The following is a 60,948-nucleotide window of genomic DNA, read 5'->3' as shown; positions in this document are numbered from 1 at the left end:
TGTCAGCAAGAAGATCAAGGACATACTTGCGCTGAGATATGAAAATACCATCCTTAAATCGAGCAACTTCAATGCCCAAGAAATACCGAAGATCTCCCAAATCTTTAATTTCAAATTCAGAGTGGAGAAATGCTTTTAGCTTACTGGCCTCTTCAATGTCATTACCCGTGACCACAATATCATCAACATAAACAATCAAGAAGGTCACCAGAGAGTCATTTCTCTTCAAGAACAGTGTCTGATCATATTGTGTTTGAATGTAGCCAAATGAGACAAGAGCAGCCCGAAATCTCTCAAACCAAGCCCGAGCAGATTGTTTGAGACCATAAAGGGATTTGTGTAGTTTACACACCTTGCCTTTCATCTCTTTCCCATACACTCCTGGAGGTAGAAACATATAAACCTCTTCATGAAAATCTCCATTCAAGAAAGCATTTTTAACATCAAACTGGTGAAAGGGTCAATCAAAGGTAGCTGCTAGAGAAAGCAAGACCCTAACTGAAGTCATCTTAGCTACAGGAGCAAAAGTCTCAAGATAGTCAATGCCATACATTTGGGTGTAACCCTTGGCAACCAACTTAGCCTTATACCTCTCAACCGAGCCATCAGAGTGATATTTAATGGTAAATACCCATTTACACCCCACTAGTTCCTTCCCTTCCGGCAAGTCCACAACATCCCAGGTATGGTTCTTATGTAATGCTTCAAGTTCAGTCATCATAGCATCCCTCCATTCAGGTTGAGACAATGCTTTCGATACAGACCTGGGTATCACATGGGAAGAGACAGAAGCAAGAAAGGAATAGTAGGAAGGAGAGAGAAGGTTGTAAGATAAATGTTTGGAGATGCAATGGGCTGTACACTTTCGCTTGCCCTTGAGAAGAGCAATAGGAAGGTCAAGGTCGGGGACGGTCGAAGGTGGGTCGATAGGGGGCTGACCTGTTTCCTCAAGAACCGTGGGAGTGGCCAAATGCTCTTCTGAAGGAGTGGAAACAACCTGCATATGTCTGTATCTCTGCCTTTGGTAACACCTTTGGAGCGTAGGAGCAGAAGCAAGAGGAGGATCAAGGGGGTCCAGTGGAAGAGGTGGGCCCCCCATGATCAGACTCACAAGGGATGGGAAGAGGAACAGCTGTAGACATAGCAAAGGGTTCATCAGATTTCTCCCCCTCAGTAGGAACACTAAAGAAAAGAGTCAACTCTGCAAAAGTGACATCTCGAGATACAAAGCGGGTGCCACGAACTAGATCAAAACAACAATAACCCTTTTGGGTAGATGCATATCCCAGAAACACGCACTTATGAGCTTTAGGTTCAAATTTATGCCTTTGGTGACTATGAATATGCATATAACAAGTACTCTCAAATACACGGAGAGGGAGAGAAAAGAGATCCTCATCCAGGAAGAGAAGACTAAAGGGGGTTTTAAAGCCAAGGACCCTGGAGGGCATACGGTTGATTAAGTAGGTAGCAGTATGAACAGCATCTCCCCAAAACCTCACAGGAACATGGGATGCAAACAAAAGGGATCTGGCAACCTCAACCACATGTCTGTTCTTTCTCTCTGCCACCCCGTTTTGTTGTGGAGTGTAGGAACAAGAACTTTGATGAATAACCCCAAAAGTTTCAAGGTAGGTGGAAAGGGTTTTCTCAAAATACTCCTTAGTATTGTCAGAGCGGAATATTTTGATACGGGTATTAAACTGGGTGAGGATGAGTTCATGAAAATTTTTCACAATGATTGGTACTTCATCCCGGGATTTCATGAGATAAACCCAAGTATAACGAGAATAATCATCAATAAAAAGGATAAAGTACCGGTAGCCCCCCATGGTTGGCATGTGATATGGCCCCCACAAATCAAAATGAACAATATGGAAAGGAGAAAATGATCTTTTATTACTGATTGAATAAGAATGTCTACAATGCTTTGCTAGCTCACATGACTCACAATGAAGACTAGATAAAAACACTCCTTTAAACATATCTAGGAACAAATGACTTAAAGCAGAAAAAGACAAATGACCAAACCGAAAATGACATAATAGAATTTTATTAACAGACTCTGACACCACTGACTCTAAAGCAACTCCATGAAGTGATCCCAAGGCTTGATCTGGTGTGTCCAGCAGGTATATTCCATTCGCCTCATGGCCACTCCCAATCGTCCTCTGAGACTGTAGGTCCTAAAAAACACAATAAGTTGGAAAGAAGGTTATGCTGCAGTTCATGGACTTTGTTAAGCTACTAACAGATAAAAGGTTTGTATTAAGCTTAGGAACATGGAGAACAAAAGATAAGAACAGGGTGTCAGAGGTTTTTATATCTCCTTTACCAGAGATGGGGCAAGTGACCCATCGGCCAGGGATATTTTCTCTTTCCCAGAGAGGAGATGGTATGAACAAAAAAGGTTAGATAGGCTGGTCATATGGTCTGATGCACCGGAATCTATAATCCAAGAGAGTTTATGACTACCTGAAGCTAAAGCATGATTTGCTGAGGCATATGTACCTGAGTGAGCAAAAGCCGATGAAGATGATGTACTGTTGGAAGGGTGAGTTGAATACACTGTAGCTTCCAGGTGATTTACGAGCCTCCCATACTTCTCAAAATCCAGTTTCATTGCAGCCCATGCTCAATAGTTGATTTTTCTTCACTTTCCTTACTTCCCCCGTCAGGCACTGTAGCAGCATTAGCAGTCTTAGATTTTACCACCTGATTGCCCTTCTTAGGGTTATTATTGTTCTTAAACCTATCTGGAAGAAGTTCAAGATGAAGCTTCCAGCAGATGTCTTTTGTATGACGTGGTTTCTTGCAATATTCACACAACTGCTCTCTTTTCTCAATAGATCCCTTCGATTTCATTCCCGCATGTGCAAAATGTTCAGTAGATGGACTCTGCAACTGCACCTGCCGCCTACTCTCCTCACTACTGATCATAGCATATGCCTGTGAAAGAGTAACCTCCTCCCTGGCCAAAATGTTCTGTCTGATAATATCAAACTCAGGGTTGAGTGAAGTGAGAAAACACCCTATTTCTCTCCACTAGCTTTTTATACATTTCAGCATCCTTTTTACTCTCCCATACCACTGTTTCCATAACATCAATTTCCTACCATAGGGACTTTAGTATGGAGTAATAGATTGCCACACTCTTCTCCCCCTTGTCTTAAGTTCTTCACATCACTTTCCAATTTGTATGATCTGACTACATTCAGTTTCTGTGAATAGGTCTCAGTTACACTGTCCCATATCTCCTTAGCCGAAGACATCCAGAGATGGTGTTGGCTTATATGAGGTTGCATAGACTTGACTAACCATCCTATAACGGTATAGTTCTCTTACATCCATCTTTCAAACTCAGGGCCTGCATCTTCGGGTTTCACCTTGCTGCCTGTGAGATACCCAAGTTTTCCTCTACTACAAATATAGATTTTTATAGACTGTGCCCAAGCAAGTTAGTTTATCCCGTCTAGCTTAATTGTAGTAACACCTGTCAAAACGAAATCTACTGGAGCAAGTCCAAAAACTGGCACCTACTTGAACTCACTTCCATATACCTCCATTAATCAAACAAAAATCAAAAACAGAAAAATTTGACTATGTGAACTTACTTGAAGTCAAATCAAAACTTGGGTGCTTGAAAAACTAGGGTTTTGTTTCGTCCAGCAGATGGACGGGAGAGAGAAGACACAGTCGCACCTACCAAAGTAACCCAAACTCTTCCAAACCTAAGCCGCCCTCCTTTAACAGTCACAAGACATCTTCCAAACACAGAACGCCACACCCAAGCTTCATTTTTCTTGGTAACTCAAAAATCTCTAATCAGTTAGGGTTTCGGGCAGCGACAAGACAACATCACTTCTTGGCAACAACTGGCCAGATCTAAATTCTCCAAACCCTTCTACCAACCAGGCAAGTGATTATCTATACTATAGAGAACCTATCTCTCCATACACTCCCTTGATTTTAGAGTGTACAGGAACAAAAGAAAAAGAAGAAAAAGAGGAACTGAACCCGCTCTGATACCAAGTTGAGAATCAGTCCTCTAATATTAGGTTTAAATGCAGTGATTAACAGTACAAATCAGATCTAAATGGAAGTACATGAGCTGTGTATGTAGAAGAGAAGAGGTAAGAGAAGAAGTCGAATTAGTCTTCTTCCTCCTCTAACCCTAATTTTATTAAATTCTAAAACAAATTGACAAGTATACCCTTAAGTGGGCGGCCAGCTTACATAAAAAAAATAAAATAAGAACAAATAACAGGCCCATCAACATAAAATAAAAGATAAAGAAGGATATCACATAAGAAGCTGTTAGGGCCCATTCGGCCCAGTCTCTTTACACATTGAGAATATCTCCATACTTCTATGCTTTATTTCATGGGGAGATACTCCCAATGCAAGATTGGGAAAGGTTGTTAGAATGGTTTGGACACAAGTTTGCCCTGATAGAAGCCGATCTCCTTTCATCTACAAACTTAGCTCCACATATAATACATTGGAAATAACATGCAAGTTCCGCACTTACATAAAGGTTTGAATTTCCATAGCATATATATGCATGAATTAATTTTTCTACCCTATCCCTACGTAACCAAAACATATAGAATATATGTTTCCCATGTTATATGTGCAGAATTTTCTCAAGTTACAGAATAGGTAGCAAGGTTCCAATAACAGAGGTCACAATCTCAATACCTTTGGTTTGTCCGTGTGATTAGGTAACTACTTCCTTCAGACTTGGAATCTATCATAATCAAGCAGTAAGACATGAGAAGCTAATCACATTTCTCACTTCTCCCATTTTTCTTTTCTTATCAACCCTAGATCTACATCAGTAGTCGCCCTCAGACACAATCTCAAATCCATTCTCTTAAATATGCCAGCCCAAGATTTTACCATTGGACCAAGGAATGACCCCTAACCTTGGATCTACATCTCGAAGTTGCAATCTGTTATAGTATCGCCATGCTGTATAAGCTACAAGCACCAGAGATGGTGCCTACATGAATACATTGTTTTTCCTATTCAGAGCTGTCTTGCTGCCTAGTGCCATCACAGTTCAGCCAAGGAAGAACTTTGCAACTTCTTTTTAAGCCGAAGAACACGTTTTCTGTGTGAACGACCCTTTTGGTGTTGCTCCCACTCATGAGCTCCCCTAAGAATCCGACTTCCACAGGCCTACAGAAAGAGAAGTTGAAGGTGTGTTGATCTTAAAATCATTATTATAATCACATGCCACTTGGAAAACAGAAAAGAAAATTCTGATAGTGTCCCACTTTTAAGGCATTAACTAACCTCACAGATATGTTGAGTCCACAAATCCCTTGAAACTAATTTTGGTCTCTCCAAACCATTGAACATCTCTGAGTCGGGCACCAAGTATTCATCCTTGAACAAGAAAGATCTGATTACGTTAACAGAAGGTTTAACCACTTGTTCTTGCCATGATTCATCAGAGTTGCCTGCAGTTAAGTGTATTCAATGAAATAATAAATGAAAACAGGTAGAAAGTGTTTCTCACAACTAAATAGAAAGAAATGCATTGAACAGTAAATTACTCAGATTGTCACATACACAATATGGCTTCAGTTGCATCAACATAATGCAGATCCCAGCCAAAAAGGGTTTGCAATCTTGTGAGTCTCCTTTTCTAGAAAACAATGACATATTTTAGCCTATGACCTTTGACATGGAAAAATAACCAAAAGAAAATATGGCATGGCAAAGAAATAGAAATGCAGAAGACTTCGAAGTAAAACTGCTGAAAGGAGAAGTTAAAGAGTTAAACTTACGGTGTATGATAAATTCTGCAAGAAGCTAAATACAAAAAGTGAGAAAAGCATTAAAAAATCCAAAGACAAGGGAGAAATAAAAAAATAAAATAAAAACCTAGATGAAGTTGGATGCATCAAAGTGAAAATCAAATAACCCTAGTAAAGAATGAGGAGATCAAGAAGCAGCAAAACATTCTTTTCGGAGATTAATAAATAAAGAACATTTTGGAAATACAAAGGGGCCATTACTTGTAATGGCAAAATGTCAAGCCTACAAGCATGAAAAAAAGAGGTATGTCTGAGAGAGAGCATAGATATATTGTAGAATTAGGGATTCAGAGGTTGAAAAAGCCTTTTGGGAAAGGCTTTATGCTTGTTGGCATCCCAATAAAAGTTTGGAAATACTTAGGTGAGATGGGCTTATTATATTTGACTAAATTGTTCAATATAATATAAAACAAAGAAAATGCATACTGAGAGGAGTAGACGACATGAACTTTGGGAAAGGGTGAGTGACAATTAAGAGATGAAACTAGTAGTTTATAAAAGAACAAAAAAAATTGGATTCATGCTGATGTGATAATCTGGAATATATAGAAGGAAAGGAATGATCGAATTTTCAACCAAGTGCAGACATCAGAAGAGATAATCAGCAGGGCCTGTGGTACCCCATATTCTTCTTTTTCAATAGGTAAATAGAAATTTTTTCATTAAAAAGAAAAAGTATACAATCTAGCCAGGTGTTCAGGCAACACAAACTGTTATGATTTGGTATGCCTTGAAGTTCTATCTGTCTGAGATCAGTCACGTAGAAAGAGGTAGAAAGGTGAAAGAAAGAGAGAGAGAGAAAAGGAGAAAGTCTGGTTTGAACTGGAAGTCAAAAGACCATTCCTCCCATTCGGCCAGACAGTGCTTTTATTATTAAAATTAATTGAAAAGACATATGTGCCCTTATTTAAGTAAGGAGCACCGGTTCTAACACAGCATTACAGATCAGCAACCTTAATCTAGGTAATAAAGACAGAAATACCCCTACGCTAACACTCCCCCTTAATCATATACTCACCAGCTTGTTACATATGTAGTCCACTCTTCCCCGACTCAAGCATTTTGTAAATAAGTCAGCCCACTGATTTCCTGTATTAACATATGTAGTGTCTAGCTCTCCATTCAGCACCTTCTCCCTCACAAAGTGATAGTCAACCTCAATGTGCTTGGTTCTTTCATGAAACATTGGATTAGAGGAAATATGAACTGCAGCCTGATTGTCACAAATAGAGCTTCATTGGAGTATTGATGTTGTACCCTACTTCCTGTAGAAAGTTCCTTATCCACACTAATTCACAAGCAGTGTGCGCCATAGCCCTATATTCTACTTCTGCACTACTTCTTGCCATGACTGTCTGCTTCTTACTTTTCCATGTCACCAGGTTACCTCCCAGGAAAGTGCAATAGCATGTGGTAGACCACCTATCAGACATAGAACCGGCCCAATCAGCATCAGAATACCCTTCTATTTCAAGTTTTCCTCCACTTTTGTATATCAAACCGTGACCCGGAGCCCCTTTTAAATACCTCACAATTCTCAAAACTGCATTCTAATGAGGAATCAGAGGTTTCTGCATGAACTGACTTGCCACACTAACCGCAAATGAGATGTCTGGTCTAGTAATGGTTAGGTAGTTCAGTTTCCCTACAAGTCGTCGGTATCTGCCAGGGTCTTCAAACACTTCACCCATATCACCGCTTAGCCTAGTATTTGTGTCCATAGGTGTTTCAATTGGTTTAGCACCCAACAAGCTTGTTTCTTCTAGCAAATCAAGCACATAATTACTCTGGCACAGATTAATACCATACTAAGATCTTGCTACCTCTATCCCCAAGAAATACTTCAGTTTATCAAGATCCTTTGTCTGAAAATTATCCTACAGATAAGTCTTTAACCTGTCAATACCCATGTTATCATTTCCAATAATAACAATATCATCCACATATACCACCAACAATATTTTTCCTCCCGGAGAGTCATGACGAAATACAGAATGATCAACTTGGCACTGTTTCATACCAAACTTCTTTATTACCTCACTGAACCTACCAAACCATGCTCGAGGAGACTGTTTAAGCCCATATATAGCCTTCCTTAGTCTGCACACCTTACCATCCTCCCCCTGAGCAACAAACCCCGGAGGTTGCTCCATGTAGACCTCCTCGAGTAAGTCACCAAGCAAAAAGGCATTCTTGATATCAAGTTGATATAGCGGCCAATCATACATAGCGGCAAGAGAGATCACAACCCGAACTGAACCTATCTTAGCAACTGGTGAGAAGGTCTCTGTGTAGTCAATACCATAGGTTTGGGAGTACCCTTTTGCAACCAATCGTGCTTTCAGGCGTTCAACACTACCATCAGGCAGATACTTAACCGTATAAGCTCATTTACAACCAACAGCTTGCTTCCCGGGAGGAAGAGCGGTGAGGTCCCAAGTATGATTATGATGAAGGGTAGAAAGTTCTTCCATCACTCGGCACCACCCTGGAGAGACAAGGGCTTCCTGGACATCCTTAGGGACAACAACTGAGGATAACAAGGTGACAAACTGGCGATGGGAGGCGGAAAGGTGAGTAAGTGAAACATAATTAGAAATAGGATGAAGGGTGCAAGTGTGTTTACCTTTCCGCAAGGCAACAGGAAGTGGAAGAGGAGGAGGTGATGAGGAAGAAAAATCACCGGGCCCCAAAAAGAACGGAGTAGACTCAAAGAAGGTGACATCAGCACACACAAAGGACCGCCGAGAACTAGGATGGTAACACTTATACCCTTTCTGGGTCCGAGAATAGCCAAGGAAGATGCACTTAAGAGAACGGGCATCGAACTTGTCATTCTCGGGACCAAGATTATGGACGAAGCAGACACACCCAAATACCCTAGGCGTAAGAGGAAACAGAGACAAGGCGGGAAACAATACCGTAAACGGAGAATGACCATCAAGGATGAACGTGGGCATCCGATTAATCAGAAAGCAAGAGGTAAGCACTGCATCACTCCAAAAGGGTTTGGGAACATTCATGTGATGCATAAGGGATCGTGTTGTTTCCAAGAGAAGGCGATTCTTTCTCTCAGCCACCCCGTTTTGTTGTGGGGTGTAGGTACATGAGGTCTGATGGATAATGCCGTGTTGGTCCAAGTATTCTTGAAATGATGAGGATAAATATTCACAGCCATTATCAGAACGGAAAACTTTAATGTGGGTACCAAATTGATTACGAATCTCAACATAAAATTTCTGAAAAATGGTAAACAATTCACTTCTTTCTTTCATTAGATAGAGCCACGTCATCCTTGAAAAATCATCGACAAAAATGACAAAATATCTATATCCATTATATGACATCACTTTATAAGGACCCCAAACATCGGAGTGAATCAAAGCAAAAGGACTCGACACACGGTTATCAACCCTAGAACGAAAGGGAATATGATGGTGTTTCCCAAACTGACACGACTCACAATCCAAAACAGAAAGTTGACGAAAAGACGGAACCAAAGACTTCAAAACTTTTAGCGACGGATGACCAAATCAGTAGTGCCACTAGAGAGGAGAAAAGGATGACTGGAAAGTTGTTGAAGTTCTACCACCACCATCAAGATAATACAGTCCACCAGCTTTAAGCCCTCCACCAATCTTCATCCCCGTCTTGAGATCCTGAAAAACACACATAGAAGGATAAAAAGTAATGGAGCATTTAAGTGATTTGGTCAACTTACTAACAGACATAAGATTAAAAGGCAATTTAGGAACATACAAAACTAAGGAGAGGGATACAGGGTCTAGGTCAACATTACCAACACCACAAATGGAGGATGCGGAGCCATTAGCAAGGGTGACAAATTGTGATGTTGAGCAATGAGATAAGGAAGAAAACACACCTGGAGTTCTAGTCATGTGATCGGAGGCTCTAGAGTCAATGATCCAAGGATTGGGTGTGGATGCCACACAAGCCATACCTGAGTGAGCAAAAGTTGTCGTGTTCTGCTGTGATTGGATAAACCTCTCATATTCATCACGGGGAACACTCACCATCTCCTTCACGGGACCATCTGTGGATGTAGGAGGTATCTGATCAGATGAATGATTCTCCTGTCTAAAGTTGGAACTGGAGTCACTAGTCACAGCATGATTGGCCCAGGTTGAGGCTGGACCATGTAGATCATAACATTAGTTAATGGGTCCATCCATACCACAATGAGTGCACTTCCTCGGGCCTGAGCCACGTCCTCTACCACAATCTCCCCTTGAATCTCTGCCCCCAGTACGACCACCACCACGATTATAAGTAGGCCCACCATTGCCACTTCGGCCATACACCGGACCACTACTACCACCACGGCCAGACTAAGCTCCCCAAGCTCCACCTCTAGCACCACAGCCTCTCGACACAGCAAAGGCAGATCTATCTGAGATTTTAGAGTTCTCAGTAGATCCGATAGAAATCCTCCAGAGTCGAGCAAATACCTCTTCTAAAGAGGGGAGAGCTGATCCTCCTAGTATCTGAGCCAGCACTGGTTCATATTCAGATTTCAGTTCCACCAAAAATCTAGTCACATCAAGTTGTTCTCTCTGTTGTTGCTGAATCTTGACATCAGAAGTGAGAGGTGATAGACATTCAACTCATTACGAATGTTTCTCATACTAGCATAGTACTCCTCAAGACTCTGATTGCCCTGTTGCAGATTAAAGTACTCCTGATACAGCTGATACACTCTGGTTGTATTGTCCTGACCCGAATACAATTTCTTCGCATGGTCCCACACATCTTTGGCAGTGTCAAGAAACATGAAGTTTACACTAATCTTGGGTTCCATACTATTCCACAACCACGTGATGATCTGAGCATCCTCTTGCTCCCAGTCTTCATACTCGTGAGAGTCAGTGGAGGGTTTCTCCTCTCTTGTGTGTTTTACCTTCTTCTTTGCCTTCAAAAAGACTTCGACGGATTTAGCCCAAGGCACATAATTCTCTCCATTTAGTTTAATGGAGGTCATCTAAACATTCAAGTAGGCTGTAGGCACCATCACATTAGGTTTACAATCACTGTTATCTCCCATTCTGTTATCACCGATTCTGCACACCTGCTGAATTCTATTACCACTGAATTCTGCACACTGCACACAACTTATCACTGAAGGAACAACCACACGAGAAGAAAATCAGTCCACACAAGACACCCACTACACCACACGAACCAGCCCTACATCGATTAGGGGAGGGCTTAGAAACCACAGCAACCGACCACACAAGACACGACTAGAGGCATAGAAACCACAGCAACCGACCACACAAGACACGACTAGAGGCATAGAAACCTCCAAGGGGGGAGGGCGATCACTCCTTTTCAGCCCTTTCCCTTATCTCCAGTTGAATTCAGAAAAAATCAAGAGAAACCCTAGATTGGGTGCGCAAAGAAGAGAAATCTAAGCAGATTTGAGTTGCTCTAATACCATGTTATGATTCGGTCTGCCTTGAAGTTCTATCTGTCTGAGATCAATCACGTAGAAAGAGGTAGAAAGGTGAAAGAAAGAGAGAAAGAGAAAAGGAGAAAGTCTGGTTCGAACTGGAAGTCAAAAGACCATTCCTCCCATTCGGCCAGACAATGCTTTTATTATTAAAATTAATTGAAAAGACATATGTGCCCTTATTTAAGTAAGGAGCACTGGTTCTAACACAACATTACAGATCAGCAACCTCAATCTAGGTAATAAAGACAGAAATAGCCCTATGCTAACACAAACAATCACAACAAAGGATTAACAACACCATGCCAAAACAAAAGAAAAAGAAAACCACATCAAAACATATCATCCAGGTTACAAATTTGTAACCCCAAAACTTCCCCAAGACTGTCCCCTAGGTCTTCTATTGACTTGCTTGATCAAATTCTGGCAAAACCAAGACCCAATCTGTTACGAATTTTCCAATAGCTGCCACAAGCCTATCCAAGTTCCAATCTTTATCCTCAAACACTCGCCTATTTCTTTCTTTCCATATATTCCAGCAGATAGCAAAAGGTAAACAGCTCCAAACTAACCTGGCTGTCTTGCTTCCTGAGTTTTAGCTTGCAACAACACAATATCAGATTATGCTTTCTCAGCACATTTCTAACCAGAACCCGTCTTCCTTTTCTCATTTCCCTGGCATTCCAAGATAGCAACTTCATTTCCACCTTCACTCACCCCACCCCTCCCTCCCTCTCTTATTTCTCACAGTCGCTCCCCTTCACTCTTCCTCGTCAAGGTCCTCCTCCTGCCCTTTACCTTCCACGCCTCTCCCCCCTCCCCCACTGCTTTCTTCTTACTATATTCTTCCCTCCTACTCCTTTCAAATTGTTCAATTGCCTTTCTGACCACTCTCTCCTCACCCAGAAAGAATAAGCTAAGTGGTTTTCCCACCTCCACCTGTTGTTCAATATCCACCCTCATCTAAACAGTAATTTCTTCACCTAAAAGCTCCCCTCTCTCAAGTCCTCTGTCACCTCTCCTCCTTCCCTTACTTCCTTCCCCACCTCCCATTTTTCCACTTCTCCCCTTGCACCCCCAACCCCTCCGCTTCCTTGACTTGAAAATCTTCTCTTTCGGTTATACGCCCTGTGCTGTTTTTCAAGCCTGTCACACTCCCCAGAAATTTTCCTTTGATCTACACCCTCCACCACCCTCTTCAACTTCCATGGTTCTCCTGTTATCCCCTACTTTACTGGAACCTTCCAGCCCAGACGAAGAAGGGAGGAGGAACAAACCATACCTCAATTCAATTACTCTATAATATCAAATGTCTTCAATCCAGGCAGAAATCTGTCCAACTCCTCCAACTCTTTGTCAAATGTTTGAACTAAAAATATTTCAATTTCATAAAGGAAAATAAAAAGGAAAAAGTCATCTATAATGAAACTCAAAAATATTATGGGTTTGAAGAGAATATATTCATATTAAAAACAAGGGTAAATGTCTTAAACTACCCTTATGGTTAAGCTAATTGACTAAGTGCACCCTTACTGTTTAAAAATTGACTAACACTATCATTAGCGTCCGTCAACGTATATATGAAAAAGACTATTTTACCCTCCACTATAGATTATCGGATCTCCCCCTCTCCCTTTCATTTTCTTCGCTGGAACTACCAGAACAGCAGATAATGACCGGATCTGGGTTTCTTGCAGATCTGAGAGATACTCAGATATGGGTTGACCCATATGCGGCAAGAAGCCCCAGGGCTTTGGTCTAATTCAGAGTAACACCAAACTGGGCATTGTTCTTGAAGGTTTCACAAAGACATTAGTCCACTGCAACACGATCCCTGTGGAATTGTTCAAACGATGATTCCTCCAGTCCTTGTATGCATCCTCTTAATTGCCGTAACCAGTAGAACGAAGGCCAAAGGCAAAATCGAAGCTCCCCAACCTTTTAACTGCAGTAACCAATGGAACATTCAGAGTGTTGACCTCTGCATTTGCAGCAGTTACAGAGAAGAGAACAAGAGGGGTGCCGACCTCTACATCCAACCTCTGTAGTTGCAACGGTTCTGGAGAAGAGAACAAGAGGAGCGCCGACCTCTGCAATTTCGGAGAAGTGTGGCGGTTCTAGAGAAGACAATATATTGCTAGACTTGATGTTGATGCAGCACCACCTGGTTCCACCCATGATGTAGGTAATTCAAGCCCACTGCTACATGGATGAGCACCCTTCGCCGTCCCTCCCACCCCAACATCAACTCACTGCCTTTCCTACACCACCCTCTCATGTGGACTAAGTTCTTCTGTTGCAGCCTGCCCATGCTTGAGATCTCGGCCACAAACTCTCTCAATCCCTGATTGGAATCATGGTTGACGCATTTGACTGCAACCTCTATGTTGTTGGTAGAGTTCCTTTGTATGCGTTGCCAAAACCACCGAACCCTAGAAGATTTTCTTTTGGAAATTCATTTGTTGCTTCGTTAAGCTCTTGGAAGGAGAACCAGTGGGGCCAGTACTCAAGCTCCCATTCTTTGATGTTGTCCTCCTCTTCGGATTTTCCTCTTCCTTCGCCAAAACCAATAACGGCGAAAGAATAAACAGTGATTCCTAATATAGCTCCCACAAAATATGACGGCTGTGAATGTGGAAGATGCGGTGTGAAACTTGGCAATTTCATTGTGTTTATGTCAGGCAAAGAGTCAAATCCTTTATTACTAAAGCTCCAAGCTAGGATCCTCTGCTCTTCTCCTGAAGTGTCCTTTGATACAGAGAACCCAACAAACATCTCGTTGGATAATAATTGAACAGAGTTTTAGATGGTCGAGAAACACTTGCAAGAGCAAAAATGTTAGCATCCAACCTCTGCAGTTCCGATGGTTCCGGAGAAGAGAACGAGAGGGAAAAGGAAGAGGGGGAAAGTTGTAATTGTGATTCCCCTATAGCATTCGCCCTCTGCAATTCTAGTAGTTCTTGAGAAGAGAATGAGAGAAAATGGGAGAGATCAGAGATCTACAGTGAATGAGGGGGAAGTCGGAGGTGGAGGGTAAAATGAAAGAGGGCGAGGTCGGAGGTAGAGGGTAAAAAATTAGGTTTTTAAAAAATTATATGTCATGTGCGTATGAGTTTTGACGGAATATTAACAGAATCTAATGGTAAGGGTAGAGTTAGTCAATTGTCAAAAGCAGTAAGGGGTATTGTTAGTCAATTTTCAAACCATAAGGGTACACTTAGTCAATTAGCTAAACCATATGGGTAGTTTAAGAAATTTACCCTTAAAACAAAATATTTGGATGATATCTATGTACATATAAATTGAAAACCCGATGTTGATTTAATTAGCAAAATAAAACTTGTTCAGAACAATATAAAATATTTTAAATGCACTAGGAAATTTGTCAAGATATATTCCAATAATATTTCATATCAGTACCCATGGAAATGGAAATATGTAGACATTTTCAACCATGGACAAGATGAGAATGTTGAGATGGATGAGTAAAAAGATTAGAAAGGAAAGAAAAGTGCATTGAAGAGAACCTAGGAGTAGTTCCAATTAGTGACAAGATGAGTAAAAGTTGACCGAGATGGTTTGATCTGGTGCATATATGACTAATAATTGCACCAATAGGAGTAAGTTGATACAAGTAGAAGGTTCTAAAAGAGCATGGAGAATACCACGAAAAGCATGGGTTTAAGTGCTGAAAATAATCTAAGGGTGTATGATTTGACATAAAATTTGACTCCTGATACAGAATAATGACAGAAGACGATTCACGTAACCAATCCTAGAAAGTTGGGGATAAATGCTAAGATGAGCTTTGAGGTGAGTAATGTGAGTTGTACTAAGCAAAAAATATACCCAATTCTTTCTGAAAATTGAACTACAGTATGATAAGTATGCTTTATCATGCCTCAACCAGAAATGCATGTGCAAGCAAGAAAGCATGACACATAAAGATGTGAAAGTAGTACACATACTTGACGACGAACAAGTCTTCTGGTATTTGCTTTTAGCTTGTCAATAGCTTCTTGTAAGATAATTTTGTAATAGTCATCATCAGAGAAATCCAAAATAGCCCTCAAATTCTCTCTTGAAATCATATTTCCCTTGTTTGTCGATGTACTCGTGCCACCCCCAGCACTTGAGTCATAATGTGCATTTGTGATACAAGAATGAGATGCATTTGTATTGGAATGAAATATTCTAAGAAAATCTTCAAATTCGCGCACACCAATAGCCTGCCGCAACCCCCGAGTGTAATCTGAAGTCGGGCCATAAATATCATAAACTTCATTTAGTAAGCCAGCATCAACCATGCTGTCTACTCGCTTTTCCACATATCGATCCAACACAGGGAGAGAAGCATCCACACATATAAAACAGCAATTATATCTGAAATTATCCACTCGGCCCCAATTCTGCCCTGCCACATTCAACATTAGAAAATCATTTTACACGTGAGTCAGGTTTGACTCAACTCCAATCATACTTCTTGCCTTCTTAAACAAAAATTGGAAAACAAATAGAATGGTCCTGACAAGATTGATGATCAGAGAGAAAAGACATAGACATAGGTATAGTAATTGCCATTTATAGCTGATTAAAAACAGTAATTGCTATTTATATATAAACTAAGCAATTGTTACCCAACAAACCTATTCATGGCATTAATCTTTGGACTATGAAATATAAAAGTGCTCCCTATATTTGTTGCTTCATGAACTCTCTGCTTACTAGGCATTTGCACAATTCTCACACATTAGAAGAACGAAACATAGAAGTTCATTGCTTTAGTATCTCTAAAAATTTATCTATTTCCTAACGAAGAAAAAATATGCATGCACCAATTCCTGATAGAAATTAAAGGTGCCTGCTGGCTCAAATGGTGAAGTCAGTGGATGTGATTCCCCCAGCCTGGGATCAAATCCTGCTTTCATCATCCCCACCCCCACTTCCAAATTTATCTAGCAAAATAAATAAAGAAATAAAATTCTTGCTAGAAACCATTTTAGAACAGATACCCATCACATTTTCATTCTTCTTTGAAGTTTCCAGCACATGCCAAACTCCAGACAACAGAAAGGAGGGCTCCAACTAGATCATAAACATGACAAGAATGACCCTAACCAGGAAGAAGTACAAACCTCTGAAGCCTTTCCTTGCAAAAGTTTGCTAGGGAGAACACCAGTGCGTGCATACAAGCCAAGAAAATGGTTTATCTGCACATAGCAACAACATTTAAATAATCCAACTAAAATATAAAAACCGGAATAGCAAGTACGGTTTTTCTTACCATGTTGAGTTGAGGGGTGTGTCTTCTGTAAAATATTCCAAGTCTCAATAAATCATATATATCATGTGCTATTTAAATACTGGATACAGAACACATTCTTATACAGATCGTAATATTGGTCCATGACCAGCACATAAACAAATCCCAAGCACAAAATCTTCATGTAACTAGTTACAAAATTATTCCAGGATACCTTTTACCTTTTCTGAACAATCACTACATTTTAGAACTTGCAGGTATATCCTCAATGGAAATTGTTCCATTCAAGTATGCAATGTCATAGAATCATGCATGTAATGTCTAGTAGATGCAAGGTTAGCAATTTCTTATCTCTTACTGTCCTCAAACCAGGAAAAAATACTGATAAAAAGTAAATGAATGCTTGCATCCTAACTGGATTACAAAGGATATTTAGTATGATCTAATCCTAAGATGTGGGAATATTCAATTCAGTTTTATCAAACAGTTGACTAGTTGACTAGTCAATTGAGGGCCAGACCAACTAGGCATCAACATTTACTTGTCCGTCAATAACCAGTTGACAGAGTCAAAATTGTTTGAAGCATTTTTGCCTATACTTATCTCTAACTATTTAAAATAGTATACTATATGCTTTTATTTTATTATATGCATACCGTTGCTCTAAGTGTGTGTGTGTGTGTGTGTGTCTTAGAACATGGTTGACAGATGGTATATGTAATAGAAAATTAGAAATTATACACATTAAAAAAAGAAAGTGGAGAAGTCATTTTAAGTTTCTTCTCATGTCATGAAAAAGGAATAGGAAAAAAGAGATAAGGTAGAAGAGAAGAAAGAACAGTGAAAGGAAAGATTGCTTTCATCTAACAATAGTAGATGCAAATCTCGTCTCTCTGTTTAAAGAGACTCTTCACATAATATTTTTTTTGCTAGCAAAAAGAAAATTTATTAAAGGAAAGAAAAAGGATTACAATGGTGATATATATATCAGTGAAGAGAGGTCAAACCAATAAAAGCCCCCTGCCCATACTCATCCCAACCAACAATTGAGTCCCTACAACATCCCTCAAGGACCTCATTCTATCCCAAAACACACAATCGAACCCCCCCCCTCCTTTCATTCGCCCCACTTCTAACAACAACCTTCTACAATCCATATGTCCCATGTTGGTAGTATGGGATGAAAACATGAGGTATTCCACATCGGTAGTATGGGATGCTGTTGTGGGGCATATATGTGCTTGGGTTCCCTCCCTCTAACAAATGGTATCAGAGCCTACACTATGCCTCCTAGTTGCAATCATGCGGCGCAGGTGGTGACGTCAGTATTGCAGTGTTCGGCCGGGACTAGGTGGACTAGTGCAAAGCCAGCCTGCATGGGCACTGGGACTGCAGAACGTGGTGGAATGTTACGATCCATTTGTCCCATGTTGGTTGTATGGAATGCTAATGTGAGGTGTCCCACATCGGTAGTATGGGATGCTATTGTGGGGTATATATGTGCTTGGGTTCCCTCCCTCTAACAGCTAGCTTTTAGGGGTGAGTTCTCCTAAGGCACATAACACAACCATTAATGAAAACTACTACATCCTCTCTCAAACAAAAACCCCCCTGAACCAAGACTTCATACCAATTCCAGAGTCCAGACCCTCCATTACACTTCTTCAAACTCCTGCTCCTTTCACATTTCTTTTGAGTCATCTTCATTCTTTCTAGACTCAAACTCCAAAAAAAGCTCGTCTTGCAAACTCCTACCCACCCAAGAAAAACAATACCAGAGACTGACTCACTTGTACATCCACGTTCACCAATTTATTGATATCAAACTTCTTCTCAGAGTTATGTCAACCACTCTCAATTGATTATCCGTCGTTCCTTTTCTTCCTGTTGCCCCTCCACACCTTCAGCACATCCTCTCTCTGAAAAACTTGATTTTGCCCCACCCTTCCACTTTCCACTAACACCTTATGGAAACAAAGAACCTTGGTTACCACTCTCCTTTTGATTTCGAACTTTAACCCTCCTCACTCTTTTCTTATTATAAATCCTTTTGAATCAATTACAAGGCCCAGCTCCAATAACCCCCACCTTTAATCATGAGAAAAGCTTTGTCACATGCACCAAATGACCATTGCTAATTCCTTTTGATTTTTTTAAAAAACAAATGCAAATCTTTCTCTTCTATCACATCATTTGAAGCCCCCTCTTCCCATCAAAATTACATACATATATTGTTATATATGAGTCACCATTCAATTTGTTATATATTTTAAAAATTTTATTAACGAGTTAAAATCTAGACAAAAAAACATCACTTATTGATTTTTTAGGGAAAGGCACAGGCACCAGAAAATTATTCAAAACCCTTACTTTTCTATGGTCATTTGGATGAATCCGCCTTACAGAATCTGGATCAAGCTCTTTAAGAAGGTTATAACTGCTGCTAGTAAATTCATCAACAACCAGATCCTCTTTATTGTCGGCCTGTTTGTCATCTGTAAAATTAAGACTAATGTCAATTTGCAGAAACTGCAAATACAGTAATGTCTTTTGGACTGATGGGGTTCTTGTTTACCAGGGGCAATATTCAAACAATGCTCAACCATATTATCCATCGAATCATCTAGAAGGAATGGACTTACAAGAGCCTGTGTGCAGCACCAAGGAAAATAATAAATACCCCTTATGTATGGACTGTCACAACCTTAGCAATTTAACATCTAACAAATTAAAATATATAGCTACGACCAACAATTTTTGTCCATCCAAAATATTGTATATTCAGATATATAAATACATCCCATATGTAAGTCAATTCACATGCATAAAAAAGAAGACAAATACAAGATGACAATAAACCAGGCACTTGAATGCATAGTGGATAAATCAATTCAAAAAGCATACAACACAGCAGAAGTCTTCTTGAAATCTGTGAATTTTGCCATAAACATTACAATGATATCACTTCATAAATGACTTCTCAAGTGGCTACATATTACAGGATTCAAACAAGAAGCTGAAATCGAGTCAAATTGAACCCCATCTGAATTTGGCCCCTCCACTTCATGAGCTGCAAACAGGTCCTCACAAAAATTCACAATTGCCCCTGTGACCTCCAATTCCCCTTCAAACCTCCTATCCCTGATCTTAATGCTTGAGATTTTATTTATTCTTCTGAGATTAGCTATCTTGTGAAAGAAAGAAGTGTTCCTATCACCCTCCTTTAACCAATAGGCTCTTGGTTTATATTTCCTCCATCAGTGCTAACCAACCAAAAGCATCTCTAGCTGCTTCTCTATCCTTCCTTTCAGCATCAGAAAGAACCCCAACCTCTTCTTTACATCCAGCCTCTGGGTTACCTCCAAAACCTTAGACTTTCTATGAGAGAGACATCCAACCTCTTCCTTGCACCAGGCCTTGATTTTGCTCTTTAAGTACTTTAACTTCCTCCAGAACACCATACATGCAGAACCAGACACTTGGGATTCATTCCACCACTCCTCTAACTTGCCAAAGAACCCAGGGATCTGGAACAACATCATCTCCAGCTTGAAGAGCCCTGGCATTCTGTTTCTAGCCCCCACTCTCAAAAGAATTGGCCAATGATCAGATGTTGTCCGAGCTAACGCCACCTGTACTGAACCTGGAAACCATAGTTTTCAAGGCGCCAAGGTGAGGCTAGGCGACCACAGGGCGCCCAGGCGCCTAGGCGCTTAGGCGTCGCCTAGGCGTTGGAATTTTAAAATATTAATTTTCTTGAGTTTTTACTTTATCTATGCTTTTGTAAGCTATTTTATTGGTTTTGTGTGCTAACTAGCAAGCATGTACACTAACTATTAACTCTATAAATCATTCAAATGAGTATAAAACTTTAAATTTCATATAACTAGCAAGCATGTACACAGTACACTAACTATACACTACCTAGCAAGCATGTACACTAACTATTAATTGAAAAAAATAAATAAATAAGTGCAGGAACTACGAAGGGAGGAGAGGAGTATAGGGGCGGAAGAAGAAGAGGAAGAAGAAGAAGTATAGGGGATTAGGAGCAGGGAGGAGTATAGCCCCTGTTTTCTCAAAAAAAAAAGGGACTGAGAGTCTGAGACTATCGACTGAGAACAGTCAGGGGCGGAGAGGAGTATAGGGGCGGAACCCCTGTTTTTTCAAAAAAAAAAAAGGGACTGAGACTAGGACTATGACTGAGAACAATCAGGGGCGGAAGAAGAAGAATGAGTGGAGCTGTGGAGGAAGGGAGGAGTATAGGGGCGGAGCCCCTGTTTTTTCGAAAAAAAAAAAGCAAACAATGACTGAAGCTGGGCTGGAAGATGAGAAAAACTTACCTGCTGAAGCTGAGGAGCGATGGAGTTGGGCTGGGGAATGAAGTCTTCAGTTCTCCTCCCTCTCCAATAGAACCGAAAAAAACCCTTATTCATGTAACCAAAGAAGAAGAAACAGGCTTTGTATTCTTATCTTAATAATAAAATAATGATAGTATGTAACCGGTTTTATTTTAAAAGAATAAAACATCTAATAAAATATCAAAATAACAAATTAAAATATATATATATATTAGATGTATGTAGGTGCCCACCTTGTATAAAGGTGCCCGCCTAGTCGCCTAGGCACCCGCTTAAGTCTCTGGGTGGGCGCCTAGTATACAAAACCTGGGGCATTTGGGCGAAGCGCCCATGGAAAACCACCTAGTCACCTTGACAACTATGCTGGAAACATGTCATCCTGTCTATTGTCAATGGAAACCTGTCCAGTTTAGACAAAGCCAGGTTATCTCTGAAACTGCTCCATGTATAATCCGCTCTCTGTAATGGCAAATCCAATAGCTGCAACCTGTAGACAAACTCCCTGAATTCAATCATCTAACGTGACAGCCTTCCCCCTCCTTTACTTGAACAAAACTGATAATATTAAAATCACCTCAAATACAAATAGGGAAGCTCCATCTATTAACAAAGGATTCAATCTCTGCTGAACAGCCCCTTCATGCAAGTCCATTCATATCCCAGATCAAGAGCATACGACCAGACACTCCAAACTGAAGGCTGGAATACAAATTTGTTTTCCTTCGTACCTCCTCTACTAAATGCTTACTACAGCTCTCCTTTGTCTTTTTTGTCTTCTTTGTCTCATGCAACAATGCCAGACTAGGTTGCCTCTCTTCAAGCACCTTCTTTACCGCCACTCTTTTCTTAGAGTCACCAAAGCATGTCAAGAAGCCAGGTAAAAGGTTAATTGATCAGAATGTATCAAGAAGCCAGGTAAGGTGCACACGGAAAATAAGCCTCAACCATAAGAGTAGGGATACATGAAGCATGCCTTCAAAACATTGTCTCAAGTAACTAGGTCAAACCTGGTACACCCAAAATATTAACAGGTTGTTTCTGGACCAATTACCCTCAGATCCCACAGCATCTAGATTAGTTGTGCACTTGTGCTTCTAATCAAACCCCTTATGAGATTGGTTCCAGGTCAATCTTGAACCAGCCTGTTTCTAACCATTGGCAGCACCGGAATCCAGATCAGAAAAATCATTAAGGCAGCACTCACAAGATATTATCAAACCAAAACCCTTCCTCTCCCCAAAAACAGGAAAAAAAGATAATACTAGGCTACATGGGTTTGAGTGTGGGAATCTGACAGTTGAATCTGCCTAATCCCAAAATTCTGGGTCACATTGATTCATCTTAGATTGGTTAACCAATGAATATGCATACAAGAACATATTGTATTTGGACAAAAAACAGCCAAATCCCAATAATTTAAGAAGCATTCAATTCCACCGGTCACAAGACCCCAGATAGCAATATTTTTCCAGACTTTTAAACTCTTAATGCATTTTTTTTCATAAAAACATTTTTTGAGAAAAGGTAAAAATGTTTTTCTGAAGATAATGTTTTTGATAAGCATTTCCAGATAGCAACATTTTTTCATAAAAAACATCAATTAATAAGTTATTTTGAGAGGGTGTGTCTTCATTACTGATGGGCAGAGCCCCGAAAATACATGTACAAGCTCCAAAACCTCATATACAAAGTATGACTATACAGCTTAAACAGAATGTGTCTGTCCGTCTGTGTACTGGATACATGCCCAATCCATTACACTTTAGCATTAAAACAGGCATGATTTGTTGGATCTGAAACATGTCTCATGCCCAAATAAATAAGGTTTTTCTAAATATAACAAAGATTGAGAAGATAAGCAATCATAATGATAACCTCTATTTAACTGACACAGTGAGTTTTACAATAGACAAGCTCAACCAATCATAGTGGCAGATGAAGATTTATGAACCAACTCATGTCATGAAACAGAATACTGATCCAAGAATTAATTGGACAGAGTGACACGAAGTTGCTACTGAACAAACATACAAAAGTAAGAAGAACAAAAATTCCAACCCAAATGGATGTCCATATTAGTAACCATTAATGAACAGAGAAGAGTTGTAAAAATCTTATGATTTAAAATACAATTCAAATTCAAATCATTAATCACAACAGTTCTGAATTTCTGATTCAATTATAATTTATAACTCTTACAATTATTTCTTGAATCTTATAATTCATTCATGAATCTTTTAACATCCAATCCATACAACTGAATCAATTTGGAAAGGACCTAGGTTTGTATTTGTATTTTTTTCCTGAAGGGCTTTTATTTTAAAACCCTTGCTAGAATAAGGTCTGCTTGAGTAATCTAAAACCTATTTCAAGACCTTTTTTTCAGTTTATTTTCCATCATATGCAGGCTAAAAAGTCATATTGTTTAGGTTAATTGAACTTGAAGCAAAACTTGCTCGTATCATCACTTATAGTGTAAAGTTGCAAAATCTGTTCTATTATTTACTAAAATGATAGATTTGGATTGAAAATGTGGTCAAATCATCTTTCTATACATTTAAGTTTGTAGTATAGATGTTTAAAGTATTATTTGGTAATAAATAAAAAAGAAGAAATTTATTAATAATAGATGATACAACTGAGGATGATGAGAGATCACCAAGAAATACAGAAAGGTAAAATAAGATAGGATAGCAATAAAAAGAAAGACTATAACCAAAAAATAAGAAGAACGTAACTCTAGACCAACTCAAGGAGATTCCAAAAACCAGCACCAAGATCTTCTTTTGAAAACCCCTCAAACTCTGGAAGAAGGACAACCCAATCCATGATCCTTTTACCGCAAAGAAGAGTATTTTACAATACGTTTAGTTTGATTACCATGCATTTAAAGTATTTTACAAAAAGATCAGAAATAATTTTATGATTTTGATGCAATTCATTTCATAATTCAATTTGATTCAACATTTAAACTATTAAAGTTTTTTTATATAATTGAAAAATCGATTTCATTAATCAAGCATAATTTAACTTTACAAGCTTCCCTTGGAGAGGCATAAGGTGCAGCCTCGCCTAATCATTACAAAGGATATAAAAAGAGATTACATAGCTGCCCAAAATAACTCATCCCTAGAGGACCCTTGTTTAGCAAGAGAGTCAGTGAAAGTATTTTCCAACCTGCCCACCCATTGGACTCTTAAGAGTTATATGTCTTGTTAAGCATTTGACTTTTTTATGAGGTCCCTATAATACCAAACAACTGAATCTGGGTTCATCAGCCAACCCACAATCACCTTGGACTCCCCTATTCCCCCGCGCCTGAAAACAAAGAGATGATGTTGCCATCCTCATTTCTCAGAACCCCTCCATCCTCCGATGCCTGATGGTCATGGATTGCCTTGGCTACCACCATCAAAATTCAATTTAGTAAAACCTTCTAGAGGAGGTGCCCAAACTGTTACAGATCTGTTTTTCTTAACCAGAGAATGGGATATAACATTCCAATTCCTCCAATAGTTATCCAAAGGAAAGGAGCTAAGGAGTCCAAAGATTTCAGCCAATGAATAGCCCTGGTTAGAATACAAACATTCACTACTGTAAGGGATCTCTCCTTGTCTTGGAAAGGAGAAAAAAGATTTCAGCCAACTTTTAAAGTATTTTACAATCCATGATTACAATACATTTAAAGTATTTTACAAATAAATCAGCATTCTCTACAACTAACAACATGATTACAATTTTCGGAACATTGGCACAAAACAGGATGGAGAAAAAAGCAAGTGGAAAACGTAAAAATATGCATATGCAATTCCATATGGTCTTGTTTTCCTCAGAGAAATAATTGCATACAAAATATCAGATACAACCTCAAATATCTATTCCTTTAAAGCAACATAAAATACAGTGCATACCTGGATATAATAATTTGTTCCCCCAACTATGACTGGCAAGCAATTGCGGGAGAGTATGCCATCTATAGTCTGAAAATCCAATTATTAAATCAAGTGATAGAATACTAAATATCAAGCTTGATATATGTAAGCACATAAGCACAAAATAAATAGTTAAACACTTGTTAAAAAAAGGAAAAGAAGTTTATGACACAATGCAAAATCCAAAGATAAGTTGGTCAAGTAAACAAATAAGATGAGAAGAAAAGCCAAACAAAGTACAAAAGGTATATAACCAATCCACTGGAGGTACTTGTTGCTTCCTCAGTCACCAGGTTCATAATTTGATTCCATTTGTGCTTGATTCACAATCCGCTATTTATAGGGAGGTTAGCAAACCCAAGTATTAAGCTTCAACTCAGAAATAGTTCATTCAGTTCTTAAATTTAGTTCATGAAGTTCAGGGTATCAATTTTTTAAACCTAAAAGATCCATTTGTTAGTTTCATGAGATTGGCATTTGCATTATGCAGATATTAATGGAATATTCACAATAAAGACAAACAATTTATTATTAATTATGAGAAGTGGATTGATGATAATGGTTTGCTTGATTTGCCTCTGTTTGTGCATTGATTACAGTGGATAGAGACTCAATTCAAAGTGTCCCCCTCCCTCCCTCCCTCTCTCTCTCTCTCTGCCTTTTCCTATCTCCACCCGTCACTATAACTCAAGCCAATAGCCAACAACGATGCTTCGGTCTGTCACTACTGTCATTGCAACACTGCAAATCCGAACTTAGCCACCACCAATCTCTCTCTCTATCTATCTTTCTCCTTGCATCATCCGAACCAGTCCCCTCATCGCCCTACTCTGCCTCTCGTTGTCACTGCAACTCAAATCAACAGCGACGCTAGAAACCAACCCCCATTAGTTCTTGTTTTCCACTGGTCCCCTGTGATTTTTTTTATTTCCCACCTTTTCCTCTATCCTGTAATAGCACAGTCACCCATTCATTATCAACACCTCAATGTTCTCCAGCTTCCTCATTTTTGCCTACCGCTGCAACCTAGATTAGCTACAACAATAGATTTTTCTCTCCCCAGTAACTCGATCATTTACCATCAAGAACTGATTCTAATGTGTTCCTGCATTGTTGGTGTCATTCAGAGGAGGGGCACGAGATTTTGGTGGAGTCAAGATGCTAGTTCAACAGTTTTGCTATAGTGGAGGATGAAGAACAAGAAGAAGAAGAGGGGGGAGAGAGAAGGGGCAACCACCGGACTGATTAAATTGTCACCATGCTTGATGGTGCCGACGGGGAAGAAGAAGAACAAGAAGAAGAAGAAGAAGAAATAGAATGAGAGAAAGGAAGAAAGAAATAGAATGGGGAGATCTGTTTTGGGCCACTTTGTAACTGTGCATCAGGCTTGTGTTTGTTTAGTGTTTATGACTCAGTCCTAGGGGGAGGTAACACCTCGTGGTACTGCTATTTTTTTAATTAATAAAACTACTCTCCTTTATCAAAAAAAAAAAGGAAGAGAGAAAAATCAGAATTGGGGAGGGTAATTTGGGCCATAAAAGTTAACTTTTTTTCCAGCTCATTGTTTTTGTAATTTGTTTGTAAACATATCTGATTTTGTCTTTGTTATTATTTATTATTTTAATTTTTGTATTATATATTTTATTTATTATTTAATAATGGCATTATTTATTAACCTATTTGACCACAAATGGTTGAATACTTGAATTGCTTACCTGCCACTGGGAGGGAAGAAAATGGTTTTGTTTTCAAATTACTTTTCAAAATATTTATTTTTATACTATTAAAATTAATATTGTAGATTTAATTAGTAGAATTTAATGATAAGAAAAATATATCTTAAATATAGGATTTAATGAGAGAATATACCTTAGATATGAGATTTAATGAGAGAGAATAGGAAAATAGTTTTATTTCCAATTGGTTTTAAATTTTACATTCCATTTTCATCATTAATAAAAACATTTATTATTTTTCATACTTATTATTGTTTAATATGTTGGATATATGATGTTAAAAATGTTTCCAATTTTTCTACATTTTATCTATTATTGAATTTTATTATTTAATTGTGACAACATGGATTGGCTGATTTGACCCAAAATGGTTTAATTTCTTACCACCTAGACAAAAATACTATTTTTTCCAGGTAGATTTTAAAAGTATAAGTTTTTATGTTATTGGAATTATTAGTTTATTATGTATGAATTTAATTAATAGAATTTAATGATGAGAAGAAACAAAAATACCTTAAATATATGATTATAAATGAAGGTGAATGCAAGTTAATACCTTAAATGTTGGATTTAATAAGAGGGAATTGAATGAATTGAATATCTTAAAATTACCTCTTTTCGACTCATTTAATATCAATTGCAAATTATCCTATTTGCCCTCATTTTTTATCAATAAATTTAAATATGGAGGGGTGAATTTTGTCCTCAAAAAATTCCAGAAATATTCTTGAGGCTATTCATGCTTTTTAAAGTAGTATAGATAATATATGTTTTTTCCTTTAGGACTAATTTTGAGAGTGGAATGGAAACAAGAATTGAAGGACAGTCCCACCTAAAATTAGTGCTTTTTGTTGGGGAAGTGCTTTATGAGAAAGTAAACACCTTGTATCTTTTGCAAAAGAAGAGACCTTTTCTTTGCATTTCCCTGAGCTGGTGTATTTTCTTTGTAAATCTAATGATGAGTCTTGTTATCACTTACTAATATCATGTCATTTTGCTACAGACATTTGGGATTAGTTTTTCTCTTTGTTTAGGTAAAAGTGGAACTTGCCAATGGAGGTGAATATGCTATTTGACTTCTCAACCTTTGTTTGGTCAAAGAGAAGAGAGAGGATAATGTGGAGGTGTACAAGAGCAGCAGTGAATTGGACCATATAGTAAGAAAGGAATGCAAGAATTTTCCAAGAAGAGAGGAATGGACAAGAAATCAAGGAATGTGTGATGACCAAGGTTATACATAGGTTAGGATTTGTTTTGTCAATTTCCTTTGATGACACATGGAGAACTTGGAAGGTAGAGGCAACAAGTTCAACTAAGAAGAATAGGGCAAACTTGGTTTGGACACCTCCTCTTAAAGATTACATGAAGCTAAATTTTGATGGGAGCAACCAAGGCAGCCCAGGCTCTTCTAGAACTGGAAGTGTTATAAGAGATAAGGAAGGAAATGTATTGACCCTGTTCAATGGGAGTTGGAGACTCTATAATGGCTGAATATTTTTCTACTTTAAAAGGACTTCTGATTGCAAATGAGTAACATAAAGAATTTGATTATTGAAAGTAATTGATGGCAGCAGTGAGGTAACCCTGGGCCTTCAGGGATTGGAGTTTTTAGGAAAGTGGAAGGTGTAGTAATTGCTATGTGTTCAGGCTCAATTGGAATTGGGGACTCACTTTGCGCTGAGGTTATGTGTTAGGACAAGCGGCAACACTGAACCCAGGCCGGTGTATGGGAATAGCCAGCCCAAACTGAAGGCCTACAAAAGAAGGAAGCAACGTCAGCTCTCAGGTCCAACTAATGACAGGTTGGCATGACCGAATGCAACAAGAAGTGGAAATTAACTTCCAAGATTGTAACAGACTGTAACAACCCCATAACTTCCAAGATTTGTAACAAGAATGTAACAACCCCATGTATAAATACAATCAGAGGAAGTAACAGAGACAAGCATTCAAACAAACCCTATTTCCTTCTATATCTCTCACTCTTTCTCCCTCTCTTACTCTCTCTCTCTCTTCTCAGGAGGTGGTTCCTCAGTAGAACCCTGTGTTAGGTAGTTCCTAACAAATTGGTATCAGAGCCTAATGTCGGACACACGAGCAACTTCGATGGGTGCCAGAGTCAACCAAGTTGAAGTAGAACTCCTTCAAGTATCCGGAGACATCAGAGAATCGAAGGACACACTAGCAGCTCTGGTAAGGAAGCTCGATCAGACAGAAGGTGAGGGAAACAAGGATGTCAATCCCAACGAAGGAGGAAGTCACGGCAACAGCTGACAGAGCAGTTCATGGCCAAAAAGAAACACCAAAATCGCATTTCCAATCTTTTCCGACGACGACGACCACAGCTAGCCTGGATGGATTTCACGTTAGCACTCTGCATCCGGTTTTTGGAATCAGGATACAAGGATTATAATGAGTCTTTCCAAACTCCAACAGTCTGGGAGTGTTCACAACTACCAAACAAAGTTTGAGCGCCTAGCCATACGTGCACACGGTTGGCCAAAGCGCATGATGGTTGGAGACTTCATCGGAGGGCTCAAGGAAGACATCAAACTGGAAGTAAGGGCACTCCAACCGGCCACCATCATGGATGTTGCCGCCCTAGCCAAGAATCAAGAAGAACAGCTGAACAAAGCAAGGAAACTCAGCCGACCTTGGTTACCACCTCAAAGATCGGCCAGCTTTCCAAGGCCTGAGCCTGACGAACACAATAGCGAGGATTCAGCCCAGGGAAGGAAGACAGCATTCTGTGTAAGCCCAGAATTATGAACACCAACCCATCCATTCCCTTCAAGAAGCTATCGTGAGCCGAAATGCAAGCCCGCAGAGAAAAGGGTCTCTGCTACAATTGTGAAGAACGATTTGGGTCGGGCCACCGGTGTAAAACAATGCAGATCTACACCCTCCAAGATGACACCGAAGACGGAGCGAAAAGCGGGATACATCCCAACGAATTGCCAGGATTCAATTGGCCCGAAGAACAGCAACCGGCATCGGGGATATCACTCCAAGCCCTTACCGGGCTCAACTTCCCACAAACTATGAGGGTTTCAGGGCGAATCAAAGGACACCAGGTGTCCATATTGATCGACAGTGGAAGCACCTTGAATTTCATAACAGGAGTGTTTGCCCAACAACTGGAGCTACCAATCCAACCCACAGCGGCATTCAAGGTCCAAGTAGCAAATGGGACATCTCTCCCTTATGAAGGCATCTGTGCAAGCATTGAACTGACAATCAAAGGGCAGCCATTCATGGTGGACTTATACCCACTCGAGCTCAGCGAAGCCGATATAGTACTGGGGATACAAGGGCTGAGACAATTGGGGCTGGTACTATGTGATTGGGCCCAGTTGTAAATGGAGTTCATGACAAATCAGACCAAGATCCACCTCCAAGGTATACCAACTAAAGGCCCAAGCCCAATCAGCCTCTCGTCTCTCCTAAAACAAGCCCAGGAACCCGCTCAAACCATCCTCTAGGGACTCACTCAGACAGGGCCCATGCTAACCCAGGCCCGGAATGCAACCACACAAGAAGACCATCAGCAATAGCTGAAAGCACTTCAACAATATGCAGCAGTATTTCAGGAGCCAACAGATCTACCGCCTTCATGGGAACATGGCCATCGCATTCCATTACTCCCAGGAGCAGCCCCCACAAATGTAAGTCCCAATCTTTATCCTCAATCTCAGAAAAAAGAAATCAAGAAGCAAGTTAAGTAACTATTAGAAAAACGATTCATCCAACCAAGCCATAGCCCATTTTCTTCCCCAGTCCTCTTAGTCTAAAGGAAAGATGGGACATGGCGTTTCTGCATTGACTATAGAGCATTTAATAACATCACCGTCAAGGATTGGTTCCCAATCCCAATGATTGACAAGCTCCTGGACGAGCTCAAGGAAGCCCAAATTTTTTCCAAACTAGATTTACAGGTCGGCTATCATCAGATTAGAGTGCACACGGATGACATATACAAGGCTGCATTTCACACACATGATGGACATTATGAATTCCGGGTCATGCCCTTAGGGCTCACAAATACCCCAGCAACGTTCCAATCCCTCATGAATGATTTATTTTGTCCGTACCTACGTCGGTTTATACTGGTTTTCTTTGATGATATCTTAGTCCATAGCCCCACATGGGCCCAACACATGGAAGATCTAGAAATCACCTTCAAGGTTCTCTTGCAAAATCAATTATATGCGAAAGCATCCAAGTGTGCTTTTGGACAATCCCAAGTACACTACCCCAGCCACATGGTAAAAGGAGGCATGGTAATGGCGGACCCCGAGAAAGTAGCAAGCACCCAGCAGTGACCCGCACCTACAAGTGTGAAGGAATTTCGAGCCTTCTTGGGCTTGACAGGATACTATTGTCGCTTCATTAGCGGTTATGGCCTCATTGCTAGCCCATTAACACATCTACTAAGGAAGGATGCATTCACATGGACTCCAGAAGCCTAGCAGGCCTTTAAAATCTCAAAGTGGCCCGGTCTTCACCACCAGCATTAACATTACCTGACTTCAACAAAACATTTGTTATAGAGTGGGATGCATCAGGTCAAGGGATTGGAGCTGTATTAATGCAAGAAGGGAAAACCCTTGCCTTTTTTAGTAAAGCAATTTCAGTTCAGCGAGGATCTAGCTTAGTGTACACAAGGGAGCTGATAGTCGCAGTCTTGGCAGTCTTACTTTGGCGTTCCTATCTACTGGGGCGCAAGTTCATAATCAGAACTGATCATCAAAGTCTCAATTCTTACTGGGATAGAGAATTCTATCACCAGATCAGCAACATTGGGCCTAAAGCTCATGGGGTTCGATTATTCAATTGAATATCGACCAGGAACAACCAACAAGGCTGCTGATGCACTGTCGAGACACCCAGAACTCTGGGACTAGATTTGGGAAGAGGCAGCAACAAGTCCCAAACTGCAACAGACAAAAAACCACCTTTCATAGCAAGCTGAGCCTGATTACATTGTTAGATTACTTTCATGCATCACCCATAGGGGGTCATTCAGGGGTGCTCCAAACATACAAACGCGTTGCATGATTGCATCACAATTCTACTAGAAAGGAATGATGAGAATGATCCAGAAGTACATTGCAAGTTGTACGATTTGTCAACAATGCAAATACGAGGCCCAATCTCCAGCAGGCCTGCTCCAACCCCTTCCTTAGTACATTTTGGAGGAAACTATTCCGGATACAGGGAATTCAGCTAAGGAAATCAACTAGCTACCATCCTCAGTCGGATGGACAAACTGAGGTAGTCAACAGATGCTTGGAGACTTACACTTACCTGCGTTATTTTACAGGGTCCACACCCAAACGTTGGACCCAATGGCTCCACTGGGCTGAACGGTGGTATAACACCACCTATCATGCAGCTGTGGGAATGACACCTTTCCGTGCCTTGTATGGTCAAGACCCCCCCCCCGATTTACTACCTTACGAAAAGGGGTCTGGAGGAAGCATTGACCCAACAGGATGCTACTCTACAAGAGCTCAAGCACAACAGTGGATGAAGAACGCCTATGACAAACACCACTGGGAAGTGGAATATCAAGTAGGTGACTTTGTATATCTGAAATTGCTCCCCTACCACTCACTATCAGTAAGATAACAATGCTGGAATAAGTTGTCTCCACACTACTTTGGGCCCTTCAAGATCGTTGAAAGGATAGACAAGCTTTCCTACAGCTTAGAGCTACCGGAACATTCAAAAATTCACCCTGCATTCCACATTTCAGTTCTAAAGAAGGGGCTCAAGCCTAATGTAGTAAGTTAGCCCACTCTACCCAAGATTACTGAAGACATGGCCTTAGTCACTGAACCCCAGTCCATTAGTGACTTTCGTTGGGTAAAGAAAGGACACCATGTGGAACCTGAAGCTCTAGTAGCATGGTCTCAATTACCCAAGGAAGATGCAACCTAGGAGCCTTATATCCAACTCCACCACCAGTTTCCCCATCTTGACCTTGAGGCCAAGGTCAACCTTGACAAGGGGGGTATTGTTAGGACAATCGGCAACACTGAACTCAGGCCAGTGTATGGGAATAGCCAGTCCAAACTCAAGACCTACAAAAGAAGGAAGCCACATCAGCTCTCAGGTCCAACTAATGACAGGTTGGCATGGCCGAATGCAACAAGAAGTGGGAATTAACTTCCAAGATTGTAACAGACTATAACAACCCCATAACTTCCAAGATTTGTAACAAGAATGTATAAATACAATCAAAGGAAGTAACAGAGACAAGAATTCAAACAAACTCAAAAGTGCTGATAGGTTGGTTAGGGAAGGAGGATGAAGGTATGTGGACTTATATTAATGAACAAAGACTGTTCAAGTGGCTGACCCAGGGTATGGAAGTGAGATTGCAATTGGTTAAGAGTGTTAATTCATTTGCAGATACATTGGCCAAACAAGGGGTGGGAAGGGATCAGTTTTTTTTGTGTTACTGTAATTTTCTTTTTTAGTTCATGGGGAGGAGGGAGTTAAGAGAGTTTATTAGTATGATAGTAACAAAAGGTAAAGTATGAATTCACAATTCTAAAACAATTTATGAATTAATAAGCCTAAAAACTTTTGCATCAATGAAACTTAAAATCTCCCACCATAAACAGTTATGTAGACAATGTGAATATTCTACCCAGGTGGGAGTATGAATAAAACTAATTTCTCCTACCATTTAGATGAACAAACTATGTCATAATACATACAATACATGCATGATGTAATTGAAATGAAAAGCCTGATATAAAATCAGGACACTACTTGACTAAACTGGACAGAGAATCTTCATAAATTATGACAACACACATTTTAAAGAACATTACTTAGTAATATGCAAAAAGGAAATACATCAATTTTTTCTAGTGTTGCTTGTTAAGGACCAGTTACAAAATAAAGCAAAAGAACATCACACTTGAATAAAACTAACACAACAGGAACTCGAGAAGTGTTTAAGAATATAAAAGAAAATATTGGCAGCAAAGTTATAGAATCCAAGCTAGTGAACTTGTAATATCAAATGTATAAACAATTTAAATTTTTCTCCATCGTTGAAAATGCAGCCCTTTATTTCACAAATAATGGGTACACAAAGACGATAATTATTGACAAATCACATTTTTATTATTTTTGATAGGTATCATCATCATCACCTAAGCCTTACCCCAACTATATGGAGCCGGCTACATGAATCCTGTTCCCCCATTCCTCTCTGTTCAGTGTCATATCCACTGTTAAGTTATGAGCCTTTAAATCATTTTTTACTACTTCAAGTCTTCAACCCATATGCAAGTCACAAACTTTAACCACCCGTTTGGTATTTATAACATGTTTTATGCAGGTACATAAAACAAAAGATCAATATGGATGAACGGAAAGATGGGTCACTATGAAAATGAGTTGGAGATAGATAATTCATACAGGAATTGCAGAATCACGGAAATCCTTGGACGTGAATTCAGCATTTGGGCTGATAGTACCCAAAAGATGATGTGGTACTCCTATAACATCCAATCCAAAATGTAAGACGAGAAAGCAAAATCATATTGGACGTTTCATTTGACAAATAAAATGTTAGAAAAGAGCTAGAACAGGAAAAAAAAACAAAGAAAGATGATATTGAAAAAGAAAGGAACCTTTGCGTTCATGGAGGGAAACCTTGTTGGTGAGAACATCCAAACCCTCGTACACCTAAAATCAAATAAAACAAGTATGGATGATGGATTTAGTGATATCCATGGGGTGGGATTGGAAGTGGATTTGAAGGGAAAGCAGGCACCTGCATGGAGTCGGCGTTGATGATCTCAATAGGGAAATGAGATGCAAGGTCGATGGAAAGCCGTGACTTTCCCGAACCAGTTGGTCCCATCACGATCACCAACTTTGGCTTCCTCTGTTTCTCCTTATCCATCTCCTCGTCAGTTTGGCTTTTGCCGTTACTGTTTTTCTTCAGGGTTTACGACAACACCTTCCACCTCTCGCTTCACTCTCGCGCCGCGACAACAGTGTGACTGAAATCAAAGTAACAATACGACTTTCTAAGAACCTACCTTCAAAAAAAGGTAAATTATAAACACCCTCCTTGTAGTTGTACTGTGGAGACATGATAAAGACCCTCTTAAACTTTCATTTGTGATTAATGACCCTGTGAACTTTCACTTGGAGATAAATACCTCTCTTTTTTTAATTTTCATCAACCAACTTTAAAAAAAAAAAATTCTCATTCAAGTGTTTAATTTTTTTAAATTTCCAAAGTACCATTTTCTTATCTATATCAACTATAATTTTATGAGTTCAAATCAGCCCCCACAAGACTGCCCCCTACAACACATTCTTGTTGTCTACCGTATTGGAAACATCTCTAGATGATAATACCAAGAATGATGATGTCATGATTGGGAGATGTTCCCGATGTGGAATGTTACGAGGTTGATTCGGCTTCCAATTTTATTAATTTCAATGTCTTTTTAATTATTTTAATAAATCCTTGGTCTGTTCGGATTCAATATTTAAATGAGATGGTAGTGATTTCTATCTAGGGTAAATTATATACCCTCCTGTACTATGGTGTCTATGACAAAGGCCCTTTGTATTTTTTTTTTTGTGATAAATACTCCTCTGAACTTTTTTTACCATTTTCTCTTAAAACCTAACTGATCGAAAAAATATCTTCTTCCGCAATTCGTTTTCCCCCTTCTCTCATACAATCTTCAAATAGTTCATTTCCCCCTTCTTTTTGTCAACAATCTGATAGAAATTCCCCAAATCATTACAATTACAACAACTCCAAAAACATAATTCTGGCAAATATTCTATGATTGTCTCTGACCAAACCACCTTTTCATTGTTGATCAACTCCAGTAATTCAATCTCAGCCCTGAAGTCATTGCCATCATTGTCAAATTTCTCATTGTTGTCGTTGCTGCCTTTGTTCTCTGACATTATGGCCTGGGCGGCACGCCGGCAGCCGTAGCTGCCAAATGAACATCTCTCATCGTGCATGCTTGGGCTTTTCCTTTATGGATAAGGGACATAATGTACCATCATTAACAGACAACAAGAACAAGGAATCATTTCATAGTAGCTGACTAGCTTCCAATGATGGGAGGACTGAGTAAGGATGCATCTACTATTTATTTCACCAATAGAAATTGATGTCGGCGCTTATAGCTGGCCAATGGCACTTCAGCACGTGGCAGAGGGCGGCGTACAGCGTGGACCCAGTAGGGACATCGTGCGGAGCAGAAGCTGGTGTGCATCATGGCACGACCGCATGTGGTGACCTTAGACGGTCACGCACGTAGGGCCAGATTGCATCCTGACCATTTGTGCCCACCTACCTCTTGGCAGCCTCAAGTATAAATACGGGGTGACGCCCCCCAAGGTAAGACACACACCCATATAAACACTATACTACTTGGAGTTCTACTACTTCCATTGTGACCTTATATGAGCTATACTTGCTCAGGCCTCATCTTTCCTTACCATAGTCTCATTAACTTGACCATCGAAGTCTCTGCCTCAGATCAACACTCGAGGCCTTTGACGTGATCTCTTCCTACGCAAGACTGACCTACAGGACCTCGGACTCATCAACCAGCCCTCGACTCAAAAGTATAATTACCTTGTTGCCCTCGGCCCATCCAAGGAAACAACATAAATGAAAATTCATTTCTCCATTCTCATGGGTAAAGGCAAAGTGGCCATATGACATCATATCACACCCCATAAAACATTTGCTTAATTAACAAAATTTTCAAAGCTTATATTGGTAATGCACACCACCTTGCCACCCATCTAATGAGCCTTGCAACTCTTGCGCATACCTCTACCATGAGTTACGAGTTGTTTCCGGAGGCAGTGCAAATACGAACTCAGCCACATCTGGCTCCTTAGCTCTCTTTTCCTACACCACACCAAAGTCAAAACAAGCAAGCAGTACTAATGGGAAAGTGGGTGATTGAGACGTAAGATGATGTGCTTCTTGTCTCAGACGAACTGGCATGCTGCCATGATTAGAAAAGGGTAATTCGGGTATTTAGAAAATTTTTAACAGTCAAATGAGAATCTTTTTTGAATTCAACTAATGGAACACTAATAAATGGGTCTTTTGTCTAACGGTCGAAGTACGGGGGTGTTTCTCGCAAAACAAAAGTACAAGGGGGTCTTTGTCATAGACCCCTTGTACTAAGGGTATGTGTAATTTACCCTTCTATCTAATAGAAATAAATTTATTGTTTTATTTGGTTTTTTTTATTTATTGGAGAAATGCGTGAATAAATGTTATATTTTAAGATGATGAGAGATATTCATGTTAGTGAAATAAATCAAGAATTAAAAAAAAAAAGCTATTTTTATTATGCAAGTGAAATGATTTTTGTTATTTTAACTGGTTTTGTTTGAAAGAGGTATTTTTGGTCAATTAGGATTTAAGAGAATAAGGCAAGAAAAAGCAAATAAGGAAAGTTCACATAAACAATTTGGTAATTTAATGCATTTCATCATAAGACTAAAGGCTAAGGTTATTTGTCACAAAGTGAAAATTCAAGGGGATTTTGTCCCAAATAAAGCTATACAAGGGGTCATTATAATTTATGCAAAAAACAAAAAAAAAAAAAAAAACTTTCGGGAAGCCTAGGACGAAAAAAAATCTTTAGGGTTTCTTTGAAAAAGAGTACAAATACAACTATGTAAGGTGAAAAACAAAAATGTAAATACAAAGTTTTTTATGTTTGCACTAAACATGTCACATGTGCATTTGCATCTTCTCAAAGGTAGCCTTATTTCAAATTTGAATCAGGTCTTATCCATTAGATTTATATCAAATTCGAATTACTAAATTGAATAATATAAATAAGTTAAACCAAAAAAATTCTCATGATAATATCATGTTATCAATGAAACAAACTAGAAATGATTTTGTAAGACAATTTTTCCCTTATCGGTTTTTCCTCAAACTCTAACCCTTGCATCTTTATCTGAACTTTCTTTCAATAAAATTCATATTGAGAATGCCTTCACAAAGGTTTGTGCTTTTAGAACAATTATTTATATGTTTGTTTCTATCGACCTGATGTAACTATTTCTAGTCACGTATCATTTTTTTTTGGCTAAGTACATCATCACCTCGTCTGCCCCCAAGTGGCCGGTGACTCAGAGGCTAAAGTGGAGCTCCCTAGTGTAGTGCAACTTGGTTGTTCCCTAAAGGAGATGATCTGCTCATCTTTGTAGACGATGGGAGCTGAAGAACCTGTGAGAACTGAATCAGAGAACCCGGGGGTGTTTACTCGGCGAGGTTGCTTCGATGGCTAAGTCAATACTTAGTAGTAGAGCTAAAAATGACATAAGAGAATGAGAGAGCTAGAGAGCAAGGATCACCTCCCACCTTCGCCCCTGGGGGGTGAGGTCTTTATATACTAGAGTCTTCGTGGGTTTGGTGGAGCAGTTCCTGAATTCCCACTGTGACAGGACCTGCTTTCGTGTTAGGTGGGGATAAAGCTACCAATCGGTAAGGTTGCCCATTTCTGCCTGACTCGGGGAGTGGGTGAGCTAATATAGCCATTACAAGTCATAATCCCGTAAAATGCGGGGTACGGTGGTGAGCTCCTCGAGGTTGTCATGCGGTGGTCAGTCTGACTAGGAGGCGAGTTGCATGTGGCAAGCTGCCAAGTGGCGAGCTACTTGTACAGTGCCGAGTTGTCTAAGTTGCCAGGCTATATGAGGGCAAGCTGCCTATAAGTGGCGAGTTCGAACTGTCTAGTTGTCATGAAGTGCCAGGTGTCACAAGATCATTGGAGGGCCAAATCCGCCCTCATTACAACCCATAGAATCTCAAGTAGCTAGTTTAATAATTTTACTTTCATTGTCAACACTTTAGTATTAGGGGGCAAAGTGCTAGAATTCATAAGTGTAGAAGCCTTTTCCCAAAAATAAAGTTTTGGAGGTTGAGTGTTACCACCCAATAAGTATAGGGTGGTCATCTACAAATTACCTCGAATTATAAGCATATTTAACATCTTATCTTAATTATACTATATAAATCTGATACTCGTGGTGGTTTGTTAGGTTCTTAAACTTAAATTTAAATATCATGTATCATATATGATTAATATTTCCTTGCATCTCTTATACTATTGTATATAAATCAAAAAGGGATGGAGAGGTAACTTCTCACATTTCCAATAAATTGCACTAAGTGAGGCATCCTACATTTAGGAAATGACATCTATTTAGGTGATAGACCAATGATTTCTTGCACATTTCATGGTTTAACCATTGGTTGGGTTAAGATTGACATGACCAGCACCATTATCATGCTTGTTATAATTATTCATCACTTTTTATGCAAATTTTTTGAGTATTTATGTTAGAGAATAAAACCCCACCTAACAATTTAAGCTTTTAGGTTGAACGGTTCATTGATATGGTATCATAGCATGTTTAACTACGTGGTCTATCATTCGATTAAATTTCATCACAAGGTATGGGTGGGGTTGTGCTTGTCCTTTCATGTCAAGGTTGGGTGTGTTAGAGAACAAAAACCTATTTAGGGGATCTTACATAACAATTTAAGCTTTAGGTTGAGTGGTTCATTGATATTTCATCATATTTAACAATTAATAATTATTTTTTTGCAATTATATTTGATTTTCTATTTAATTTAAATTTGATTTTTTGCAGCTTTTGACTTTTAAGTTTAATGTAACAAGTAATTATATTTTGGACTAGTCGTTTTACCTTGTTTGTGGATTTATTCATCAACCTATTGACTAAGTGTAAACGTCGAAAAACCGGCTCACTTGCCACTTGGGCTGAAAATGGAGTCACCACCCATCAGATTAGGAAATTGAGGTGATGGGACCTTTGAAAATGGCATTAAAATCATTTTGGTTCAATAGTGACTCCCGTAACCCAAGGCACCGGTCCAACCAATCTGGGTAAGACTCGGAAGGGAGAAGGAAGGGGTTAAGCACCCCTCTTCTGGGTTCAATAGGTGGGGCCCACATAGGGTCCAAAAAAGCATAAACACAATATACACTTAGTCACTCAACATGATAATGAGAAAAACAGATAACAAAGTTAAACCAATAAGAAAGTAAATTCTATAAATTTTTATTTTATTATTTTTATCTATTTCTCACTTCAAAATTTGAGGCTTTTTTAATTTTTTAGTTTTTATCTCTCATCCCAAGTTCGGTAGGGGTAGGCCCAGCATGTTTCTAAGCCTGAGTGCATCCATCCTATCTGGCCAAAGCCTCAATTCAAACATTATAGTCCATACATGAACTATGAAAGTTAAGAGAATTTACTGTGAATAAAACTAGTGATCAACACAGTTTCAAAACAGGATATGAATTTCAGCATTCCCTTTTTATCATATCTTGATCTCCAAAGATAGAATTATCATTATGAAACAACCTAACATATTAACGGGTGGAAATGAAATAAAAATAAAAGAAATGTTGAGCTAGACGAATAACTAGAACATCACTATGCATAAGAAAGATCTATTCTCAGGGCTAAGGAACTATGCAGAAAGAACAGTTAAACTCCATTGAAGCAACTATGGAATCTAATTAAACATGGACCAGGCAATAGATTTTAGATCGGATTGGGTTGGGAATAAGACCTACTGGAGTGAATCTGGTGGAATCTACTCCATCGGTCAACACCCTAACCTCGAATCCTCCCTGTCAAAGTAAACACAAAAGGAGTTTGACCTTAGCTTACCTGAATGATGTGTTGGCCGATGTTCGATGCTGCAAATATGAACTCCGAGTAAGTCCGATGTGCTCCGGGGGTCGAAATTAAAGATTATGGCAAATCAATCGATCCTGCTTCCTCCTAAATCAGAGCAAGTTGGGCTACCCACCGCAATTTGCCTGACTCAAGCTCGCAGACAGGGGAGGTCACGGTCTGCTACCGAATGCGGGATAAGAGAAGAAACCACCGGAAAACGGTGGAGAAATGAGAAGCAACACCGAAAATGACGGAGCCTTTACCGGATCTGGTAGAAGACGATGCTTCCGCCGATGATTTTGTGCTTTGTTCTTCATAGCAAGAGGTAACAACGGCTGGAGCAAGGAGAGGCGATTTCACTGAATGAATAAAATAATAAAAAAAAATGAAACGAAAAGGATGAGGATATTAAAATGGAGGAGGGTCTTTGGGAGAGGGAAAGAGTGTCGTCGCTGTTCAACAAATATGACGATGAACAGTGGCGGGAAACTTTCGATCCAGGGTAGAAAAAAATGGAAAAGAAGAAGAAGAAGAAGAAGAAGGGCAGAGATGAGGATTGTTGTCACTCCGCCGCTTTGGTTTATCGTTCGAATGGGAGAGACGGTGAATAGTGGATTATGCTGCTCTTCTGGGTTGGGTTCAAAAGAAGGGGAAGAGCAATAGTCGTGTAGGGCAAGTGAAAGTTCAAATTGAATTTATATGGGGCAGGGGGTATTTTTATAATTTTGGGGAATTCAAGGGTATTTTTGTAATTTCGGAAAAGCTAGATCAAACCGGGTCTAAAGGGGTTAGGCCGGGTTTTTGGTTCAATGGTGGGGATTTTTGGGTCAGAAAATGGAGGGTTAAAATGGGTATGATGGTTAAGAAGGATTTTGATGCGTGAGGGCTAGTGAGATTGGCCAAAATGGAATCTTTTTGGATGAAGAGGCAAATAAGGGTAGTTTTGAATGAAATTTCATGGGGTGGGGTTTTTGGACATTCTGGGTTGACTGGCGAGGTCAGATTTGCCCGAATAGGCCTAGATTGGGCAGATCTGGAAAGGGTTCGATTTGGTTAATCTATGGGCTCAAAATGAAATCTTTGTTTGATGAAAGGGAAAATAAAAGCAGTTTTGGGTGAAATTTCTCAGGGTAGGGTTTTTGGGTAGTCTAAGATGATTGGTAAAATCATATTGAGCCAATTGAGCCCGGAACATGCAGATTTGTAATCCGGTCAATCTGGAACCTTGAAATAGAATCTTGATATGAATGAGGGTAAATGGAGGTGTTTTGGTTGGAATTTCATATGTATGGTTGTTTTGGTATTCTGGGCTGATTGGAAAAGTTTGATTGGTTTAGATGTGTTCGGATCAAGTGGATATGAGTTATGGGTACGAGAATGGTCGAAATGGAATCTCTGTGTTGATGGATGAGTGAATGAAGGAATCTTGAGTTCAAATTTCATAGGTAGGTGTTTTGGGATGTTCTGGGTTTGATGGTTGTGTCTAATCTAATGGTTGAGGTGTAAGTGAAGGTTAATCGGGGCCATCGAATAAGTATCGGGTAGATTTAACGATGGATCTAAGGGCTTTCGAGTAAAACTTGGGTTTTCTGAGTTTTTGGGTGTTTTGGAGAAGGTCGGAAGGATATGATCGGGTGTTTGAGGTGAATTAGAGGCTCAAGTGACGGACCGAGCAAAAATTAGGTGTTGACATTAAATTAGGGTTGTGATCAATTGGTTAAATTTCACAAATGTAGTAGATCTTTAGTACCGTTGGTATTTCCTAGAGGGGCGTTTATAAACACACTTTAGACGTTTTTTTGTTTGGTTGCTTGATTGGGCCTATTTTGGGTGTTTCAAGAAACAACCCCTAAAGCTACTTTACAACTTAGTAGAAATAAACGTTTTCTCATGGGTTGGTTGTTTGGTGGCGCGTTTCAAGAAACAACTATATGAGTGTTTCAGTGTGACACTTTCATTTGGATGTGTAGGAGCCACTATTCAATCTAATGGTCCATATTACCCAAGCTTACACGTAAAGGTCAATTTTCAAATCCAATGGTGGATCTATGATGCAAAGCACATCTAATGGTCAAAATGTATGGTATAGATCCTCAAAGTGTGAAATTGATATTTATTGATGTATATTATATGCAATTTATTTATTTTTTCTCCTAACCCCATCTTATTCATTATTTGTAACTTTCTTTTATTTTTGGATTCAAGAAAAAATATTTTATTAGTAAAATGTTTTTTTATCAAAAAATTATTATATAAAAAATATTTATTTGCACCTTGAAAATAAACTTTGAAAGTGGATTTTTTTTATTTATGATGTTTAAGCTTATGTGAAGAAGACTAACAGAAATTAGAAGTTTTATTGGATGAAAGCTCAAATGGGACTAGCTAGGGATGAAGAGTTGAGTGACCAAATGGGACTAGTTTTGCTCTGGTAATAGATCTAGGGCGAAACCTGTAAAAAAAGGGAGTTATTGGCTTTGTTTTCCCAAAAAAATCAAGAAATAAAGGGCTTACCGATCAGATGGGCCTTCCGACGTCAAACGGATTGATAATGATTGTTTTTCCTAGTTGTCGAACCTCTTGTAAAGAAGGCAATTCTGGTTGTGCTATGGTAATAGATCTAGGGCTAAACCTACAAAATAAAGGAAAGTTATTGACTTTTTTTCTCAAAAAAAAAGCAAGAACAAAGGGCTTACCAACCGAACGGGCATACTAGCATCAAATGGCACAAAGACGATTTTTTTCCCATCGCTAAACCTCTTATATAGAAGATGATGGACTACCTTCGAGCAGATACTTGTAGTGGTTGTATGCGACTGAGTTACCTTTAAGCAGATACTTGTCTATTAGGGTTTTTTTTTGTTGCACTTTGGTGGCCTGTGATACATAGGATCAATTCAAACTTCAGCCAGCTCAATTGACATGTCATGCTAGGTAAGTTTTAGCATTTGACGAAATGCCCGACCATTGGGGAAGTGAGAATTTAAAGCATTCCCAAACGATTAGGTGAAAAGAAATCGAAGCTTTTTCATCAAAATCGAGGCAACAATGTTTTTTGGCATTTTTTTGATAAACACATGAACCAAATAGTGGTTCAAGCCCAAATAAATGCCCTCGCCTAACTAGCAATGACATGGCACCATTTTTTTTTTTTCAAAAAACACCAATGGTATAAAACATGTCGGTAACAAAGGGAGAAAGGGGTTTACAATCCTCTTCTCTTTCTTTGGGTTTGAAATGGATTGAATTGAATGGGATATATGTAGATCCAAGGTTGATTTGTTTACATTGAATTCAAGTCAGATCTTATCTGTCAAATAAAATTTGAGACAATTTCAATTTGCATCAGATTATACACTATTAATAAAATGAATTAAAAGGATAAATATGAGCAAAAGGAATTTTAAAATACTTGTACAAAACTTGAAGGACATTTTACAAAATAAACATTATACTTTTTACATTTCCATTCAATCAAATCCCCTCCCCTCACTTTCTCTTTGTGTTTGGTACAATACTAGAAATGATCAAATCAGGGTTTTAAAAACCAACCCAAAAACGAAACTGTTATGGCCACCGATTTTCGAGTCAGTGATTAAATTGTCCAGGTCAAACGATTCAAACAGTTTAGTCTTTTATTAAGAAAAAGAGACGTATCTGGCTGTTGGCACTCGGTTGGGAAAGAAATAAAGAAAGAAAAGAATAAAAGAAGGAAATAAAGGAAAGAAAGAGGAGAGAGAGGGGAGGAGAGAAAGGAAAAAAGGAAAGGAATGAGAGAAATGAAAGAAAGGAAGGAAAGAATGAAGGAGGGAAAGAGGGAAGAAGGAGGAAGATCATCTATGTTCACCAATGATGGCGATGGAGACGACAACGACAATGCAACATCGACTCTCTCTATGATCTCAAATATGATTTCTCTGCAATCTCTCTATCTATCTATTTATTTGTGACCATTGAAAAAAATGGGCTCACGTACCACTTGGGCTGAAAATGGAGTTGCCACCCATCAGATTAGGAAATGGAGGTCATGGGACCTTAGAGAATGGCATTAAAATCATTTAGGTTCAATAGTAATTCCAATAGCCCAAGGCACCGACTAACCAGTCTAGGAAAGACTTGGATGAGAGAGGGAAGGGGTTAGGCACCCCTCTCCCAGGTCCTATAGGTGGGGGCCCACATGGGGTTCAAAATGACCACGAGCATAAATGTGTTAGACAGTTTTGTATGCCCTTAGCTTCAATCAGAATGATGTACTTTATGAGTTTATTGTAAATGAATAAAGATACATATTTGATTCATGTCCCCTTGGTATGTTTCTGTGTAATACACTTAAACTGGACACTTAACGAGACTCGTGTTAGTTTAGAATGTTCACAGGCAGTGGGTCGGTCTGGGGAGACCTATCCTGACAAGGCTAACACTGTAGTGCCACCAAGTCGGTTGGGGTGGCCTGTCTCAGCTGCCAGGGTGAGACCCTAGGCACATACAGTGTAGGATTAATTGAATCTTTGAACTGGACCAGATTTCCAGTATTGCCTTGGACCTTGGAGATTGATGGGCAAAACTGGAAAGTTACACCCGACCCCTAGACTCGATTATGATACTGCACTAGGTGTCGGATTGGGCTCTCTTTGATGTACCAATCAGTGAGATCCTTAGCGGGGGTCAAAACCTGGGTATGTTGAGACAGTCCGAGAATTCATCTGAGTGGGTGATCATAGTGACAGGATCAGCCCCTTTGTCGGACAAAGGTAATGATCAGGGATGCACTCTCACTGATGGAAACCAAGACTGCCGGCAGCCGATTTCAACCGTTGAGATTTGTTTTGCAAAATATATTTTATATAAGATATAAAAGTATATATATATAGTTTCTAAAATGTTTGCAAGAAGGTTTTAATTCCCGGGATCCATATGAGTGGAGAGTGCAACACTGTTCCTTGCAGCCGAGGGAGAGGTCCTCTCTTGTCGGGCAGTGTATGATCATTATGGGCTGAGAGGTTAAGTGTATTGAGGATAATACCTGATGGGCTAATCTTGCATCTGCCCACAGTCCCTGGGTGTTACAAGGTGGCTTGGCCCATGGACCTCTTAGGGTAAGTGTTGGGCCCATAGAGCCCATTTGATGGGTTTCAGGGGGTGCACTGTCTTTAACAGTGTATTCGGCCAGGCCTTGTAACAAAGGTTGGGCCGAACCCATGTGGCTGATGTGTAGATCAATGCTTGGGTCCCACGCCATACAAGGAAGCCCAACTGGGCAGCAGTTAAGAGGGTTAAGTGAGCACATAAGCTTAATGGGCCTAAAGCCCATTTCGAACTAGGCTGTTTATTTAGTTAATAAAGGGGCGAAATCTGAAGTGGATCCACTTAGAGAGTCCAAGATCTAAATAAGATTTAGATCTGGAAACCTCCTAATCAGATTAGGAGATGACTGATCTGATCTCCAGATAAGATAAGGATTATCCCTTATCACTTAAAGAGACTTCTAACCCAAATATGATTTGGATTAGCAACTCCTAATCTGATTAGGAGCTGATCCCTTTAAGATTATAAAAGAAGAAGGGGGCGGCAGCCGAAATACACACAGATCATCAGGTTTTCTTTAGTGCTGAAATTAAGAAGAGAGAATTCTGCTCCCTGCAAATACTCTCTTGCCGCCTCCCTGTTCTTGCCGCCCTGTTTGCCAGTTCGATCTCCACTTGTGGGAGAAGTCAAGATTGGATCTTGACATCAGTCATTTGAGAAAGGATTGAAAGGAAGCTGTGCTCACGTACCATCTTGCTGATTCTTGCGAAGGACAGAGTTCTTGGAGAAGAACACTGTTGATTCTGCTCCACCTGCACTGCGCCATCTTCAGTGGGAGCAGTCTTTGGATCCTTCCTTGGGCGTGAACACCTTCATTGGGAGATATTACTTCTCCGTATCAGGTATAATCCTTCCCACTCCTTTTTGGTTCAGATCTGGTTCAGTTTATGGTTCAGAATTGATCCTTGAAAATATGATTTTCTAAATGGGGAATACGATTCCCAGTTGAAGGGAGAGAAAAAATTTTTGAAATTCGCCACTTATTCCGCAATCTTTTGGGCGTCCATAGGATGGATCTCTCATCCCTTCAAAATGTATAATTAATTAACCAAAAACATAACAATGATAGACGGGAACTCCTTTTTGTCTCACCTCTCTTTCTCGTCTCATCCCTCTTTCAAGCCTACCCTTCGCAAAAATCTCTATGTGCTTCTTCTTGGTCTTTATTGTTTCGTAGTTTTCTACCTCACAACAAAGAGGGGCAGTTGTTAGCACCCAAGTTTTTGTTGGTCTGCCACCTGAACCTCCAATTCGCCCCAAATCCCTAGCCAAATCGTTTCAACCTCTCCGAAGCACCCAAAAACCCAGAAGACCCAAGCTTCACCTCGAGAGCCTTCAAATTCACCATTAAACGTACCTGATACATATCTGATGGCCCAAATAAACCCCACTCACACCTCAACCATAAGATCAGATCCAAGATCTCCCAAAACACCAACCCGAAAAATTTTAACTCAAGATTCCCGTGTTTACCCCCTCATCAAACAAAGATTCCATTTCGATTTCCCTCGTTAGCCTAAACACTTGGAACCCAGAATCCCTTGATATTGACACATCTGAACCAATAAAACCACACCATTAGACTCCAGACACTCCAAAACACCTGCCCACAAAGTTTTAACCATAGATTCCTTTATTTGTGCTTTCATCACACCAAGATTCCTCTATGAAACTTTCCATTGACCCAAATTCCTATAATATTGGCCCTCTAACACTGATCATAACTCATCCTCAGATCTCAGACACCTCCAAATACTCACTTGGTAAATTTCACCCCAAAACACCTCCACTTACCCCTCCATCGCATAAAGATTTTATTTTGAGGCCCTTAGATTAACCGAATTGAACCCTTTTCCAGATCTGCTCAATCCAAACCCAATTGGGCCAATCTGACACCACCAATAAACTCAAGACCTCTAAAAACCTCACCCTGCTAATTTTTACCATACACACTTCCCATTTATCCAACCATCAGGAAAGATTCCATTTTCATCAATCTCGTTAGCCTATTAGCACAAAAACCCTCTTTATGGCCGAACTAGTCTCAATCCTCTTTAACCGGAATCACCTACCATCAAACTAAACCCGGTTTAACCCTTTAACTTCCTTTTGACCCGTGTGAATAGAATCCTCATTCTTCTAATTTTGCAAGAATTTACAAAGCTGCCCCTGAGCCTTCTTTAAAAGGAGACCTAGGCGCTTCATTTTCGATGTGGCAAGAAGAGCCAAGAGAGAGCAAGGAGAAAGAGAGGCAAAGATGGTGGAGCGGAGAGAAGAGCTCTGTGAAAAGAGCAAAGAAAGCAGAGAGAGGAGAAAAGAATGATGAGAGTTAAGAGAGAGTGAATAATAGCTATGGAGAGTCGAGAGAGAGAGGCATAAAAGAAGGAAAGCCAAGAGGAAAATTCTTAACGGGAGGAACACCGTTCATCTCTCACTTCACAAGCGGTGAATAAGGTGTGGTGAATGGTTGTGAACCTTAATTGAATTCTAGCAGGCCCTTATTGTTTCAGTCCTAAGAACTATTACCAACATCAGAGGCTGCTCGCAGTACTAACCAGATTCAGGCCAACACTCAAACCCAGTTGAAGCTCGACTTCATCAGGTAATTATTTTTTTATTTTTTCTTTCGTTCTTTGTTTCACTTTAGATTGGTTGTCTTCCAATTATCAGTTATATAGCTTAATAGCCGACCGTGAGAGATAGTAGTAAGATTGTGTTAAGCTGTCTTCATATCACTTCAGGTCGGCAAGGAAAATTAATGGGAATATGTTCTATGCTACTGTTTTCATTTCGATGGTTTCAGTTCCCTATTTTTCTTTCTTTCCTTGTTGCTCATTTATTTTGTTTTATTTATTCATTTATTTTCTCTGATGCAAATTAGCAAGGAATTCAAATTCAGGGTTTAAGTTGACGATGGGGTCACCATCGATTCTCCATGTTCTTTGTTTTTCCTTGTTTGAGTAGTTGTTATTTCCCCCACATCATCCATTCCATCTCCTATGTTCGACTTTGTTTGTTCCTATTTCATTAATTGCAAAGTATTAGTTCTGATCATGCATTATAGGTGTTAGTTTGTTCCTATTTCATTATAGGTGTTAGTTTAATTGCTTTAGCTTTTTTTCCTTATTATCTCAAGTGAAGAATCTTCGCTTCCACAATTCATTTCGCTGATGATAATTACACTATTTTTTATTTTTTATTTTTTTATTTGCTATTCATGTCATTCATGTTCTGAGTTCTTTGGGATAGTTCTTGCTATGTTAACCTGTTGATAAAGTGGTAATATTCCTAGATTCGGTGGTTAATGATAATGCTTAGAATGGGATTGATGGCTGATAAATTTCGCTGCTACAAGTTACAAGAAGACTGATAAGGTAGTTGGTGTACAAGAATTAGCGAAGGTTGTTGTTGTTAGACTCCTCTCGGTTGGAAACTTAATCAACCATGGAGAATCTAAAATAAATAAAAAAAAGTTAAAATAGTAGCAGTAATGGGAAAGGAGGAGAAGGTCAACGAAACTAGAGAAATTGGTTCCTAAAATCTTCAACACCATCCCTAACTGTTTTTTTATTATTTCAGACTGGGGGTCGTCGGATTCGGAGTACATCATGTGGTCGAGATCCAAGAATCCTAGGGAATCATACACTGAGACAGGAGATCTACACCAACATTCAGCAAGTACAACATTGCCATTGAACGTAGTTCCCATCTATGAAGATATAGCTAAGTTAAAACAAGATTTGTAAAAATTAAAGCACATTCAGTCATCTCCTGCACCAGATTTCAATGAGTTGTGCTTATACTCTGGATTATAATTGCCAAAAGATGTTAAGATCCCATAATTTGAGAAGTATGATGGAAAAGTTGTCCTAGGGCACATTTGAGCACATACTGTGGAGAGATGTTTCAGCTTAGGGAAGATGAGAGAATCCTTGTTCATCTTTTCCAACAGAGTTTGGAAGGTGAAGCACTAGCATGGTTCGCATCGCTTGAGGTAGATAAGAAGAAGACTTGGAATCAGGTGGCAACAACTTTTCTAGAGCAGTTTGATTATGGTGTAGATTTGGCTTCGATAAGAGAAACAATAGAAGATATGTGAAAGACACCCGAAGAGAGTTTTGTAGAATATGCACACTGATGGAGATCCGTTGCTGCTTAGTTGAAAACTCCCATTCCTTTGGAAGAAATGATCGAATTGTTTCTAAGGACTTTAGTGCCGCATTTCTCTACATTCATGAAGTATCAGGATTTTAAGGGCATAGTCACCGTTGGAAAGAGAATTGAGCATGGCATTCGATCAGAAAGCCATGGTCTGGTTGTAAGCCCTCCACCATCTTAGGAAGTGAATGAAGTACAAGCTACTTATCAACAAGTCAGACCTATGAGTCGTGAGCGTCCTGCTTCTCCTTCTCAATTAGACAGGCAAGTTAAGAGAAAGTTTATTCCACTCCCAATGCCACTTTCTTTGTTACTTCCTCAGCTAGTGTAAAAAGAATATTTGGTTCCACTTCAGCCAAAACTAGTTCTGAATCTGCTCCCTCAAGAGTTCAGATTGAATACATTTTGCAATTATTATCAGATGCCTGGACATTCGACTGATCAGTGTGTTCCTCTCCGACTTGCAATCCATAATCATATTGATAGTGAAATCTTCCGGCCTTAGCGGCATACCACTAGTTTTGATCATTTGTTTTGAAGTTATAAATAACTTGAACTACGCTTGGTCTGATCCCTTACGAGGGGTACGTAGGCAGCCTGAGCAGTGACGCTTGGGTTCGACCTAGATAATAAAATAAAAGTGAAAGTTTCATAATCTAATCCTTTAGGTCCATACCTGCTAAACAACCCTAGGTTGCCTCCCTGATAGGCCCTACCCTACCTCAACCATGTCATTCATAACACGTTTTCATTCACTCCAGCAATGACACACACACACACACACACACATGCATACATAGATTTTCCCTCCACATTGTCTCATGCATGTGGTATCTATTCTTCGAGGTTCGGTGCTCCTTGGGATGAAAAATAAAAAGAGGAATGTAAGAAAGAAAGAACCAAGTTAATGGTACTAGACATGCTGCCAATGCTCTCCAATAAAAATAGTAGAAGTGACATAATTCTTGAGTTACACAGTTGTGCTTAATGAAGGCTTCGTCATGAAATCGCTTTCTCATCATCTCTTTTTCCATCCATTTTGCATTTTGCATAATAAGTTCAGCTTCTCTGGCCTAGTGTTTCCCTCAGGAAAATGTCTACTTTTGCTAACGATCGATTTGTAACCCGCCAAGAGTTTGAAGAGATCAAATGATGGTCGCCTTGGATTCCAAGATGGATTGGTTGTTATCTCAAGCTGGGGTAAACCCATGTCACATACCCTCATATGGCGTACCCTTGTCCTTTTCGACCCTCACGACTTCTGTACTTACTCCCATAATTTTTAGACTGCCACCTCAACCAATATCCACATCCTACCAACCACCAATTCATGGGTGTTCATCTAGTACACTGGCAAAAAAATCTCTTGGCGTATTGATTCCACCTCAGATAGCTCCGATCTATACATCATCTCCCTAGCTGGCATCCCATGCGGTGTCCTTTGCTCCAGCCCAAAGGACTCAAAATGGCTAGCCATATCAGAAGAAGGAGAAAAGGGTTCTCACCCATTTACCGTGCTCTTATGCTCAATTGTTGCATTTTCTTGTTTCAAAGGGATATCTCCAGCCATTGAAATTGATACCACCTTCAAAGCCCAAGCCACAAAATTATGATGAAAACGCTCATTGCGGCTATCAGCAAGGGCTAGGACACACGACCGATCATTGTTGGCAGCTGAAGTTTGCTATTCAAGATCTCATCAATGGGGGTGTATTTAACCCCACCAGGGAAATGCTAGATATAGCACCACCCATGCCTAAGAAACTGATTCTTTAAAAGATATCTCCAGTTTTAATTTGCTGCATTATGACCTTCTTCCTTTCTTTTATAATAGTTTAAAAATGAACTAGATTAGTGTGCAACTCATATTTCGCATTAATGAAAGTTTTACTTAGTTGTTTCATTTCATTATTCGGCCCTCTAATTTGAATAAAACAATGAATTCTAATAAGGGGACTTTCCAGCATGGGAAAGAGATAAAGTGGGTGCTTCCCTCAGGAAATTTGCACGAGCATGATTTTCTTGGATTGCAAGTTCAAGATAGGTCTCAAGGATATAACTTTGTAAATAATGATTGTTAATCAAGGGTCCATCGGTAGAAATACTTAAGGAAAGAGGGTTAATCCTATCAGTTCAAAATAGCAATATCCATTCCTAACCATATCCACAAATAAATCCATTATTGATAGTTCAAACTGGGGTAGTCATAAGTTTGAAGTCATTGCGTTGGGGTATGCACTCCTTTCAATCTATTTCCTGAGCTAGCATAGAATACAAGCGTTGTATTTATCTAGTGCTTTGCCGATGAATTTAGGAAAGGACTGGAGGCCATTATCAACCGTTTATTCCCTAAATGTCCCATTCATTGATAATATCGCTAGTTAGCCCATTGAGCTAATTTCATTGGACTGCCTTCTTTGTTAAACCAATCAAATTCCTAGGATGCTTATTCCCCAAGGGATAGAAAAAATTAAAAAGAAAAGAAAAGAAAAGAAAATAAGAAAAAAAAGAAAAAAAAAATCACTCTCATTCAAGTAATCTCAAAGCATTCAAGTCCTAAATTAGTGGAACTCAAATTGTGCTTGACATGTAGTCATTTCCTATTAGTTATGCATTAGATGGAGAAATGATGGGAGGCCCTCTTTCGACCGATTGCTTTGTCCATTTTCGTCAAACCCTCTTTAGTATTCATTTCGCTAGTTATTCCTTTGAGCCTTTTTAGGAACCATTCCTTCAGATAAACCCTCATATGAGGCGAATGTCATATGTTTAATTATGTGTGAATCTCAATAAGTTTTTTTGAAAGAAAAAAAAAATGAAAAAAGGAGAAGAAATTATGGAGAAAAGTGAAAATAAAGGGAGAAAGAGAAGAAGAAAGGAAAATGGGGCATTAAAGAAAAACTGGGGCAACCAATTCCTACCAAGAATGAAGGGAAAAGCAAACAAGAAAAAAATGGGGCAGATGTGGTGATCAAACGAATGAGACATTGTTTCGTAGTGACATCCGTTCTCAGCTTTTGTTTTGACCTTACCCATTTACATTTCGTCCTATAATAAAGCCTTTCTTGATCACCCGGGTGCATGATCTATAGTATTTAAAGACAAGAAGAGCAATTTGTTTCTTTTTTTGTTACAAGAGTATTTAATTGAAGAAAAATGAAAGCGAGAGCATAATCTTGAGTAAATCCCAAAATATGAATTCAAGCATCTGATACCCATCATAGTTTAAGTTTCTTGAGCCTTTTATCCCTTATTTCAAAACCATTGCTCTAGGCCACGTTTCGTCCTAATTAAAAATCCTCATCGATCCTTGAGAAATTAGCAACTAGCACTGGACAGACCTAAATGGACCGGCAAAAACAAAAAAAAGGGAGACACAAAAAAGTCGAATCTAGTGATCCTCTAAAAACCAGGGGCAAAACAGTAAAAAAATCTCTTCATCAAAAGTTGAATACCAAAGAAGGTGAAGTGATTAATCATTTGAATTGCAGCAAGAGCATCAATCAACCCAATTGAGCAAATATAGAATCGTCCCTCTTTTGAAACTTGCAAAACCCATTCTGAAGAGTCATAATCCCTTTTGTGCAAAATTGAGCAGTTATCTTCTTCCTGAGTTATCCTTCTCAATTAATCCAAACTGGGGTAACCCTCCTTCCGATGAGTTTTTCACAATATGAATCTTTGATCAGCAATCATTACATACCCAATGTTTATGTTTTTAAGATTTAAAATGTGTTTGATCATTCCATTCTGAGGCGGAGGTTGCTACTTTGTCTCTTATTCAAGCCTGGAAAACTCCCCAATTCAACTATCTTTGAAAATTCATTACTTTGAATCATCTGAATGTGGCATTTTGCATATCATCTCTATTGGATTTGGTTTTCTAATCGCACCTCATGATGATTACAGGAAAAAGAATGCATTGTGTTTTCTTGATTGATCGACTAATTAAATTTTTAATTTGAAAGCCATTCATTATTTGAAGAATCCTGTTCTCAGTTAATCATATCATGCTTTTTAAGATCATCTAGCTTCCATATAGACATATCATCTCCCACACTATGGCATAGAAACCAATGTTTGATCACTAAATCTATTTCAAAGTCCTTTATGGCACCAAAATCCCTTGTGGCAAAATATTGAAGTTTTGTGGATAATTGCATCATGGCATAGCACGACCTTTGCTTATTGCATCACGGCTTATCGCACACCAAATTTAAAAATCACTCCAAAGTCCGTTACTGCATTAAAGTCCTTCATGTCACTAAAGTCCCTTGTGGCAAAATATTGAATTTTGTGGATAATTGCATCATGGCATAGCATGACCTTTGCTAATTGCATCACGGCTTATCGCACATCAAATTTAAAAATCATTCATCTGAATTAAATCTGTTTCAAAGTCCCTTGTGGTATCAAAGTCCCCCGTGGCACCAAATTCCGTTATGGCATTAAAGTCCTTCATGGCACCAAAGTCCCTCGTGGTAGAATATCGAAGTTTTGTGGATAATTGTATTATGGCATATCATGAATTTTGCTAATGGTATCGCGGCTTATCGCACATCAAATTTGAAAATCATTTTTTAAAATCATTCATCTGAGTTAAATTTATTTCAAAGTCCCTTGTGGCACCAAAGTCTCTTGTGAAAGAATATCGAATTTTTGTGGATAATTGCATCATGGCATAGCATGACATTTGATAATTGCATCGCGACTTATCGTGCATTAGATTTGTTAAAGTCATTCATTTGAATTATATCAATGTCAAAGTCCCTTGCAGCATTAAAGTCCGTTATGACATCAAAGCCCTTCATGGCATCAAAGCTCCCCGCGACATCTAAAGCCCTTCATGGCACCAAAGTCCCTTGTGGCATTAAAGTTTGTTATGACACCAATGCCCTTCATGGCACCAAATTCCTTTGTAGCGGAGTATTAATGTTTTCGTAGCTTAATGCACATAGAAGTTATCTGAACCTCATTTGAATCATACCAATATTAAAGTCCCTCGCAGGATCAAAGTCCCTTGCGGCATTAAAGCCCGTCACGACATCTAAAGCCCTTCATGGCGCCAAAAGTCCCTCGTGGCAATAAAGTCCCTCACGACACTAAAGTCTCTCATGGCATCAAAGCCCCTTGTGGCGAAGATGTTAATATTGTTTCGCGTTATCACATATCATAAATCTTGTTGTTCTCCGTTTTTAACACATTACTATTTGAGTCGTGGCACAACACGTTTTTGCAACACAACATATAAAAAAAAAGAAAAAAAAAGAGGGAATAAGAGGAGAGGAAACTTAGGTAACGAGTCTGACGATGGGTCCACCTTTATTTCTAGGCGTATGGAAGCATGTGTAGCAATCTGACAACCTTTGGTGTTTTTGTTGAAATTCCCTATCATCCGTTGAGGAGCGTAAAGGAAAATAATAGTTCAGGATATCATATTAATCATGCATTGACACTTGTCACACACTTAAATACACCGCTCTGCATTATCATTAGATTTATCGAGTGTTTCATCGAAGTTTTCAAGTGTAGACTGCTCTTACATGGAAGGATGTCTCTCACCTATCAAAAGAGTAGTTACGCTATATCAACCACAGGACCTTTGTCAAGTTCAAAATGTTTTACCAAGGGTTTTAAAATGCTTTCTAAAGAATATATGCAATTGTGTTGTGATTGTGCTTTGCGATAAGCTTAAATATTATACTCTTGAATTACTTTTGATGTTGTGTTGTGATTGGCTTTTGTTGCCTTCTCTTATAACATATGTACCCCTATTCCACAAGGTTTTTGATACCTAGGAGGAGTCTTTTTTTCCAAAATGAGTAGTTTTCATATTATTATTTGTTGTCATTGTTTTCTTTTATGGCAAATGTACCCTGATTCCGAAGGTTCTTGATACATAGGAGAAGTCACTTTACTAAGAATAAAATGGCTTGAACATGATGAAATCATGCTGCACGAGAACTCATTTTCGTCTCACCCCTCTTTCCTCGTCTCGCCCCTTTTTCAAGCCTACACTTCGCAAAAATCTCTGTGTGATTCTTTTCGGTGTTTGTTGTTTCATAGTTTCCTACTTCATAACAAAAAGGGACAGTTGTTAGCACTCGATTTTTGTTCAGTTTACCACCTCAACCTCCAATTCACCCCAAATCCATGATCAATCCCTTCCGACCTCTCCAAAGCACCCAAAAACCTAGAAGACCCAAGTTTCACCCTGAAAGCCCTCAAATCCACCACTAAACATATCTGATACCTATCCGATGGCCTCGATCAACCCCACTCACACCTCAACCATTAGATCAGACACAACCATCAGACCCAAGATCTCCCAAAACACCTACCCATAAAATTTCAACTCAAGATTCCCCTGTTTACCCCCTCATCAAATGAAGATTCCATTTCGACCTCCCATGTTAGCCTAAACACTTGGAACCCAGATTCCCTTGATCTTGACACATCTGGACCAATCAAACCATACCATTAGACTCTGGGCACACCAAAACACCTGCCCACAATGTTTTAACCCTAGATTCCCTCATTTGCCCTTTCATTAAACCGAGATTCCTCTTTGAAACTTCCCATTAACCCAAATTCCTACAATCTTGGCCCTCTAAGACTGATCAGACCTCATCATCAGATCCCAGACACCCCCATATACCCACTTGTGAAATTTCACCCCAAAACACCTCCGCTTACCCTTCTATCGCACAAAGATTCCATTTTGAGGCCCTTAGATTAACCGAATTGAACCCTTTCAAGATTTGCCCAGTCCAAGCCCAGTTGGGCCAATCTGACCCCACCAATCAACTCAAGACCTATAAAAACCTCACTCTGCCAATTTTTACCAAAAACACCCCCTATTTATCCATCCATTGGGAAAGTTTTTGTTTCCGTCAATCTCGTTAGCCTATTAGCACAAAAACCCTCTTTATGGCTGAACCAATCGCAATCCTCTTTAACCGAAATCACCTACCATCGAACCAAACCCGATTTAACCCTTTAACCCCCTTTTGACCCGCGTAAGTAAAACTATTTGCCTCCCTCCAAGTTTGCAGGAATTTACGAAGCTGCCCCTGAGCCTTCTTTAAAAGGAGACCTAGACGCTTCATTTTCAGTGTGGCAAGAAGAGCCGAGAAAGAGCAAGGAGAAAGAGAGGCAAAGAGGGTGGAGCAAAAGAAGAGCTCTATGAAAAGAGCAAAGAAAGCAGAGAGAGGAGAAAAGAATGACGAGAGTCAAGAGAGAGTGAATAATAGAAAAGGAGAGCCAAGAGAGAGAGAATCAGAAAAGAAGGAAAGTCGAGAGGAGAATTCTCAGCGAGAGGAACACCATTCATCTCTCGCTTCACGGCGGCGGTGAATAAGGTGTAGTGAATAGTTGTGAACCTCAGTTGAATTTTGGCGGGTCCTTATTGTTTCAATCCTAAGAACTATCACTAACACCAGAGGTTGCTCGCAGTACTAATCAGATTCAGGCCAACACGCAAACCTAGATGAAGCTCGACTTCATTGGGTAATTATTTTTTATTTTTTTTCTTTTTTCTTTTGTTCTTTGTTTTGCTTTAGATTGATTCAGGCCAACACTCAAACCTAGTTGAAGCTCGACTTCATTGGGTAATTAGTTTTTATTTTTTTTCTTTTTTATTTCGTTCTTTGTTTTGCTTTAGATTGATTGTCTTCCAATTATCAGTTATATAGCTCAATAGCCAATCGTGAGAGACAACAGTGAGACTGTGTTGAGCTGTCTTCATATTGCTTCAAGTTTGCAAGGAAAATAAATGGGAATATGTTCTACGCTACTGTTTTCATTTCGATGGTTTCAGTTCCCTATTTTTCTTTCTTTCCTTGTAGCTCGTTTACTTTGTTTTATTTATTCTTTTATTTTCTCTGATGCAAATTAGCAAGGAAATCGAATTCAGGGTTTAAGTTGACGATGGGGTCACCACCGAATCCCCCTATTCTTTGTTTTTCCTTGTTTAAGTAGTTATTATTCCCCCCTCATCATCCGTTCCATCTGTTGTGTTCAACTTTGTTTGTTCCTGTTTCATTAATTGTGAAGTATTAATTTTGATCATGCATTCTGGGTGTCAGTTTAATTGCTTTAGCTTTTTTTCTTTATTATCTCAAGTGAAGAATCTTCGCTTCCACCATTCATTTCGCTGATGATAATTACACTTTTTTATTTTTTATTTTGCTAGTCATGTCATTCCTGTTCTGAGTGGAGAATTAGCAAGTATTCCTGTTTTAAACACTTCATTGGGATAGTCTTGCTATATTAACCTGTTAACAAAGCGGTAATATTCCTAGCTTCGGTGGTTAATGACAGTGCTCAGAATGGGATTGATGGTTGATAAATTTCGCTGCTGCAAGTTACAAGAAGACTGATAAGGTAGCTGGTGTACTAGAATTAGCGAATGGTGTTGTTATTAGACTCCTCTCGGTTGGAAACTTAATCGACCATGGAGAATCTGAAATAAATAAAAAAATGTTAAAATAGTAGGAAGAAAGGGAAAGGAAGAGAAGGTCGACGAAACTAGAGAAATCGGTTGCTAAAATCTTCGACACCTTCCCTACCTATTTTTTTATTATTTCAGAGTGGGGGTCGAAGTAAGCTGATCAGTGCTTTCTTATTATTTACTTTGTTCTTGAATCCATACGATTTAGCTGATAATTTCTTGTCTGATGTTGACATCGCATATGATTTTCATTATTGAATCCAAATCAATATCAATTGTATGTGATTAATTTAGTTGGTTGATAATTTGCATGATTTACTTACCTGATATTCTTCATTCGTATGCTAAATTCAACCTCTGAGGCCCTTTGTATTTGTCTTTTTATTCTTTTGTTCTGTTTATTCAATGCTTCGCGGATGCTGGGACTAGAGATGAAGATCTGAAAGATGGGTATACTTGCAATGAGAAAGGGGAGGAAATATGGGTATGGTCTGGTATTTGTTCATAGTCTGGTAATACTAAAATAGTGATTGATGTGGAGACAACAATGAATAAAGTGATGAAGTTGAGTAAAACTTTAGGCTTGTTTTTTTCTCAGGGAGGAGGGAATTTGCAAGAACTTTTAAGTAATTGGAAGACAAGTTTTGAAGGCCTTCAAAGGGTAGAGAGAAAGATTAATTAGATCCTGATGAGGCTGGTTTTAATGTTAGGACTGTAGATGCTCAAGATAGACCGGGGTCATTTGGAGGTGCAAGGGATGGAGATAAAGAGGGTGGCGAGTTGAAGGCAGATTAAGGACCTGTTCGTTTCCTCTTAACTCTTATCTCTTAAGAGGAATCTTTTAACTTTAAGAGAAATTTAGTTGTTCGTTTCCTCTTATCTCTTATCTCTTAAAGTGCAATCGTACAACTTTTTGTTTCCCAGTGATACCCCCAAAAAAACAAACAAAAATTCTCATATATGGGGGTCAAAATGAATATTTGATTGTTTTCAAAATTCAGAATTCAAAACAACATTCTCTGCATTCAGAGTTTAGAGGAAAGAAAAATTCACCAATACCAATATACCTCTTAATGTAATTACTACACTTTCAGATGCCAGACTCCAGAGCAAACGAATAGGCCCTAAATCTTTGAGAAGAATGGAATTAGAAAGAATCAATGCTAACTCTAATGATCTGAATGTCCTTGAGAAGATTTCTAATGCAATAAGACGGTTCATAAGTATGAAAAATCGCCGAACTATTCAAGTATTGGAAGTTTTGGGGTTGGGCCCATTAAGACAGTGAAGAAAATAAACAAAGTTAATAAGAGAAGAAAAGAGGCACCTAGTCAAGCCTCTGGAGAAGCCGAATGTTGGATCAAAACTGTTGAGCAGTGTTAACTTGGAGGTTTGATGTTTTTGTTGTTGGCTTGAATAGGTAGTCTGTGTTCTGAGTTGGGAGGATCGAGTTTCAAACCTGTTGTGATTGTATGGTTATTTTTTGGTTCTGGTTGGGTGCTTTATTCTTTATTTTGGTTTTGGAAAGTTTTGTTAGTTGGAGTGTTTCTTTTGGTTGTGATGTTATGAGATTAAAGTTGGGTAGTGGTAGGGTAAAGGTTAGTGGGTTTGGTGGAGTGGATAAGGATCAAGGCACGGTGGAAGGGTAAACCACCAACAACAACAAATATTTTGTAAGGAAATGAGATGATTGTGGTAACTCTGTGGCCGGAACTCCTTCCCGAATGTTGTAGAAAGACGGAAGACGTTCATGTGGTACTACACACACAAGACGAATAAAACCCTACGTTGTGTATTACATGTGCAGTAGAAGAGAGAAAGCGAGTAGGGAGAACAGAGAATAGAGAGAGAGAGAGATGATAGTCAAGACTACAAACGGTACTCAATTGTCCAAATTCAAGTTCAAATTCACATTCGATCCTTTTTTGGCACCCTCTAGTCCAGGGACATCTAAAATCCAATGTTGATTGTTGTGAGCATCGTGAAAACGACTCACTTGCCACTTGGGCTGGGAATGGAGTCGCCACCCATTAAATTAGGAAATGGAGGTGATGGGACCTCCGAGAATGGCATCAAAAATATTTTGGTTTGATAGTGACTCTAGTAGCCTGAGGCACCGACTAAACCAGTCCAGGTAAGACTTGGATGGGAGAGAGAAGGGGTTAGGCACCCCTCTCCCAAGTCCGATAGGTAGGGCCGACATGATAATCCCAAATAAGTACAAAAACAATTATTTAATCAAACGAAAAACATGCTAACCACAAACAACAATATGACCTACCTCAACAATATGACAACGCAAATGATGAAATGGCATTCAAATTCCATTTACTTTAACTGATCTAAAATATAATCCATCAACAGCTAATAGTGATCAAAAGAAGAAGAGCAAATTAATAAATTCAAATCCCTAAATTGCTAGCAGTTTTATTGCAAACATGCAAGATGGTGACAGCATAGAAGAAAATCTACTACCAAACTGGGTGAGGGTATAGAGCCTACGGGAGTCGATTCCGTGGAACTTGATCGCCGACTCTCTCAACTTTCCCTCCCCTCAGTTCTCGAGTTCCCGAATGCAGTTGGGGTACAAAAAAAAAAGAAGACTAACATGCATAAGGCTGATGAGAGTTTACCTGAATGTGAGATTTCGGTTGAATTCGCACAACGGAACAGGGAGTTTCAACCAACTTTGATCTATCACAAGTTGTTTGCCTTCGAGTAGATATGGCTCCAGTGGACAGAGTTGATGCGGCCTGAGGCTAAGCGCTACAACAGAGGATTTTGTCGATCGATACCGGCTGGGGCTGTTTTACCTCAAATAAAAAGACTTTCTGAAGTGTACTCCGACTTAGGATGAGCTTCCAGATAGAAACTCCTTCGATTGACTAAGAACGAGTTCTCATTG

The 60,948-nt window shown here is 39.3% G+C and overlaps 1 protein-coding gene across 4 annotated transcripts; it reads right to left on the bottom strand.

The window, feature by feature from the left end:
* Positions 1 to 4,442: 4,442 nt before the first annotated feature.
* IPT2 (tRNAisopentenyltransferase 2) lies at positions 4,443 to 41,028 on the bottom strand. Of its 4 annotated transcripts, none has more exons than XM_088891221.1 (12): positions 40,340 to 41,028; positions 34,389 to 34,655; positions 34,246 to 34,300; positions 34,031 to 34,110; positions 24,834 to 24,902; positions 19,137 to 19,209; positions 18,932 to 19,056; positions 16,434 to 16,508; positions 15,267 to 15,707; positions 5,581 to 5,656; positions 5,302 to 5,468; positions 4,443 to 5,184 (listed from the first exon to the last, which is right to left on the bottom strand). In XM_088891221.1, the coding sequence occupies exons 2-12, from the start codon at positions 34,518 to 34,520 to the stop codon at positions 5,059 to 5,061; spliced, it is 1,419 nt and encodes a 472-aa protein (XP_088747347.1). In that variant the 5' UTR covers positions 34,521 to 34,655; positions 40,340 to 41,028; the 3' UTR covers positions 4,443 to 5,058. The 4 variants fall into 4 exon arrangements, with proteins under 4 accessions (XP_088747347.1, XP_010260618.1, XP_010260619.1 ...); XM_010262316.3 differs by having other exon boundaries at positions 34,389 to 34,620; XM_010262317.3 differs by lacking the exons at positions 18,932 to 19,056; positions 19,137 to 19,209 and having other exon boundaries at positions 34,389 to 34,620.
* Between the last annotated feature and the right edge of the window lie 19,920 nt (positions 41,029 to 60,948).

Source organism: Nelumbo nucifera, chromosome 7 (genome assembly GCF_055504915.1).
Source record: "Nelumbo nucifera cultivar China Antique chromosome 7, China Antique-T2T, whole genome shotgun sequence".
Classification (NCBI taxonomy): Eukaryota; Viridiplantae; Streptophyta; class Magnoliopsida; order Proteales; family Nelumbonaceae; genus Nelumbo; species Nelumbo nucifera.
Note: the sequence above shows the minus strand (reverse complement) of the source record. Positions and strands in the feature narration are given on the sequence as shown.

Coding starts and splice junctions, on each gene's coding strand:
- IPT2 (XM_088891221.1), bottom strand. CDS start 34,520: ATGGATAAGGAGAAACAGAGGAAGCCAAAGTTGGTGATCGTGATGGGA. Junction 34,301..34,388: donor TCAACGCCGACTCCATGCAG/GTGCCTGCTTTC, acceptor ATTTGATTTTAG/GTGTACGAGGGTTTGGATGT. Junction 34,111..34,245: donor TTCCCTCCATGAACGCAAAG/GTTCCTTTCTTT, acceptor TGGATGTTATAG/GAGTACCACATCATCTTTTG.